This window comes from Gymnoscopelus microlampas (assembly GCF_963454915.1).
Source record: "Gymnoscopelus microlampas genome assembly, chromosome: 12".
Taxonomy (NCBI): domain Eukaryota; kingdom Metazoa; phylum Chordata; class Actinopteri; order Myctophiformes; family Myctophidae; genus Gymnoscopelus; species Gymnoscopelus microlampas.
Window position 1 is genome coordinate 13,610,721 of NC_139949.1, and position 72,089 is coordinate 13,682,809.

Below are 72,089 nucleotides of genomic sequence, written 5' to 3' on the forward strand. Positions count from 1 at the left end.
TCTGCCCATGAGCCCTGTCCATGCGTTCTGCCCGAGCGCTGCGAGGGAATGAAAGTGGGAGAGTGGGTAAGGGAGGAGTGGTTTCGTATGTGCGTGCGTGTGATTGTGTATGCGTGAGAGAAACTGTGTGTGTGTGTGTGTGTGTGTGTGTGTGTGTGTGTGTGTGTGTGTGTGTGTGTGTGTGTGTATGTGTGTGTGTGTGTGTGTGTGTGTGTGTGTGTGTGTGTGTGTGTGAGATGAATAATTATATTTATCACGGTGGGGTGTATCCGGGGGTCTGAGGATGAGGTGACGAGGAAGGGGTATGGAGGAAGGGGGGTTTGGAGGAAGAGGAAGGAGGAGGAGGTGTGCGGAGGTGGAGGAAACTTTTGGGGGGAGACATGATGGATTGGATGGGATGAGTGTGACGCAAGCAGTGAGCGCGTCCGTTTACGCGTGAGCCAATGGGGAGTGAGGGGGAGGTTTCTTTACCACGGAGGAGGAGGAGCTTCGTATGTTCGTGAATGTGTGTGCGTGAGACCGAAACAGCACGTGGGTGTTTGTGTGAGACAAACTAATTTTGGGAGGGTTTTGCATGTGGGAATATGGGAACCACCTGCTGTCAGTCACTTGATGGGGGCATTGTATGAGAATTGTATTGTATGATAAATTCATGCTGTGAGTTGAACGTGGGAACGGAACTGGTTAAAAGATCGACGTGTTCGCTCTCTTGAGATCAAAGCGATTGACAAAGTTATTCATCTATAATGAATTCAATTCCATCTCCCCTCCTCTCCCAATAAAGGGAGGGGTGATACTCATATACATAAAAAGGTAGACGCCTCCTCTGACTCTGGGGCGTCTGTATCTGTGGGCGCCACGTTCGAAAGGGCAAGTTCATAAGAGGCACTGAGGCAGCCGCGCAGCAGAAACTATTAGGTTGTTGGAACTCACCAAACTCCACTCTCGAATAAATCGGATTTTACCGCAGTCTAAACAGGATCCCAGAGACATGATCAGTTCGTGTGCAGCTCGGGGGCTGTACAAACAGACGATTGGGTGCAGCTTGGGATGAGATTGGTTCAGAACGAAGATGCGTTTGTGCTCAGGGAGCACATTCAGAATGCCCATTTGGTATCAACATCCATAATTTTTATGTTATTGTCATTAGTTGTGTCTTAAATTTACAAATTGAGGCTTCACCACAGCATCAACGTGGTAAAAGTTGAGCAAAATTGTTGTCTTCCAGGGATTTTTATGATCTTACTTTATTTATTTGTTTATGTATTTACTTTGATGTTATAACTTGAAATTGCTTTCAACTGTCTGTGGAGCGTTATACGTGTTATGGTTTCAATGCCATTAAAAATATAGAACACAGACCGTCTAGTAAACAAATCCTTTTAACCTTTCTTCATGCCTACAACACTTTGCCTGTTCACTTTAGAATCTGGCTAGAATCTAACCCTTCTAGTAAAAACATTTTTTTATATGTCGTATGATATTTCTATTTCACAAGAAATATGGACTTAATGCTAGCTTGTGACTGTGAAAAATGTGTTTTCACGTTAAACATGCATGCGGTTAGAATATCGTTTTTTCATTGAAAATGCCCTAAACCTGAGGATAATGTAAAATGCTAACCATATTCAATTTACAATATATTCACCAAAACAATCCAATATATGGACATGTTGACATTAAAAACGGTTGTACAGCGTTTGACATTAGATCATTAAACCGAAAACATTTATTCATATATCATAATAACTAGTTGGGTTCAGATTCCGGGGATAAGTTTGAGAGGACTTCTCCATGTATTCTTTGGACAAAAGCTGAGCAGCTATTCAGAAACTCATTGTTGAGATTGACTGGACCATATAGACAACTATTGAAAGGAAGGGGGCAAAAGGGGGAGAGGGGAGGGCTTTTGATAATGATCATTTTGAAAATATTGTAGGCTACTCCTCACCAGACAAGGAAAAAACTTTTATAGCATCAATTATCTTATAGTGTGTAATGTTAGATTATGACTGTTAAAAATACGTGTTCATGTTAAACATGTAGAGTAACCTAGAATATAGGTTTTTCATTGAAAATGACCTCACTCACTATGCTCATGTTACACACCCCCAGAGGTGTCTTAGGAAACTATATTTATACTTATATTTAAACTGATTTGCAGGTTCACCTGAACAAACAGGGTAAACGGTAGACAGAGTCAGTTTCGCTGTTGTTATTGTTGTTCTTTCTCGCTTCCTTGTGCATCTCATTTATTAACACGTATGCAGGTTATTTCAACAATTACTTAATTTACTGTTCTTTCTTTGTTTTAAAGAGTTTCAGCTACTGTATTCAATATTCTCACATTCATAAAATAACAATAAACCCATCTGTTCTTTTTTTCTTACACATATTAATCAAAATCCTTTCCCCTCTTCACGGCTTCAACACACTGGATTATACTCTTTGGCTTACACCAATAATATGTTTAGAATTAATTATTTTTGACTTTTGTGAACTTATTACATAAACATCATGAAATCAATCAGAAGTCACTTACTTCTAAATATTGACCCAAAAGGTATACTGCATTTCAGCAGCTATTCAGGAACTCATTGTTGAGATTGACTGGACAATAGAGAACTAATATTGAAAGGAAGAGGGCTAAAAGGGGGGGAGGGAGGGCTTTTGATCTCTGAAGTTAAAACATGAAGTTAAAACATGTAAACAAATAGCTCATTTTGGAATAGAAATGAAGGTATGCTGAAAGTAGGCTACTGTAATTTTTATCAGAAACGGATTAAAAACAAGCATTGCAGTTATTTTAAAACTAGAGGTTCTTAAGTTCTAGAGTCCTTAACTTTGATAGTCATTGAGTATTCCTTATACAATGTATTCCTTAAAATATTGTAGGCTGCTCCTCACCAGAGAAGGAAAAACACTTTTATTGAATCACTAGCAAAGGACTTGTGTATTGATGTAAGATACCGGGAAGGTTACATATTATTTTGTACCCAGGGGGCATGTGTTGATACTACAGGGGTAAAAGAGAACCGGATAAAATGATTTTGCTTTATTAAACTTATTACTGTTAAACTAACTATAGCTAAAACATGGACACACTTTGTGTGAACCTGATGATATGTAAAGTGCTAACCGTATTACATTTATTATATATCGTTATGGAAATAATATATTGTCCATACAAAATATGAATGCATATAAGTCCAAGTTTATTTTAGAATTAATTAGAGTATCGAGCCAGTCAACTGCAATATTCCCCTCACAAGGCTTCAGCCTTGCATGTCCTCTCACTCAGCCAATCTCCTCCCAAAGATCTCCCTGCCTCTGTCTCTCAGTCACTTTGTATCCTAATTTCTAAGCAGGAATTGACACAAAGGAGGTGTCATACCCCCTCCTGGCCAGGGCAAACCAGTTCTTTGTCCACACAGCATGTCCCCCAATCTCCCCAATGAAAGGAGTTACTACCCTTGCCACACACATCAGTTGGTGTGGAACAAATGTAATCTCATGATATGCATACAATCATGAAATGATAGATCAATATTTAACAATCCAATATTGCCATAACAATTCCCCAAACAAAACCTTATTTTACCCGTTTGACATTTCAAATCAAAGTCTTTTACACCCCGGAATTTTTTTAACCTTTATTTAAGGCAAACCAAATTGATATTAAAACGTTGGTACAGTTTATTACTTTCTTTTATGCTACATTTTATTTTGGGTTAAGTTTGGGAGTCTTCGTGTTAAGATGGTGAATTCCATTTGTAGACTATCCCTTAATTCTAGAGAAGCAAATTGCTTCCTGGAAGATACCTGGAAGATTACATGATATTTAATTTGTATATATATATGTAATATATTGGGCCTTACAGTATAACTCAATAAGGTTTACATTTTTGACAGTTTACTGAAGAGACAATATTTTATTACAATACAGGTTTTGTGTTATAGGTAGTCTGATTAGTATTGACTGCAAATGCAACAGTCTGTACAGTGATTTTACACAGATTTCCCCCCCTTCTATCTGTATTTTCCATACAATGTTAAAACCAAACAAATACACAGCAACAGGACTAAACAACAACCAACATCAACAAAAATGTGTTGCATTTTTTTCAACACGGCTATGCAGATCCAACAACAAACTATACCCGTAATCAACGCAGCTGCCCAATAGCAAATCAAACGCACATATTCAACAGAAATGCATAACTCCACCCATCATCACCCCAGCATCAACACCATGCACAATACCAATACAGCCGCACAAAACACAAGACATACAAAGCGTAAAAACAAAACACAATTTTACTAATGAAGTGTTCACCGGACTACATTAGTTCAATAGCCAGTTAATCATAATTTCTTCGATACTCGTTTGGGGCCTATAGTTGAATACTGTTGCTTTGGCAATGTTAACGTATGTTTTTCTCACTTACACAGATAACACTTATCTTCTGCTATTACTGTACAAAAGCATCATTCAACCTGTTTTGTTGTATTGTTCCACACGTTTTTTTTTACCATACTGTCCATGCCTAACAGAAACAAACTTTACAGTATCACCCGTATTGCCTCCAAAATCATCGGACTTCCCATACCCACACCTTCTGATATGAAAAATAAGGCCATCACACGCTTAGCACTTTCAATAACAAATGACACTGATCATCCCCTGTATCGCTACTTTGACCTCATGCCATCTGGTCGGAGATACAGAACCTTAAAGTGGAAAAAGGTTCGTTTTAGCAGGAGTTTTGTCCCCTCAGCCATCGCGGCATTAAACCAACTGCCCCGTCCATAGGAGGGTTTTCTGTGTACAGTGGGGACCTCATGTCTTTGTCTTTGTGATATGTTGTTTTTGTTGTTATGTTGTTATGTTGTTTTTGTTGTCTTAACGAACAGACCTTATATAATATATAATATTATTATAATAATAATAATAATAATAATAATATATAATAATATCAATACTAATTACCTGGACCACCCTGGAAGCCCCGCCCACCTGTCACTTTTGATGGGAGGTGTTAGTTATATCTCTCTGTTAAGTTGAAGCTCACTTTATTGCCCTCACAAAGACACTGAGACATACATTTCATGGGTCTATGCTTGCCACGTGTCTTGGGTCAGATGGTAGTTGCACCTCCAGCTCTTTGTTTCCAGTGTCCGCTGTGTGCGAGAGAAAAGGCCTCCAACCCAGGTCCAGCACTCTACTAAATAGAGAGGATCTTAATTACAAAACAGAAACACTCGGATAGAACCGTCCAAACCTTGTTGGAGCGGTGTGGTTACAGACAGGAGATCCTCGAACCTCAGGGACCCTTTGAACGGGTTATATACAGAAGCGTCAAATTATAAAATGTATAAAAACTGCATTTTACCCGTGACGACGGACGAACAACATATTCCCTGCCATGGTGATTTCAGAGCAAACTCGACCCTGTTAGGAGGCCCGTGGCCTTCAGGGAATTTACGGCTAATTTCTGGTCTAAATCTGGTCACCATCCGTAGATCCCTTAACAACTTAATCTCCCCCCATTAGTACTGTCCTGACTTAAGAAAAAATATGGGCCTGGAGATATCACAGTTATAAGAAGGGCAGAGGGCAGAGGGGCCACTTTAATCTACTGGCCTGCTCAGAAAAAATGTCAACTTGACTACCAACCGTTCAGTGTCCACTTATCATGACACTTGTACCAGTTAAAATACTCAAAAAACTCTAATGAAACAACCTGTCCTACTCCTCCGTCTTGAGAAATGTACTGATGCTCATCCTACCCAGGCATAGACTGTGAAAAAGAATGGACAAACCCTCACCATTGGTTTCTACAGACCGTAAATGTTCAGGAATTTCAAATCCGCCATCGTTCTATATCGCGTCATATCGCGTCATATCCTACAGAATGCAACCAGACCAGTATTGTTTGGGTAGCTTGTCAATCAAGAGCGGGGCAGGGAATGAATGCTATTGGTTGTGTAGCTTGTCAATCAAATCATCCCGCCCCTCCTAGAGCATAACCTACTTTATCATAAATTCTAAAATAAATGGGACCATAATTTACCAAAACGTATATCATGATGATTGAAAGAAGACTTTAAACTAGCGACTGGAAGCATATAGTATTTATGACAATGTTTATTAAGGTAAGAAAATCAAGTCTAAAGTTTGTCAGAAACCCATCCGCTATGCATGAGAGAGAAATTCTTTCTGACACCAGCAGGGGTAAAACAGCGAAACTACAGGCCATTCATATGAACTGTCACTTGAACTTCCTATATCGACTCAATTTAAAAGCAGGAAGCTGGCCCCTTGATCCTACCATAACCCACTCTCATCCTATGCCTACCACTCTGACCCCTGTCAGTCCTAAGTCTAGTCACACAGAGAAAGAGAGCCAAAATGCAAACCATATTTACATTTACACCATTAAGCAAAACCATTGCACAAAATCATCGCACAAAGTCATTGCACAAAATCATTGTACACCAAATCATTGCACACAAACGTTGCATCAGCTACAGATCTCTGCCTGAATGGGGTGTGTATTATATCAGTAAGTGTAAGAGCCATTTGTGTGGAATTCCCATACTCACCGAGGGTGTGGCGGTGTCCTTTAGAAGAACCCTAGTCTATTTATCTTTATAGCACTAACTCAGAAAATGATGCTTTTTGGAAGATTAAAAGCTTCCCTTTATTTGCTCAGTTCATAGTGGGTTTACACAATGTGTATTTAACAATACAAAATACAAATAGAAAATACAAATAGAAATTTAGGAAGGTTTCATGTCTGTCTGGTTAGATTTACAAATGCCATAATTTAGGCTTGTCCTAAAATAATTTTGAATTTAGATTAAAAAGAGTAGGTTCCATTTTGATCTCATCCAGCCTTGAATATAGGCCAGTCCAAATTTGGTAATTCCAAAATTTGGTAGTTCCAAAATTTGTAGTTCCTACCCAGGTGGAAGACCGACTGTTGAAGGAGAGTTTTAGAACCAGATTCCCATGTGTGGACTGATGAAGTGGTTCAAACCCAACCTGGCGCCATGACCGGTCGAGACGAGTTACTGCCTGCACCCATGAACCGACAGCTTGTGCTATCACCCTTCATTTGTCTGCACATGCTTCTCCAGTCACAGGTTCTCTAGTTCACCTATCATACAATAAAGATATTTGGCTGATTTTGAGTTCTAATGTCTAATAACTCTCAAGCTGCACTCACCGCGAAGATTCTTCTACAACTTCAGAGCCTAAGTTCTTATTTTGGATGTCCTTCAGTGTGGAACAGCCGTGTGCACCGTGAAATTCACTTCTTCACTGTGCATCCCTTTTTAAGGCCCACTTCTAGTTCTGCCCACTACCACCTTTGTACCTCCCTTTCTTTCCTCACCCAGGACAGGACTTTGGCAATAATGGTACTCTAGTCTCTAGAAAGCTCCCTCCCCCCTCATCACTCTGTGAGTTTAAAGATACTTCCTATTTCCACTGAAAGCTTTTCTTTGTCCTACTACAGATTATTATTATCATCATAAATGCATTGCCTATCTACAATCATTGTTTCAATAATATGTTTATTGGAAGTCAGGCAGAAAAACAGTGTAATGTGTAATCGACATGCATACGCACGCATACACATAAGAAAATAGAATGACAACTTCTCATCATCAATATAAGATCACAGATCAACATGTGCTTCCATAAAATTCTACTGAGTACTTCTCCTGTGCTCCAAGAAAATGTGTTAGTTTTGCTGTCTGCTGACCCTCTGTAAATCATATGGGTTGAGGTGTTGTTTACGGCAGGCCAAGGATAGTGGCAGTTTGGTACCTGTTTCCTCTTCTCGCATAGCAACAGCGTAGCAACCGAGGGTTACAAGAGAGTCTGCATCCTTGACAGCACAGTTGCTTTGCTGCTTCCGCCTGTTGATGAACAGTTCTTAATACATTTCCTTAATACTCAAAAATTGTTTGAGTATTTTTCTTCTGGAGAATTATGTTGTCTTAAAGTTGTTCTGTGCAGATTTCCAAAAAACGACTTTTAGCAGCCTCTGCTGGTCATTACCGTCACTGCAGGCCGTTTCTTTATTACTGCGTCACCCAGAATTCCATTCGTTTTCACCGGAAGACGGAAGTGTTTCAAAAAGCGTTCTTTTAATTGTTTTATACGATCTGTGGATCGTTTCTCTTCTTAGCCAGTGGAGCATTAGTTACCGTGAGCTGTGTTTTCTTTTTCTGTTTTTTTTTCGTTCTTCAAATCATACAATCTCTTAAAATCAGCGTGAGTTTCCTTTTGTTATTAGCGCGGTAGTTCCTGGCCAAACACAAAAGATATACAATTTAACTTTAGTTTTACTGAAAACGTTACCTAGTATTACTTTAAGTGAGTTTTTCAACCACAGTACATTGTCCATCATAATGATTTCTAATCACTTCTTTTAAGTATATTTAGCTGCACTTGCACTTGTTCAGAGTTGACCTTGCCCTGCCTGTGGTACTTCCCCCTTTCCAAAGCTGGTTCTTTCTCGGCATGCAACATATATTTGAAATCTCAACTGCCCTTTCTTGGGGTGTGGCTCTAACTGCCTCTGTTGAAACTACCCTCTACCTAGTAAACAACACAGCTATTCACAAGTCTTATAGGTCAAACAGGAACACAGCTATTCAGTTATTCAGGGCCTATGACAAGCACAGCCTCATGGCATAATAATAACACAACATAGTCATAAAATGATCAAATAATTAAAGCAAAATAAAATCTCTAGCATGATTATTTTGAAAACAAATACATGTAGTAAAGCATCTTCATTCTGCCTGTGGCCTTTAACCAATTGCTCTCAACATGTCTTCCATTACCCCTATAGGTTCTCTGCATCATTAATTCATCCACCCATAGGTGCATTATCACTGCTATGCAATGGTGGAAAAAGTACTCAAATGTTTTACTTAAGTAAAAGTATCAACACTGCAATGTAGAAGTAGGCCTACTCTGTTACAAGTAAGAGCCCCGAATTCAAAATGTACTTGAATAAAAGTACAAAAGTATTGATATCAAAATGTACTTAAAGTACTAAAAGTGAAAGTACTAAAATGTTTGAAAATAGCAGATCTACAAGCTCACAACGCGTCGCATCGCGACGCGTTGTGAGCTTGTAGATCGGCTATTTTCAAATAGCCGTATAAAATAGGGCTAAAGTGGTTAATGTATGTTTTATAATTAATAATTTGTATTTGAAAAGTAACTAGTGACTAAAGTTTTCAATGTAGTGGAGTAAAAGTACAATATTTGGATCTGAGATGTAGTGGAGTAGAAGTAAAAGTACTGGAAATTGGAAATACTCAAGTAAAGTACAAATACCTCAAAATTGTGCTTAAGAACAGTACTTAAGTGAATGTACTTAGTTACTTTCCACCACTGCTGCTATGGACAGTGATGTCTTCGTACACATCCTCAATCAGGGGCGGTGGGGAGTAAGATAAGATGGACTGTGGAGAGTCTTCCCCTCCTGGCGATGTTGGAGAATTAGAGAGTTCATCTGATGAGTCCCCCTGCTGGCTGAACTATCCAACTTCAGCTGGCTGTGGGATATTTCCTCCCACTGTCTTCCCTGCCTCATTCCCTACTTCCATCCTTCCACTGTTCTGCATCACCTATTTTTCAGTGGTGGAAAAAGTACTCAAATTCTTTACTGAAGTAAAAGTACCAATACTGCAATATAGAAGTGCTCTGTTACAAGTAAAAGTCCAGAATAAATAATTGACTTGAGTTAAAGTACAGAAGTATTGGCATCAAAATGTACTTAAAGTACCAAAAGTAAAAGTACTAAAACGTTTGAAAATAGCAGATCTACAAGCTCACAACGCGTCGAGATTTTCAAATAGCCTATGTATAAAATAGGGCTAAAGTGGTTAATGTATGTTTTATAATGTAATTTATATCTGCAAAGTAACTAGTAACTAAAGTATTCAAATAATTGTAGTGGAATAAAAGTACAATATTTGCCACTGAGATGTAGTGGAGTAGAAGTAAAAGTACTGAAAATGGAAATACTCCAGTAAAGTAAAAGTACCTCAAAATTGTACTTAAGTACAGTACTTGAGTAAATATACTTAGTTACAGTACTTTACACCACTGCACTGTGTCCATGTGCTCAAGACAGTCTTGTAATGGGATCCAACTCATCAGAGCAGCAGTGCATTGTTTCCACAACTGGCAGTCTGTTTGAGCTTCTGTTTGTAAGCTGGGCGAAGATTAGATTTACCAAACACTGTGTAAATGGGGGCCTGTAAGCATTGTGTAACAGTGTAGCAGTGTAACAGTCATCTAAAACTTTATCCACATTGTATTTAACATTTATGAGCTGGAAGTATTTTGGCAATACTTTCCTCATTTTGGTTGAAATCACCAACCACGATGAAAGCGGCCTTTGGATGTTTATTCTCTGCAATGCTAATAGCTGTGTAGCTCTTTGTTAGCAGAGTCTGTGTTAGCCTACAGCAGATTGTAAACAGCAAAGTGAACAATTGCTGTGAACTCCCTTGGGGCCCAAAATGGCCTGCACAGTAACGAGAGGTATTCCTATTGTACTCATCATGGTGGCTTACAAAAATACATACTGTATGGCTGAACAGCATAATAGTAATAGTATTAATGATAATAATACTAATAATAACAGATAACACAATGACACAAATACAGTATAGAAAAAGCGCTCCTCGGAGCACAGGTCTCCGCCAGGTCAGGTAGGTTATTGTGGCCTCTTGATGGCGCTATAATAGGCCAATGTGAAAAGGGTGGCAATTCTTCCTCTGCCTAGTAGGAATGTGCTGCATTCATGATTTCAGGCATTTTGTTGCAAAAATGCGTTTTGCTAAATGAGACCTGTTGGTGGCGCTATAACAGGGCAGTGTGAAAAGAGCGGCATTTCTTCCTCGGCCTAGTTGGAATGTGCGTGCAAATTTTCACGGAAATCGCACGCTGCATTCATGAATTGAGACATTTTGTTCAAAAAGGATAAATCCTGCAAACTTTGGAAGCCAACCTTAGCCAATCAGGATGGAATATGAAATATCGGATAGATCCGTCTTGATTGATACCAATTTGCGTGATGTTTGGATCAAATCTGTAGGAGAAATATCCCAAAATTGGTTTTGCACAAATCGGCCTCCTGGTGGCGCTATAACAGGCCCATGTAAAAAATGTGGGGCAGAGGTTCTGAATTGGCATCCAGGGAGTGTGTGTGCACAGTTTCACAGTGACTGGGCCAACAGTGCCGGAGATTAGCTGCTCGCAGACAGATGGACGGACGGACGGACGGACACACGGACGGACGGACAGACAGGGGGTAAAACATACTCTCTCGCCATGCCTTTCGGCCTGGCGGAGACAATAATAACTGTCAGTGTGTGTTGCAAGGCATGCTAGGAAGCTCTTGACAGTCCGGAATGTTACAATGATTTCTATCCTGTATTGTGAAATTACCACAAGACACGGTTCATGGTAGCATGAGTTAACACCTGTTTATTTGTACTTTGCAACACATTTAAACGTGCATATCAATAAAATTTGAACAACAATGTTTGTATACAGTAAAGAATACTGATAATGTCATACTATCACAATAACAATGCCTCTATTTCTAAGATTCAAAAAACAATAACAACCAAAAATCGGAATAACACAGGCAAACACTCAGTTTAGTAAACCTCTCTTTCAGTACATATAGGTATCACGTTTTTACAAATAATGAACCTGTTTATTCTGTGTGCTATGATTAGGAAACATCTTTCCATTTGAAGAAAAAAAAAAAGATAAAGCTGTGCTTTGCTCTCTACTGTGCTTTGTAATAGTTGTGTTGTGTTCACAAGCTTCAGTGTATCACAATCCTCTTGTATGGATAATTAGAAGCATAAAAACTGTAAAGATCAAACAATTGTCGAGCTAAAGCCCCGCCTTTGCCCATTCGATGCTAAAGACATAGTACTCTGACACACACACACACTCACACGCACGCACGCACGCACGCACGCACGCACGCACGCACGCACGCACACACGCACACACACACACACACACACACACACACACACACACACACACACACACACACACACACACTTAAGCATGAGTGTGCCAGATAATTCATGTTCTATAGCCCGATTTGAAGCAAGAGTTGTGTTGTGTAACAAATGATTGAAGTTGAAGTATCTGATATAAAAAGGGGTTTTAAGACCTTGGAGAGCACCCTATACTGTAGGTCAGCTGTGTATTCACAAGGTACCAACGGGGGACAAACGGAACCTTAGATTGTGGTACAGGGTACACAGGGCAGTGATAGACTTATGTTCTGCTGTGCTTAGCTGTGGGTCAAATATACACCATAACACCGTAACAGCCTTATCAAAATATTACATAAAATACTTGAAAATATATTACCCAAAAAGTTGTTAATCCAATACGTGCAAAAATAAACACCTATTCTCTCACAAAACACACGCGCACACACACACACACACACACACACACACACACACACACACACACACACACACACACACACACACACACACACACACACACACACACACACACACACACACACACACACACACATATACATGTAAAGTGATATACTGTATAATAAATTCAATAATATATAGCTTGAATAATATCAATAGTAGTCTTGGTAACACACATAGTTTTTCACTGATCACCATTTCCTTTATAACACTATATTCTCTATTATTCTGGTAAAAATATCAAGTGTAATGCAGTACCATAGTACCATGCACTTTCTATTTCCATTTCATATTTCCTTTCAAAGTAGTAGAAAACATTATAAAGTCTATATGAATTATATGAATTTGACATTCTTTTCAAACGTATACTCAATTAAAATATTATCAAATAATTGCACAAGAGAGGGGAGCAGATGCTTTAGCTCTTATGTTATGAATCATGGTACTGCCATAGACTTGAGTAGTGTAGTATATTAATGGAATAGAATACACCAAAATACACCATTGTGGTGCACCAGAGAACTGTGTGGATCCGTTTTCATATTTGTCTTCAATGCATGCCACTTGGTGGGGATATTGTTAATTTACCAGAGGACCTATAGGCCTCAAGTTGTTTTCTGCAAGGTAGGTTGCCAGTAGGCCAAGGAAGTACCATGGCCTACTGGCAATTTGTCTCACATACGCCTTATACCTTTCAAATATTGAACTTTAATTTGATATTGAAAGTCATTATAAGATCAGGCTGAAACCTTGCCTGTCCATCTCCATCTGTATGCTTTCACGTGCCATCAATGCATGCAACTAACATGCCATGCATTCATATCCCAATGCATGTCACTTACTCGACTTTCTGTTACTTCTTTTCCGAATTTTACTTTCTCATTTCACAGGCTACGGATCGAGGGTTTCCATGGAATAAGCCTGCGGACTATTATAATTATTATTGTTGTAATTATAATTGTTACCATTGTTGCTGTTCTCATAATTATTATAGTTAGTGTCCAATTTTGGGTCTCCCTCTCTCTCTCCGTCTTTCTCTCTTCCTCACTCTTTCTCTGTCTCTGTGTCCCTCTCCCTCTCTGTCACCCCAACACAGTCAAGGTAGATGGCCGCCCACCCTGGAGCCTGGTTCTTCACAAGGTTTCTTCCCGTTAAAGAGGAGTTTTTCCTTGCCACTGTCACCAAATGCTTGTTCAGGAGGGAAAACTTTGGGTCTCTGCTCTATATGTAAACTTGATTTGAAATATATAATAATATCTGATACTATAATATTTGAATTGAGTGGTCCACATTAACTGGAACATGTTAAAATCCCAGTATCTAAAGCAAACCTCCATAACATAGTAGATGGTAGAAAAGTTCAAAAGTTCAAAGTTCCAGAGTCGATCCGATACTGTACAGCATCAATAATAAATAATAATAATACAAACATTATACAAACGCTCATGAAAGTAGACAATACAATGTAAAGACAAGTTGTTTCTCCCTCTGTCTCAGAAGCCAGGAACGTGGCAGTAGGCTTCCAGTGAGGACAACAGGATGTAGAGCAGCCAGACTGAGATGAAGAAGAAGAAAGTGACGAGCTTGGCTGTCCGTGGGCCCCCGAGCTCGGCACCCGCCACGTTCGCGCGGCGGCGGTACATTAGGATCGCCACGCACACCAGCGCCATGACGGTGAAGACAGTGACGGAGAACGCCAGCGAGCCGGGGTTCACAAAGAACCTCTTCCCCTGGGTCTTCCAGTACACGGATGCGATGGTCCATGCCACGCCGATGCCCAGGAACACGTTCACCGCGTTGCTACCCGTCACGTTACCGATGGAGGCGTCGGCGTACTGGTCCTGAATGGCAGCCACTTTACTAGCGAACGTGTCTGTAGGAATACAGAGGATTGTATGAGAATGTTGTGACAGAAGCACAAGGCAGACAAGAGAGGCGTTGTATTTCACCTATAATGACATGTCCAAAATAGGGACGCCAGGTTGAAAGTGCAGGTTAATTATTTTTCTTTTTAGGGTATAGAATTTGCCTCTGTATTGGGCATTAATGAGTTCGTAGTCTGCGCACAAACAAAGTACCTAGGTCTCCAAACATTTCCTCCTTCTAAATAGTCAAATTCCTTTCGGAGCTTTTGTCAATTATACAGTAGTAAGATAAGATTATATATATATATATATATATATATATATATACAGTGGTGAGCTGTGGATTTTTGAACTAAGGGTACTGTATTTTATGACGTCACGCGCGCGCACGTGCGCGCACATAGCCACTCAGCTCAGTGCTAGTTGAAATACTGTATTCAACATGTGATTATTAATGTAATCATATGTATTATTGTTTTGTTGTATTGTTGCATTGTTAATTTGTTGTTTTTCTTTTTCTTTCAAATTAATTATTGTATTTTCCTTTTAATTTTGTATAAAAGCCCTTTACATAGACTCACCCACACATAAGTAGGCCTACTTAAAATAATCAGACAACTTGTCTTTGTCTTGTCTCAGAGAACTGGGTCCTCTGCTAAGCGATCCCCTTCACATCTTGCAGTTACACATTCAATTCAAGTCCGTGTCTTTTCTCGAGTAGCCTAATGTTATGCAAAGCAGCGAGGTAGACGCTATTGAGAAGGGCTCGCCACTGACGGCGCGAACCTTGAGAGGCTATTGTTTAAAGTTACACTTTAAGGCGTTAAAGACCGCCGCTGACGGTGCGTGCACGCGCGCCCCCAGCTCCCACAGTGTCAGAACTACGGGTACGCCGTACCCCCCCGTACCCCCCTACAGTATATATATATATATATATATATATATATATTTTTTTTTTTTTTAGGATAAAATAATATATATATGTATAGAGAGAGAGTTACACTATATGAAAATCTTCATAACTTTTTTTTATAATAAGGTGTGGTTGTCACAAAATCCCAAGGTAAACCTGGACTTGTCACACGGCACACTGTTTGGGAACAATCGGATGTTTAAAGAGACCCTGTAGACATCCAGACACCCACCTGGAACAGAAGTGCCGAGGGCCACAAACACAACAGCAGTGACTGAATCTTTGAGACCGACGGTGCAACCAAAGTGTGAGGCCAAGTCACCCGTAACGGCCGTCAGGGCACCGATGATGGCGATGGAGACAAAGAAGCAGGCCCAGCCGTTCCAGTACTCTGTGGGCGGGACAAAAGCGAACAGAACCTTCCAGAACACTGTCAGGAAGTGCATGATGTAATCGAAGCAGGAAGGTAAACGCTCTTCCCCACTGTCCTCCTCGTCATCATCACCTGAGAGAGAGAGAGAGAGAGAGAGAGAGAAAGAGAGGGAGAGAGAGAGAGAGAGAGAGAGAGAGAGAGAGAGAGAGAGAGAGTGGCAATTACTATGCAGAAAATAGATACACACATTACGTTATGTCACTGTTTCTTAACGTCTGGTCCGGGCCCACCAGGACCCTTTCGGATTAACTCTGAGAGTGTACAAATGGAAATATTTTTCAATTATTGAGACCCCAATCTACACTGTCAATGAATTCTCAGTGTCAATTTTACTCTGAGTGTGTACAAATGGAAACAAATGGACCATCTGAGTTACCAGGGCGTTATGTCTGTTTTTATGGCATGGCTCTGCAGGAGCCTAGTCGTCTATGAGAGGAGTCTGTCTGTGTGTCCGAGGCTAATCTCACAAACCGCTGGACCGATCAGCACCGAACGTTGTACACACACTGCCAGCAGGCCAAACATTGTTTTTTTTTACCCCCACTGTTAAGAAGATTCCCCAAACTCTACGTTTAGTATTATTGTTTCTGTTTTTTCCTCCAAAATGGACCCTTTGTTTTCACTTCAATGTGTGCTGAGTGCACAGCAGTTAATTGGCCATTTAGTTGCACCTGCTGTTGATTTGATTTCCAATCCCATGCACCTTTAAAACAAGTGTTTGGTCAGTGTGTCAGGTCTGGTACGGAGAGCAGCAGCAGAGGCTGCAGTGTGTGCGTCCATTATAAGTAAGTTTGTTTTTGAGTTTGGATGTTTGATGTGCAGTATAACCGAATTATGTTTACAGTATGTTACTTTGTTTACATGTGGGTAACTTTTCTCCTTCTGTATTTTGTCTGATGTACAGAAAACCACACACAACTAAACTGCATATCCTGTAACCCCCTGCACAGTGTGAAAATAAAACAAACAAAAGGAAAGAAGTGCGTCGTAATTTGCGCACCACGGTGATCACACCTAACAACCTACACCTTCCACTATTGAACATTTTTACACCCACATATTTCCATATTTTTTTAAATAATAATAACAATGGAAGTCAAGCTCTGAATGGGCTAAAACCGTGCCCACATATTTAGTCATACATCATAGATATGACGACTGACGTCACAGGCTGGCCAGATGAAGGCCATGATCCCCATCGGAGCCATGCCATTCCCATGTGGGTCATTTGAGTTTTAAATTCTGTCTTGAAAAGCATCTTTATTCCTTGGCTTTTAACCCAGTATGAGAGTTGGCTTTCTTTTTTTTCTTCTCATGGTCTCATTGCTTTTATTATTTTATTGTCTTTTCTGTCCTTTAAACTGGTCTTTGTGTTTTGTATTGTTTTACAGGTTTTTATTGTTTTTGATTGTACAGTATGTAGGTTGCCTTATACTGTAAATACACTTGAATTGGGCATTAATCTTAGTTTATGGTAACCAAATCTTTATTTGCACCAGAGAGAGAGAGAGAGAGAGAGAGAGAGAGAGAGAGAGAGAGAGAGAGAGAGAGAGAGAGAGAGAGAGAGAGAGAGAGAGAATCAAAACATTACAAATCCCAAAACTGCAATTCAGCCCCTTTCCCAAATGCCCTGGGTTCTTGTGGAGACCTAAGTAGTTTGCATTGGCAAATGAATTCCACTTGGCAGGTATAAAAAAATACTTCTATGTATGGTGTCACATTAACTCCTCAGATCCATTTAATAGCTGAGGCTAGAGTGGGCAATTACATTTGATGGATCACGTAAAGTATTCGCCATGTAATGCATTTTTAATACCATGACTGGGCTTAGAGGATGTTGTTTTCAAACAAAGTATAAAACAAGTTGCACTAAAAACAAACTCAAGACAAGTACCGCATACATTTCTGAATACACTATCAAATATCGGTGCAGCAGTGAAGGCTATTGCAGGGCTGTATGATATTGAGAGTGTTACTCACTAAAACAGCTGGTAGAACCAGCGTTTCCCGGGGGTGGTTATTTTATAGCGAGTGCAGTCTGGGATGAGCCATTTCAAGACTTTATTTGCCCTAAATGTGAAATTCATTCTGTAGCTCATTATGAAAGAAAAACACACGCACACATTATGCAAAATAGACTCGTCCGCGCACAATGAACGTCAGGGTACAATGAATTAACAATGGAGCATGCAGAAAATAAATGCATGCTGTGCGTGTGCGTGTGTGTGTCTGAACGCGACTGTGCGGACGCAGACGCACACATATGTATGTGTGTGTGTGTGTGTGTGTGTGTGTGTGTGTGTGTGTGTGTGCTTCTAGGAGGCAGGGAGATTTCAAATGGAGGCTTCATATTAAGCAGGTTTTCAGCCTGTGGCATAAATAAATGCTTCCGTCTGTTTGACCTGCTACCTGAGGGACATTTCCCCCCACAAGTGGGTGAGACTCCTTGTACAGGAACCTCAGTGCCGCTGGCCTGGGGGGGAACATCACTTACAGATTGTACTGCAGATGTCACTGAGACTCTCTGGTGTGTGAAATGAGGGACTTGTTGCACACGTTGATCTTCCTGGGACTCACCTGCACTCACAGTCACAGCGCTGACAAACTGTTCTCTCCAGCTGCTGCTGCCCACAACCAGAGCCAGATTGGTCTTCTTAATAAGCTTATCCACCGTGTTCTGCAGACACCCCACAACAACAACAAAAAAAAACATTTAATCTTCGTTATCCTCAATAAAATTCACTTACTGTGAGTGAGAAATATACAATCTATACCCGGTAAAATGTTTACAGTAAATAGCCTTGTAGTATATGGCCTGTGTATGAATATACCGTTTTTTTCCCCCCTTTTGTTCGTACAGTATATTTTCGTTTTTTGACCATGTCCTCATTTAGGGCTATGACAACCGCAGGGAAAAAAAATCCTCTTTCTAAACCTAAAGTCCTGGCCTGTGTTACATTTCCAGGCAGCACTTCTCATTTTGCATCATCACGAACACGTCTGATGACGCCCTTCATATTCTTTTTGTCCTGCTCAAGCACCTGCTCTATTATGTCCTGCAGGGTGCCATGGAAACTAAAATATATTTTCACTCAGGGTGAAGTAGAGACATTTTATTGAGGAAGATTGGAGCATAAAAACAGTAATGCGGCAGCATAGCATTCAAACGTCCTCCGTGCCGTCTCCCTCTCTAGGCTCTTCTGTCCTCCGTTTTCTAACATCCCAGTATAGATTTTAATATGTAGACATTCTACACTAATAGACACTATAACCATAATAGCTGACAGGTTCAGAATTAATCCGCTGTTGAATGGACTCAGCAGGGATGTGTGACTGGATCCCCTGCTGTGGAGCCAAAAAGTCTCAACGAATAGACAGGTCACAGACTCTAATGCTCGTACAACAGACATGATTTTTGAACAAAACAAATAATATGCACATTTGGAATTCTACACGTTTCTGCCACGAAAAGGGACGGGGGAGAGCTCCCTGGTGCGCTCCGCTCAGCCAACCTCACCATCCCTGCCGCAGCAGTCGTATAGGTCCTGGGATAGAGCTCTGTCCATACCATAATAGTCATGCCCCCTGACAGCATGCTCTGGGTTGTAGCAGAGTAGAAAGACGTTATAGGATCTTGGCGAGCTGACACCTCCCTCAGTTGTTTGTGAGGATCTGGGGGTGGAGGGCCTGTTGCTGCTGCGGGTCAGTCATCAGGGTCAGCCACCGCTTCAGGGCTGCCATCAGTGTCATCAAGGCTACTATATCATCAGGGCCTACTGCTGCTGCTGCAGGGTTGTTGACAGGGCCTGTTGTTGTTGCTGTGGAGCTGTCCTCTCAGTGCTGCTGCTACTGTTACGTGGCTGTTGTCAGGGCCAGTTGTTGTTGCTGCTGCATGGGCTCCCGTCGAGCTCTATACTGCTGCCATGGGGGCTCACACACCAGGGTCTGTTGTTGCCCCCACGGTCTAACGTCCGGACCTGCCGCTGCCGCATCTGCAGGGACGTCACGGTCTCTCAGAGGGTGGGGGGGGATGGACTTTCGGTGGAACTATACCCCTTACTTTACACTTTGGCTATTCAAAAATAGCAGATATACAAGCTCATAGCGCGGCACCGAGTGCCGCGCTATGAGCTTGTAGATCTGCTATTTTTGAGAAAGCGTGAAAAACATTTGTAACTGTCAAATGTAAACAAATTCTGTATTTTCAAAATTGTGCGTTTTTTGGTGGATTTTGTTAGTTTTTTTTCGTGTTTTGGTTACTTTTTTTTCGTGTTTTGGTTACTTTTTTTTCGTGTTTTGGTTACTTTATTTCGGTTTTAGGGTTAGGGTTAGGTTATTTTAATTCTTATTATTGCCTGATTTTACCGATTTATTATCAAAAAATATATATATATATATTTTTTTTTTCAAAAAGCGGGGGGTATGAAATCACGGATCCGTGAGAGTGAGGGTGTCGCGTCGTACGCACAGTGAATGGCCGTGACGCCCTTGCCGCATCTGCTGGGCTGTCAACCAGTGGGCCCGTTGCTGCCGCCGGGGCTGGCATCAGGACCCGCTGCTGCCCGTGGAGGTCTGCCGCTGCCATGGGGTTCATGCCAGGGTCTCCTGCAGCTGCTGCAGTTCTCAACCGGAGGGGTGTGATTTGTGTTTGGGGGGGGGGGGGTATGACCACGGGGAGGAGGATTGTTCGTGTGTGGCTGGTGGTGGGGGGGAGCGTGTTCTAGAGCCCTGTGCGGGACTGCTTTCTTTGTCCCACTCTCACACGCTCCCGACCGTTCTGACCATTCCCGGCCGTTCCCACAGTGGTTTAATTTCTGACCGCCCGCAGTTAATTTCTGAATGCCTGCTCACGCCCACAGCGATAGCTACAATAGGCTCTATGCACAGCAGCCATATTGGGAATGAATTGGGCCCCATTCCTTACTTCCTTCACAGGTGTTACCAATGATACTAATTAAGGCTCTGTTCCATTTAGTGTGGCATAGTGGTTGTCTAATTTTCAAGGACCCCCATGGGGTCCATTTGGTTCCATTTGTACACTCTCAGAGTTACACACATACCATAAGGGGCCATTTGGGAACCAAAATGGAGTGTTTCTAGTGAGCCAACATGCACGATATCAGCACCCTGAACAGAATGGAACAGAGCCTTCATTAGTATCATTGGTAACACCTGTGAAGGAAGTAAGAAGAGGCCCAATTTCTTTCCAATATGGCTGCTGTGCATAGAGCCTATAAGTACCATCAAGTCCTACAATATTACAGCATGGCCTTTACAGCACCACGGACAGCGACACAGTGGGCTGGGATTACTGCTCCTCAGTAGGTTATTAATAAATAGGTGCAACACCATTTCAAAATTCAATTCTCCTCCTCCAAATAGTTTCCACCGTAAAAATGTAGAAATGCATCAATATCAGACCTTCCTCCTTGCTTTGCTTTTGTATTCTAATCACCAGCTTTGATCTTCTTTTAAACATCCTCCATGTTGCACCCGTGCTCCAACAACACTGTTGCATGCTTCAGTTCAGGTGCACTTCCAGGTTATTACAGAATGGTGCGGGATGTTTTTTACCGCCCTTTCCCACCTTAAAAAAAAACAACTTCAAAACCGTCCACTCCCGCAAGATTTGTGTTGGGTCCTGCCCCCTTCACCAGCACAAAATATGTGTCTCCCCCCCCATATCTGTTTATTAAAGTTTTCAAGTTTTCAAAGTTCAAAGTTTCAAACCATGCAACAGACAGTAGTGAAAATAATCAAAACAGTGACGGAGCAGCAAAGCTGGCAAGTATTAAGCAAGAGCACAAAACATTCTTCTTTATAATGACACCTTTTTTTCTATTTACTCTATTTTCTTAGTTTGGCTTTCATAAAAAATAATCTACCTGTTTTGAAGTCGCCTGACGTGTATGATGAAATTGTTCGTAACCAATATCAGATCATATTCTTTTTATGTTCTTTGTACCCCTCGGACCCCAAAGTGCTGTTAGAGGAGGATTTGCACCTCCAGGCTGCCAGAAGTTGCTGGTAGGTTAAAACTGTGAAAGAACAGGTTGTTGGTACTTTCCAGTTTTACCGCTGTGCTCGCTGAACTGTAATCCTAAAATCCCCCCAACATACCTCTCTACAGTTGTTGCCCTCCAGCAACCCCTGAAGGCCCTGCAGCACTCAGCCTGTGCCAGGGCTTAAAGATCACAAGATCACATGATCCTTAAAGATCACATGAAATAAGGGGTAGGAGGAGTACTTTTAACCCATTAAAACCCGAGGCCGATTGTAAATGTCTACAACAGGTTTCTGAAAAACCTATGTTGCAGTGGTTCTCAAACATTTATTTGGCCCATGTATTTGGCCGCTGACCCATCTCAAAATATTTTGTTCCAGGAAGCAAATGATTTGAATAAAAAAAAAATTGGTTTAAAATATATATATATATTCAAAGATTTGCACAAAAAAAAAAGAAAAAATAGCAGATCTACAAGCTCATAGCACGGCACGAAGCTATGAGCTTGTTAATCTGCTATTTTTTAATAGCCAAAGTATAAAATGTTTTGAGTGCCTTCCATGTCCATTTTTACACAAATGAACACTGCATTTACTTTACATGAGCCCATACAGGACTGACAATCAGCTCATTTCCATCTTTGTGTTGACTAATCCTATGTACAATGAAATCAGAATAAACTAAAAAGCAGCAGGTTCTCATTAAGCAACCCAGACAAATCAAGGGAATGGGGAACACGCTGTTCACTTTCTTATTGTCTTATAACTCATGAATAAATAATGTATATCTAAGTATCCTGGTGTGCACCGCTGTTTTGTTTATTCTGATTTACCCTGCACTGACTGGCACCCTAGAGAGTACTGTAGCACTGCAGTGCACGGAGCATCTTCTATTTTGAATAATGGAATCAATTAAGGTAGCTGGGAACACTGAAGAGGGCTGTCTGTGGCGCTAGGCGTGGGTGGTAACACGGTTCTGTTTTGCAATGCACATTCACTGTCCACGCTTCTTAAGAATTTCACCATGAAATAGTCATCTTAATAAAGGCTTTTTAACTTTTTGCCAGAAGAGTGTTCTGGACCTTTTGTTGAACTTTTGAGTTCCCTACAAAATAACACCTTCATTACATGTATTTGAACTTCTAAGCCCTGTTTCAGACCTTTTCTGATTTCCCTGTCAGGGTGGGCTTAAGCCTATATGCGGCCCGATGGCACACAGGTAAAGCATGACATTACCAGCAAAATCTTGTTAGTGAGTGTAAAACCTTTTTACATGTGATTGATTACCATTAATGATCCTGAAGAGCTTTGCTTGAATTACCTTAAATTCATAGGACTCTTCAATGACGACATCCAACCTGGTGTGCTCTCCCAGACTGGGGCAGCCCATCTTGGCTACATCCTCCAGCCCTCCTGCTGGCTTGTTATCATTGGAGTCTCCTGGTTACAAAGGAGGAGCACATTCATGTCAACCCACAGTGGACATACTACACAGTAAGATCCAGTGTTGATCTAACTGTGACAGTGTAAAGGCTTATTACACTGTTATAGTTAAATTGGTTTGCCTGTGGCTTGGATTTGGGTCATGTGGTGTTGTTCACGGCAGGGTCTGTCAGGATCTGTGTCTCTGAATCTTATTATGTAGTATCGTTTCTATTGTTTATTGTTCTCCTTGTACTTTTATTATGTAGTGATGTCCTAGTGTTTCCTGTTTAGCCTAGTTAGTGTTTCCTGTCTTGTCTCACTTCCCTCTGATTAGTTATGTTCTCCACCTGTGTCCTGTTGTGCCCCAGCCAATCCCGGTGTTGATTGTCTTTGAGTTTCACCTGTGTCTAGTTTAGTCTGTCTATTTAAGTCCTGTGTTTGTGGGTGTTCCCTTGTCAGGTTATAGCCATTGTTACAGTGTTCCTGCCTGTGTCTGTCCTGCTGTAACCTGAAGTGTTAATGAATACATTGCATTAGACCTTCCTGCCTGCATTGGTCTGCTTCTGGGTCCTCACCTGCCTTGCACCGTGACAGGGTCAATGAAAAACGGTAAGAAATTAGGAAGATTCCAACGGTCCTGGGCAGATAGGGGCCCTCATAAATGACAACATTTTGGGACTAATATGGAACCAGTCATTTCAATTGGCATCTCTGACTCTGAGTTGACTTACCGTGTTTCTGTCCCACCTCCAGCAGAATGGGCTCCTCCAGGATGATGGTGAAGGTCTTGTTCTTCTCATACTCTTCATCATCAATAATCTTCACTTCCAGCAGCTTCCTAAAAACAGACGGGTCAAAATCTTAGCTGTGGTGAGTAAGACTGAATCAGATGACAACTAAAATGAAACACGAAAATTAGTATAATGCAGAGTTGGCATAACAAGAGTGTGTGTGGACTGTTAATGATTGGTGATGGACTGTGTGTTTGAGGACTGGCCTGCGTGTTTGTGCATGCCATCCATACATTTGTTTGTGAATGGTTTTTTTTGTGTTTGTTTACCACTGCGCCACCCGAGCGCCTGTTATGCTGTTTGGATAGATGAGTGCTGTCCATGGTGCTGAAGCTTTGCTATGTTAGATAGGTGAGTGCTGTCCAAAGCTGATTCTGGTGCCAAAGCTGAACCACTTAACCCCAGCATCCATATTCTGGGGGGAACATTCGTGTGTATGTTTGTGTGTATGACTGCAATATGTGACCATACATTCCATCTGTCCAACATTTGGCTGCTTGAACCAATGAGTGAGTGACAAATAAACCATCTTGAATCTTGACTAATTTTAATTAAACGTGTTAAACGTGTTAAATGTTGGCCGCCATGCTTCTATACATACAATGCTAAATTATAAACAGTATACTGTAACATCCTTTTAGTTGTTTTCAATTCAGCATTTGACAGTTGAATATATTTAGAGTATATTTGTGAAAATATAGCCTATTTACAGGGTGAACAATATATTTAAGTAAGTATAGTGAAATGGCTCATGTCAGCTGGCCTCGCCTTTACTCGTTTCTAACCCACCTCTTCTCTAATATATTATATTATTGTCTGATGTACAGTACTGCTGCTGTGTAGCACCACACCTAACTTCAGCTCCCAGTACTTGCCACATGTCGTAGTTACCCAAGCTGTGCATTTATGCCATTTGTTGTCTATTTTGATACAAGTGAAATATTCATTTATTTTAGCATGAGCTAGTCTCTGATGCAGCAATGTAGTTCCTCAACATTCCACAAGAGGGTATACTCCCTCCATGCCATCAACCCAATTCCAACCAAGATGAGCGAGTGAATGAGAATGAAATCACACATAGGTTCCACAAAGCCGTACATTTCAGATTGTGCCAACGATGTCATAGAGCAGAAATGTATGTTGATGTTCAAAATAGCCCTTTATTGTGTCTATTGTGTTTTGTAACAAACCCTCCCACTGAGTGCTCCAAGCCCATTAAAACAACTGGGAAGTACATGTGTCACACCACATGACCCTGGCTGGTTACATATACTGTAGTGTACAGTAGGCTACATGACTGTGTGGTTCCTTGACACGCCTCATTGTGACCTAACTTACGTGCCTCAGCGAGCGGCTCAGCCTGTTCCATTCTCCTAAACTGTCACATTGAGTCTGTCTTATTTTTTTCTGTGTTTCTCCCTAATGATGTGTGGGAGGGTGTCTATTTCTGTCGACATACACTCAATGGGTTGGGTACTTTCAAACATGGGCTGGCAGAGGAACAGAAACCAGGGGGCTTTACACAATGTTGATACGCTGTGGCTTGTCAAAGCCATGTTGACGGGAGAACAGAGATTGTCTGGAGAGCTGTTATTAATGCTTCAAAAGGAGCATGTTGCAATGTTGGAGGAATTAAGAAAAAGAGTGTAAAGTTCGTGTTCTTGAAGTGATAATGTTATAGTCTATTGGTGGGACCAAATGTTTGGTTTCTCCTGCATAACCATAAACAACTGTCCAAAAGAAACAAGATCTTCTCTTGCAAGACACTGTGTTATGTGACAGTGCAGATATCAAAAGTGTACAAATTTACACCTATGGTTTGCCTTTTTCCCTCTTAGAGTTATATAACTCTCAGGATTTTGCTGTGAAGCTATTACTCAACACTCACTTATAATTAAACTTGTCACGTTGTCCTGTGATGTCACAGAATGATTATTGATAATAATTAATCAGAGAACAGTGTGTTCCGTCCCCCCCTCTTTTTGACAGCCGTGAGCACTGCACGTCTTTATAATCCTCAAAGATAGAAAGTCATTGTGTATCTCTGCTATCAAACAGACTATGTATGCTTGAGTGTGTCTGTATTTGTTCTGGGTTCTAAAAACTGAGTACAGGGTTTAAAACAGCTGCGGGGAGCGCAAATCCTCTCCACCGTGAGAAAAGATTAACCCAAATCAATACGTTGTTCTTCAAAGGAGCAGTCAGATGTTTCTCTATCTCGTCCTTAGCCTGGGGTAGCCTGATGTATTCTATTATACTATAGCAACTAACACTTCCAAGTATTAATGTGTATTCCACTGTACTAGCAACTAACACTTACAAGTATTAATGTGTATTCTACTATACCAACCACTAACACTTAAAAGATGAACACACTAAAAGATTAAATGTATTCTAGTATACTAGGAACTAACACTTCCAAATATATATGTGTATTCTATTAGACTAGCCACTAACCCTTCCAAGTATCAGGAGATGTGTATTACTAGCCACTAACACATCTAAATATAGATGTGTATTCTACAGTACTGGCAACTAAGACTTACAATTATTGTAACCAAGGTTACGGAGATTGTTGTTGATTGTTTCTGTATATCCTGATCAATGATAGATTAGCTGGTTTCTGGCGAGTTGTCACACTCGGGGTCGATGGCGACGAGGGGCGGCGAGAGTTATTTGCACTCTTAAGTCTCAGAATGGTAAATGTGAGATAGCCGTCTCTTCTTCTTCTGTGGAGAATGATATTCGGGGCGTAAATCCAATCCTCCTGGTCGAGCGGGGCAGAACTCTGTAAGAGTTCCTTCTGCTCTCTCTCTTTCTCTCCTGGGCTTAGTCTATGAGTGACGCCACAAGTGTGACAGGGGCAGAACGATGAGTTCCTCCCTATGGCGGCAATGTCACAAGCTTTTTCTTAATTTCTCCAACATTGCAACAGGGTCCTTTTTAAGCATTAGTAACAGCTCTCCAGACAATTCCTAATTACCTCTCCAGAACTGGAGAGATTAGTTCCTCCCTATGGCCTCGGTAGAGTTGATAGTCATCTTCGTTGGGTAGTAATGAGGCTAAGCACTGATTCTTAGGGGACGATAGCTTATATGCTATGAGTGCTGACGCAGGTCACGTGTGACATCACGCTGGCCTCATGCCCCGAATTGGGAGGTTTCAAGCTAGGCATCAGTTACTTCGCAACAATTATAGATGTGTACTCTATTATACTAATGAGTAACACTTCCAAGTATATGTGTATTCTACTTGCTATCTACTTGCCTTAACTCCTCCAAGTAGGCCTACACAGTATATCAGATCCAACATCCGAAGTCAACATGGGTGGTCGCATTTCTGAACGCTCTCTCTCATGCACCAAAACAACCAAAACAACGGCTAGGATTTTTGCACATTTTCTCCTCTTCCTTCTGTGGATTACGGATTTGTACCTTAATTCACCACGGAATTTACACCAAATGGAAATGGAGAAAACTGTACGTGTAAAGAAGGAATCCCATAATGATTTCTACCTGCACAATGGTACGGAGTCTAAACATCTTGGCTTCGGGACCGCGGCGATTTACTCTACGCTGACATCAAACCCAGATCTTAAAAACAAGCCCCTGAATGGTGGGATGGATCGAAGGTCTATGATCTTCCTATATCTACTACTTCCGGGAGACCTACAGCTCAACCCAAGCGCAGTTACTACAAGGCAAACGACGGCAAGTTTAGCTATGGAACAGCTGCTGTGTTCCCTAGCAACGGACGGTTGCTAACGAGGCTAACGCACCAACAAAAAGCTTCCAGATCACGGAGCCTACTGAAGCTAGCCTAACAACGGGGTCAGTCCGTGAGAGCTATGCCAACAACAATAGCTTTCCACCGCCCCAGCTAACCAGCATAGTCGACCACGTTGAAGCGACCGCCGATCCAGTCAACAACGGAACGTGGCGGAAAGATCCACCGAGTTCGACCGTGGGACGCAGCACGGCTGAGGACGGGGATCCATGGAGACCTCATGCAGCTTCCATCGAGGCCCCAATACCCAACACCGAGGACCAGGGTCAGATTGCGGCTTACATTGCACCCTTCACCGAGGCCTGGAAGCAGTTCACAGCCTTGAAACCCAGCCACACCCCCCCCCCCCCCCCTTCCTCTCCCAAGGCAATCGTCTCCACCGAATCCCCTGAACAATGGACAACATGGCGACATACCCCCCTCCCCCAGGCTGAATTCTCAACTTCAGCCTGGTGACTTGAATGATGACTATTTCCCCATCGAAAACATGTACACTACTTTTGATGCCAATGGTCTGTCTTGTTGGGAGGCATGCGTTAATCCGACAGACCTTTTCTCCGACTATGTGGCATCCGCGTGCGGTTAGGGTTAGGGTGCGGGTTTGGTTCGGGTTTAGTATTGGAAACGTCGGAGCGCTGCGCTGTCGGAGGAATGCGCTGTCGGACTAACGTACTGCACCCTGTCTTGTTGGGCCTAAACTGGCCCAAATCAGAGAAATGTTTCGCGACAGTAAGGTTCACATTTTGAGCTTCTCTGTGACCAAGTTTGATGATTCAATAACGACTCTGAGATTGAAATAGATAATTATACAGTCATCAGGAATGATAGGAATAGGCGTGGGGGTGGTGTCCGCATGTACATACATCAGGATATTAACTTATATCCATATCCCTATGCGCTCTATTTTAATAACACCTACACTACAGGTCACACAATGGACACTTGATATGCATCTAGGCTCATTCCTATGTTAATTCAGCTGATGTGAGTCGGGAGCTTTTGTAAACTTTGTTGAGGTGTGAATTTAAAGTTGTTTTAAATCATGTGCCTGCGTGTGCTCCTGGTCAAATAGGTTCCTGCAGGGTGTGCAAGGCCGTCCCATGAGCAATGCATCCCTGCTTATATCTATATACAGTATCACTCGTTCTGACCTGAATCATGATGCAATTGATACTGTGTGGGTTGAAATATGTTTTAATAAAGCTAAACCTGTGCTTCTCGGTACCATCTACAGACCTCCTGATTAGAATGATTTCTATGGTGTACTTGAGGGGTGCTTAGCTGAGGTGGATGGTGCGGGAATAAAAACGTATTGGAGATTGGAACACGGATATGCTCCAAAAAAAAAACATCCATCTTCAAATCCTTTTAGTAGGTTTTGTGATCTGCATGGCCTCTGTCAGCTAATTACTCAACCCACAAGGGTGTGTAATTCTACTCAAACTCATCGGATGGGTAAAAAAAAAATAGGTAACCAAGGTACGCCCTCGTACCTTGGTTACCTATTTTAGGTAACCAAGGTACGCCCTCGTACCTTGGTTACCCCTCGGTAACCTAGGTACGCCCTCGTACCTTGGTTACCCCTTGGTAACCTAGGTACGCCCTCGATGATAAAGTTGACGAAAACATAAACAAACCATGTGAGCTTTGGAAGTTACTTAACAACCAACTAGGCTGCAGTCAGAAACTGAAAAACAGGTTTACAAACATCAACATTAAGTCGGACGACACTCTCATTACAGACAAGCTGGATGTGGCTAATCGCTTAAACATCATCTTTACAACCATAGCCACAACACTGGTTAACAAACCCTCTCACTCTGGGCGTTTTTGGTGTAGAGCACATCCAAGCATTCTACAAAAATGTAGGTGTACGCAAAAATGATTGTACACTCACCATGGTGACAACAGATGAGGTGTTTAAAAAATGTAACACCCTTCAACAAAACAAGGCCACTAGTCATGACAATATTCCCTTCAAATTTCTCAAAGACTCAGCCGCCTCCATTGCTCCAATCATCACCCACATAATAAACCTCTCCATCAAACAGGGACGCGTCCAACATGATTTCAAAATATTGAGAGTAACCCCTCAGTACAGAAAAGGAAGCAAATTAGACCCCGGCAACTACCGCCCTATTTCTATTCTCAGTTCCATCTCAAAAGTTATGGAAAAAATTGTTTATGAACAGGTTGAAAAGTATCTTGCTGAAAAAAAAACAATGGATAAATTCCAATCAGGCTTCAGAACCTCCCATTCCACTGACACATGCCTTCTCTATTTGAACGACCACATCAAACATCAGGTGGATGGGGGCAAATACCGCATCATGGTCATGCTTGACCTCCAAAAGGCTTTTGACACTGTTAATCACCCTATATTGATTGATAAACTAAAAGCAATCGGTTTTGATAGCACATCAGTGAGCTGGATGCAATCCTATCTGGAGGGGAAAGAACAGGTTGTGGTGGTGAACGGAACCCTGTCTCCCCCCTCCCAGTGAGCGAGAGGAAGCATACCAAGGCCTTTACTGTTGCTAATATATGTAAACAACATGACATCAGCTAGTGACTGCAATTTCTTCTTGTTCGCGGATGACTCGGCTCTGCTGGTCTCGGACAGGGACAAGTTGCAGTTTGAAAAAGCCCTTAGCTCTGAACTATCATTACACCAGGGTAAAACTGAATCCATTCTCTTTGGGTCCAAAATGAACCTTGGCACGGCCGACGTCTTCACAGTAAAAGTGGATGACAATGTGATCACAAGAAAAGAGGAAATGACCTACCTGGGTTCCATTTTAGAGGCAAATCTTTCCAGTGATAAAATGGCAACTAAAGTAATCAAAAAAGTCAACTGCCTGAGTATATACACAATCTACCCCCTTCCCTGCCAGAGAAAATACATTGCAAAAATAGGTAAAATGTGAATTTTGTCTCTGTTTATTTTTTAACATTGAAGTGAATGGAGCAGAAAATCTTCGCATCGCGTTATCTCCTGCTTCCTTTGTGATAAAAAAAAAAAAAAAAAAAAAAAAAAAAACCCTTGTTTTTCTCGTCGATGGCTGGCTGAGCCATGCAGAGAAAAACGAGAAATCTCGTCAATGGCAGGAAATAAAGGAGTGCAAATCCCTACTCTCCTTCAAAACCACTCTAAAAGAGCACTTACAGGTGGCTGCAACCCCCCCCCATACAAATACACAATACTATTTGCATAGTATTGTATATTTATAGTTGCATAAAATATATTGTCATTAAATGTTTTGATGAATGAAGCATCCCAATGGAAACAAGCCATAGGCTTTCTTGGGTTTAAAATCCTCTTAGCAGACCTTGAATCGAACTGTACTTTCCTGTGCTTTTTGGGGGGAAATTGCTAATAAAATATTCAATCAATCAATATGTGAAGTATTACTGGACTAACAACTAATGCTTCCATGCTTATTCATGTTTTCTATGGGATAAACATGACAAATGATTGGTTACTTTGTGTCATTCAAGAGGACAGGTCTCACTGATATGCAGTATTGTTGATAAGATAAGAGAGGAGCCGTGTAACAAAATCTCTGGAGATGGGCGGTTAGGAGACGTCAGGAAAAGAGAGAAGAGTATAAAGGGCAATTAGAAGACTAAGCAAGAATCCTCCAAACAAATGGTTCAAGAAACAAACAAGTCCTACCCGGATTAGAAGCTGAAAACTTCGAGTCTGCAGTATGTTGTTCTCCACTGACAAACAAACAAATTACCTAAATAGAGAAAACATGTCCCTCTGGCATAATGAAAAACGATCTTCAGGATGAGCATAAAGCTCGGAATCCGTGTAGACTGTTTAAACATTATTTTCGGGGGCAAACGCTCTTTCAAATATATTATCATTCTTATTCACAAATTTTTTGTTGATTAAACGTGAAATATTTCTTGCTATAATGGTCAGGTTGGACTAGTTTGGAGAGATGGACTTACGGAGTGAGTCGGCTCAGTTCCCACAACAGCGGGGTGTGGGACCATCAACCATAATGAAGGCTCATCCCTTTCCTGCTCACTCATTATGTCACATCTAGATGAAGGCTTTGCTTAACCACTTAAGCCCTATACTTCTTTGACCGGAGTTCCCCAGAGGTCTATATGGTTCATGTGTTTAATGAGCAAGAACTTGCTCTGGACTCTGGATGCAGTGGCAAGCCTATGATTAAAGGGGTAGATCACCCCCTAATTTTTTTTCCCTATCAATTATTCACCGCATGAAGACTTGAATTCACAGAAATGTTTTTGTTTTTCGTCGCATTCCTGATCCAATATTCCAATAGATGAATTGAAGTAAATAGGCGGCCAAGCTTAACAAGAGCAATACTATATTTAAAACATTTAAATATAGTATTTACAGTTGCTGAACAGTTGCTGTCCACCCAGTGATTACACTGTGAGAGTTGTTTTGGAGTTTATATATATTTTTCTATATACTGTAGTTTTGCCATGGCCTCCTATTTACTTCAATTCATCAAATATTGGAATATCGGATCAGGAATACAACAAAAACAAATCTCCATGGATTCATGGGGTGAGTAATTGATAGAAAAAAATGACATTGTTGGGGTGAACTATCCCTTTAATGCATAAGAGACCCACAGTGTGCAACCTTCAGAAGATATAATTACTCAGTAGGCCTAATTAGAGTAAGTCCCTCACTGTTGGGGCGTAATATACCTATAACCAAGGTGAGTTGTATCGTTGGTCAAATTAGGCAAACCGGGTGGCAGTGGAGTAAAGTTTGCTTGTGATCAGATGGTCATCTGTTAAAATTCCTGGACCAGCCTTGATCTTTTGAGATTCGGGAACTATTCTCAACCACCATTGTTGGTCACAGCGGGGGCGGGGAATGAATGCTATTGGTTGTGTAGCTTGTCAATCAAATCATCCCTTTATCGTCAATTTTAAAATACATTTTTAAATAAATGGGACCATAATTTACCAAAACGCATATTATGATGATTGAAAGGAGACTTTAAACTAGCGACTGGAAGCATATAGTATTTATGACAATGTTTTTTAAGGTAAGAAAATCAAGTCTAAAGTCCGTGAAAAACCCATCCGCTTACATTAAGATAAATTCTTTCTGACACCAGCAGGCGTAAAACAGCAAAACTACAGGCCATTCATATGAACTGCCACTTGAACTCTCTTCCTATTTCGATTAAATTTCAAAGCAGGAAGCTGTACCCTTGGTATGGACGTGAAACAGGGCATTGCTGCTCCAGGACCAATATCTCACAGTATACTGTAGCACTCCCTCATGTATTAGTGCTTAGAATGTAGAAATTGTCATTGTTCCATACAAGCACTCTAAAAAAGTTATGTATAAGAAAAACCACGTGGAGAGTCGTAAAAGTAGAGAACCGGAAGCTGTCATCTGCTCTTCAGACCAAAAGGGTATTCGACCTACCACACTAGTGTCCATAAACAAGTATTTTAAAATCTACTAAACTAAACTAGAATGAAAGAGGTTAGTAGTCTTAGGAACCAACAGTTCTCAAGCTGTGTGGCCCATAGCTCATTAGTCTATCTCCTGTTGCCATAGCATCAGGCAGCTTGTTGTACAAGTACATCCTGGACATGATGCTACAGTAGTATGCTGCAGGGACTTACCCCCAATCCAAAGTTACAAACGATGCTAAGTGCCAAGCAGGGAGGCATTAGGTACAATTTTTTTTATAGTCTTTGGCATGACTAGCACAGGGATTGAATTTGAATCCTATCCCCGTGCGGACACTCTAACCACAATCCCACTAAGCTGGTAGCGAGCTAGCTAGGCTTCGACTAATTTGGTTTCCAGTAGGACTTGTTTCTGTACGTGACTGCACAGGTGAAATGGATCTCAGGGAGAAGAAAGACATCCACTTCAATTTCTATTCATTCCACTGTTTGGTGGAAGGATTTGATATTTGTGGGAGCTAAAATGTCTGTCATGAGAGACTACAAACACTGTAAAAAGACTATAGAGATCATTGTAGGTGGCATACCTGAAGCAAGATAGAAAATCATTTTAGATTTTTTTCAGTGTGGATGATTCACCCAGTATGAGCCTCTCTCTCATGTTGCACGTCGAGTTGTTTGGGTCATTATTGATCCAGTCCTGTCGGCATAAACCGTGAGTAGTAAAGAATATATCCCTGACTCCCTGTATCGATTTCCCCCAGAGAAGTCATTGCGCTCACAGTTCACAGTTCACTTTCATCTTTGCTTACATAACTGCTCCCATTGCAAACACACACACACACACACACACACACACACACACACACACACACACACACACACACACACACACACACTAAGCCAGACAGAAATGAACATGAGCTGTAAATAAACGAAGGCATAGAGAAGGTTTTATGCAGATCTTCCCCTAATCCAGTATACAGAGCTAAATAGTTATCCAAATTAAATGTGGATGTATATTTTGCCTCTGAGGTTTTCTCTCTCTCTGTGTGTGTGTGTGTGTGTGTGCGTGTGCGTGTGCGTGTGCGTGTGCGTGTGCGTGTGCGTGTGTGTGTGTGTGTGTGTGTGTGTGTGTGCGTGCGTGCGGGTGTGTGTAAATAGTCATCTATTTACTGCAGTGCAGATTTCTTTAATGGGGAATTTTTGATTAGAGTGAATTTTAACCTGCCTAAAACCCAGAGCCATCTCCTCATCTGCTGTTATCCCCCACACAAAACAAAACTCAACACATGCAGAGAAACACACACTGACACACGCAAACACATACAGAAACAGGAACATACATGCACGCATAGATACGTGCCAACAAACATGTGTAAACAACATCCACATCCACACCCACACACATGTGTGCACACACACGTGCATGCATACACACACGTGCACCCACACAAGCCCCTTAGCCTTGCTGCTGACTGCTGTCATCTTTCTTGAGCAGTGTCCGCCCAGGGAGAAAACCCAATTAAAAAGAGCCAACTCTGTTGTTTGAAACAGAAACTTTGTCTGTCTGGTCAGCAGAATAAAAGGAAAAAAGGAAAAAGAAACACCAAACAAATAAACACTGCCACGTGAAGCTCACGCAAGCCTACATGTTCACAGACACACATAAAGTACAGTACAGAAAATAAATTAATGTCCCCTTTTCCACATTATCTAACTTCCTGAATTATATTTCAACAAGGATTGTTGCTGATCTACTAACAGTACATACTAACACATAGTATCCTACATCGGTCGGTCGGTCGGTAGGTCAGGCGGACGGTGGACGTCAGAAACGTAACATGCGGACTTGCGTTGGTCCGATCCGTACCAAACTTGGCGCAAACACTGTTCAGAGGTCTGCCATGACAATAGTCACACCAGGGTCCACGTGTGGACACAGACACAGTGTTGCTCCAACACCAGGGTCCACCATGTTAGACACAGACACAGTGTTGCTCCAATCTGTACCAAACTTGGCACAAACACTGTTCAGGGGTCTGCTATGACAATACTCACACCAGTGGTCATATGTCACAGGCAATGTTGCACAATATTTCTCCAATCCTCACCAAACATGGCACAAATGCTGTTCAGGGACAATAGTCACACTCACACACAAAAAAATAAACATTTGCACACATGTGTGGCACTACAGCAGTGTTACAGCAGTGTCTAACATCTTAAATGGCCATAACTCGGTGGCCATGCTCTGATCAGCGCAATATAGGAATGGATTTGAATCTAGTAGATACATAATGCCAAATTGCATGGCCGTAAAAAAACAAACATGCAACAATGATGACAAATGCTAGCTACACGTAATTGTAATCTTTTAAACAAAACTGACTGACAAATAGGCATTTCATGCACTGCAGAAGGAGACATCATTAACCTGGATGGGGCCGCTCCCATCAAAGAAAACATTGCCTCACCATGGTCTGAAAGTGCGAGTGAGTCAGGATGATTTTAGTGGGTTGGAACAAAATAATGCCATAGAGAAGGATATATCAGACTTAGCAATGCCACAAGAATTCCGTTTTCATCATTCCTTTCATCGCGGGAGCACTAACTTTCATCCTTATGCCACCTTGACTCTCTCTATTTACCATCATTTCTCTTCTCAGCAGCTCTTACGTTTGTTCCCCTTTTAAAGCAACATTGTTTGATTTGTGTTCAAAGTGAAAGTGACACAGCTACACACACACACACACACACACACGCACACGCACACGCACACGCACACAAATGCACAGAGGCAGGTGCACACACAGATAAAGGTATGCAACACAAACCGACAAATGAATTAATAATTTCTCGTGTGAATGGCTAGGCAGGACAAAATGGAATATCTTTTCTTTTGACACAATGTACATTCACCTGGCATATTTCCCTCTCGACCAACCCACACAATACGCCCACACACCAGCCCTGAAATCCTCTTCACGGGAACATACTCATCTGGCTCTTATACACGCACGCATGCACACGCGTAGTCGCGTACGCAAGCACACACACGCAAGCACACACAAGCACGCAAGCACACAGACATGCACCCTTAATTCAGCCATGGTTTTATTACAGTAGCCAGTATTTGAACGACATACGTCCTATATACTTTACTGTACGACAAATATCTATCTATCTATCTATCTATCTATCTATCTACTGTATCTATCTATCTATCTATCTATCTATTTATCTATTTGTGTATCTATCTATCTACAGTGTCTATCTATCTATCTATCTACAGTATCTATCTATCTACAGTATCTACAGTATCTATCTATCTATCTATCTATCTATCTATCTATCTATCTATCTATCTATCTATCTATCTATCTATCTATCTATCTCAGTCTGACATTTTCTTCCATATAACATACTGTACAGACAGTGTTATGTCATAGTAGGTATGCGTTTAAAGAAGCGTACCACCGTCAAAAGTCAGCTTTGGCCATATCTAACTCTACATAATCAAACCAATTGTCTGACCATTACTTTATTTTGGGATTTCAAATCTGCTCATATTTTCTCCATATAGTCATTGAAAGGTTACGGAACTTACCTGAAAGTTACCTGAGTCAATGTCGGCTAAACCTCCCTACACAAATTAAGCAAAACTCGTAGTTAATACGGTGAAACATGTCAGACCACCGGTTTGGTACTCCTTTAACACCCTACTTTACCCTCTTGTCCTCCTCTCTGCTCTTACATGCATGAATTGCTCTCAGGTACGCTGATAATTATAAACAAACATTAACCTGCTTTGATAGTTTATCACCCACTCATTGTTCTCTCTTGCCATTGCTATGTTAAGACAAATGCAGACAAAATTGGAGCTGGAACACTAAAATGTATAGGCTGATAATGGCTTCTCTCTGGAAATTGGGATACTGAACAGAAAATGTAAGAGCTGGAGAGATTGGGAGAACCCTGATACTGAAAAAAACACTGATTACCATCAGAATGTAGAGCTTATCTTTTTAACCAAAAACTATTGTTTTACCCAAAAGATATCACTTACAGAATCATCAAGCATTCAGAAATATACAGTGTAACCTATCCTGTCTCACTTTCCATGCTTTACCCACAGTTACATAACATAGTATCCACTCTAAACAGGCATTCTACCATAATAACTGTGGTTTCTTAGTTAGCATTTTTCAAAAAGAGACAATCTTAACTCGTACAATACAACAAAAAGTAAAATTCACCCAACACCCAAGTCACAAACAGAACACAATCTCTCTTCCTCAATAACAGTTAAATCTTATCTACCTACCTCAACTGCCAATGGGCATTAGTATTTTCTAAGCACAATGATGTAAGTCTACTCTCTAAATATGGGAAGTCTGTTCTGCATTTATTGAAGCAGAGATGCGGAGAGGGCACCAGCATTGGGGAAGTGCCAGGAAAGAAATGTGTGGTGGGATTTCATCCCAGGCCTGGGAGGCTAGCAAACAACTCCCTGTTTCAGGCAGTTACATATATTATGTTCTCATCAGGGAGCACTGCCACAGTCTCCTACTCTTAGCCACAGAACAGTTTACCGGAGCAATATAGGATTTTAGCGCTCAAGGGCTCAGCAGTTATTGAGGAAGAGGAGATCATTTTACCATTCACTTTCTCTGTCCAAATTTCCCCAGCCAGCTCTGAGATTTAAAACTCTTAAACCTGAAAGTTAGTTGTAAAGCTGCATCTCTCATCTCTGGGCCACTGCCATAGTTTCTGGACTTTACTGTAAGGCTCCCTGCCACAAACTGGTTTGTTACAAAGCAATTTACAATTGAATACGACTTTGACAGTGACAACGTAATTTCAAATGTCTGAATCTGTGAGAATGCAACGTGACAATGACTCACATGGTCTCGTCGTTCTGAAACTCCAGTTTCCCCGAGACTTCGTCGTAGTCCTCCCCGGATTTGGCAGTGCCCTCTATGGTGTGGTACGGAATGGCCACCTTTCCCCTGGCACCGGATGTACGGTGAACTTTCACCTGCATGCAGCCGATGCTCTCGCTGACTCGCATGCTCTCGCTCTCGAACGTAAAAATACCGGCGTGGTCGTCATCGTAGATGGTCACCGTCGCAGAGTGAGCGTTGCCCAGGGCTGCCTTTGGCGGAATGTGGGACAAGATACCCACCATGCTGTTGCTTGAGGTGATGGAGCTGGGTTCTAGGACGGAAACCTCTGCGCGATGCGCGATACGGGGGTTACTGAGGTGCACATAGAAGTGCTCGTCCTCTTCGAATATGTCGTCATCGATGACTCCGACGGTGAACTCTTTCACCGTCTCTCCGGGCTTGAAGACAAGCGTGCCTTCAGCGAACTCGTAGTCAGAGCCAGCGTTGGCAGTCCCGTCTTCAGTGCGGTAGTCCACCTGTGGGCACACAGGGACTTGTTTTGGTGCTTGAATAGGTTAAAAACTCAATCACATAACACAGAAAAACATGTAAGCATCTGGCATAAAAGCGCTCCCACTTCTCTCATCCTCTTACTGAAAAGAATACAGCATATATACTGTACAAAGCGTCATTGTCAGGCAGTATTATGTCTGTTGTCTACTTAAGACTTGCATAATATGCAATATCCTATAAATTGCACCAATTGTGAGTCCTGTCTATTTAATTTTTCAGTAGTCCAGTGACAGGTGTTAATTGTATTATCACTACACCATGTGAAACGGAAAGCTCCTTATATGCACCCTTTGCTTGGTAATGTTCTTTCTAATCTAATTCCTATTCTATACCAGTTTACTGATGAGAAGAAATTCCACTGAAGATGGATTTTGCTGAACCTTGCGCAAACCCTCAACTCTGCTCACTCAAATGATTTGAGCACACACTCCAATATCCATTCCACCACTGTAATCCATTCCGAGTGGTAAAGTGAGTGTGCTTAATCTTAGGAGTGATTTGACACCAAGGGGGCTGTACGCATAATGTCAACCATGATAAATGGTAAAGTTTCCCAAAAATCACAGTCTCTTACCTTCACAGTACAGCCACTCTCTCCCCCATGGCGCGTGACAGACAGCTTCATAGAACCACAGTTCTCAAAGCACTGGTAGTTAGAAGGCTCAAACTGAAGGTAGATAGTGTGGGGATCTTCTTCTTGGCCACTTGCCTCATGACAGCTCACCACCTTTCTCGCTTGGTCAGCAGCGTGCTTTTTCAGTATGTTTCCGGCTCCAATCATCATGCGTGTCGCCTGGATGCGATAAAACGCCCGGCTCTTCTGCTGCTGGACCAGCACCTGGTAGTTGGCCATCTCGATCAGCTGCTCCATGTCCTTCTCAGGGTGCCTCTGTTTCAACTCTTTCAGCGTCCGGGCCATGTCCCGACGAGCCTCCTCCTCTGGGTCGTGTCCGGGGCTGTCTCCGCCCCCACCTTCCTCCACCCCCTCCAGCATGCCATCCAGAAGCTCTTTGGGATGAGCGTTGGAGTTGATGCCCTGACCGTCCATCTCCAAGTCCATTTTGGTGAACATGGCCTCGGTCTCGATGATGATGCCGTGATCCTTTTTGACGCGGTAATGCTTGTGCATGTACTTGTAGACGAGCAGGCGTCGGTCGGCGATCCAGGCCTGCACCACGCAGATGGGAAAGAAGAGGAAGGTGAGGACCGCTTCCCACACCTCTACTTCTCCGGGGGAGATCACGGCCAGGATGAGATACAGCCAGATGTAGGCAAACACGCTCCAGGCGGCGGTAACGAAGAACACCCGCAGGTGCTTTATCTTGCGAGTTTCACCCTCCGGCACCACGTACACGCAGATGGCGATGATGATGAACATGTTGAAAGCGGCGCTGCCCACGATGGTGCTGGGCCCGAGGGAGCCCGCTTCGAACTTATGGCCGACCACCTCGATGACGGAGAGCAGGATCTCCGGAGCGGAGGAGCCCAGGGCCATCAGGGTGAGGTTGGACACCGTCTCGTTCCAGACGCGCACGGTGGCCGTGGTCGTCTCGCCGTTGGGTTTCTTGATCGTGATCTCCTTCTCCTGCGAGGTGATGACCTCGATGGAGGACATGAAGCGGTCGGCGATGATGGACATGCCCAGGAACATGTAAATGAGAGCCGCGAAATAAACGATGGCGCGCGCCACCTTATCGCCCACCGAGGGATTCAGGGGATTCCAGGTGGGCAGGACGACTCCTTCGGAACAGCTGTCCTCACCGGAGCAGTTGCCCGCCGCGCCACCTTCGTCTGCATGGCCGGAGCTGTCTTGGGATGCGTATGAAATCCCCGGGAGGAGGAGGAGAACCAGCAGGAAGGAGGTTAAATGGCGGGAGCTTAAAGATGGATGCTTGACTGTCAACATGGCGGTGATGGTACTGGCGGGAGTCCTCGAATCCTCTTCTGATGCTCCAATCCACTTCATGTCCCAAACCGTCACAGACACTTCTAGAATAGAAGACAAAAGGAAGAAATTGCTCATTTCGTATGGGGAATACAAATAATAGTTTTTCAGGTAGTGCTGGCAGTCTGTTCTCCTGTAGTGTTTTTCTTTCCTGAGATGGGTGGAGAAAATAAAAAATGGATATAGGATGAGAGAAACACAGAAGGAAAGTACTGGTGGTATTTCAACCTGGGCCACCTGGGATCCATATGGGTTTAAAGGAAAGCAGTAAATGTTGAAGATGTTAGAATCAAATGAAGATCCATATACTTTGACACATCAGTGAATGAAATATTGATCGAGAGCATCAAGTGTATGGAGTTTGAATCGTTGTCATTTGTTGCCTGTCTGCATGGGTACTTACTGTGTTTACTTGAATCCCAATACATCTGAATTTATACATGAACGTCTTAACTGCAAGACCAGACTTCCTACCTGATATTACACCAATAATTATTCTCATGCAATCCAGCAGCTCTGTCGACTGGTTCGTTATAAACTCCTCAACACAAAGGATGTGATGAAACTACCCTGTTCTATTTAGGGTGAGCACCTATGTAAGAACCTCGTTGAGATATGGAAGAAACGGGAGGGAGAGGGTTGGCAATTATGGATGTGTCATAGCTCTTATCAGTGGGTTGTGTGCTCTTCTTAACATGTTACTAAAGCATTTATTTCCACTAATATTTCTTCCCGTCAAGGCAAAAAGTCCAGACCCTCATATTAGTCTGTTACGCCTTTTTCTCTTTGTTATCATTTAATTACTTTGACTCTTGTATTTGGCCTCAAAATGAGACCAGGTACACTTGGGGAAAATACTGGTGCTGACTGAAAACATTCTATTCATACTAATAGATTCGATCCATATTTTATCAAAGCTGTATAATAAACTGATATATTCGCCACATTTATAAGCACTGCATGCTATTTTGACCATTATGCTGGGTTGAGACTCTCTCTTAATAATGAATCTGAATCCTTTTCACTGCATGGCCAATATAAATGTGGTGCTTTGCTTGCGGGCCAGTCAGTAAACACAGCAAAACACAAGGTACAGGTAAAAGGTACAGCTTACCGTACCAGTAAGACCTTTGACAGGTCTCTGTAAAGCACAGATCAATTTCACAACAATAGGATTAGCATCTGCAACAGCATGAGACAGACAGGGCGATCGAACAACACACATAGTATCTGGAACTCTATATATTCATCTAGGCCGGGCAGAAACCTTGTGTCTCCATATTTCATGAATGTTTCAGAAAATGTATGCCTTATGTTATACTTCATCGTATGACAGCGTCACACACAAGTAGCAGAGGTAGCCGATCTACAAGCTCACAACGTTTTGTGGTGTGACAGGTCGTGAGCTTGAAGATCTTCTATTTTCACTATCAAATAATGTTGAAAAATGTTGAAAGTTTTTGAAAAACGTTGCCTATATTTATGACTTGCCCAAAATAGAGACGCCAGGTTGAAAGTGGTTACGTTTGAACGTAGCTTTTATCAATATTTTACCATTAATGAAGAAAAATCCCGCACACTGCTCTTAATCAGCAGCATCAAATGTATTCAACACTTAACCACTGATGTCCCTCTAGGCCTTCATCAAGAGTGTCTTTTTCTTCATTAGTGGTCATTTGATACTGAGCGTATGTGCAAATATTTTCTTTGAAAATAAATATTTAACCAACATTAAGTATTAAAAAGATGGCTTGTGACTAAATAATAAGTACATTACATCCATTGGATTCCATTTCCTGAATAGTAACGGTTTTGGACATGCAAGGTTTCCATCCAGCGACATATTATTATTTTATACACATTCCCCATGAAGATTTCATGACAAATTGAAAAATAGACCACCTCTTGGAAGAGAATCGACAATACCCCCCACACACATTCTCATTTGTATGCAGCAGAGAGGAAAACAGTAATCTCTTTGCTGACCTGTAACATGGCTCCAGAGAAATGTGTGTGTGTGTGTGTGTGTGTGTGTGTGTGTGTGTGTGTGTGTGTGTGTGTGTGTGTGTGTGTGTGTGTGTGTGCGTGTGCGTGTGGGCGTGCATGTGCGTGTGTGTGTGTGGGTGGGGGGTTCCATTTAAGGGTGAGGCATATGACATTTGGAGAGGACTACACTATACATCCTACACCCTTATCACTAATTGTAAGTGATGTATATGATGTGGTGATATAAAATGTGACAATACATCTGTGGCGTTTCATTGTAAAGCTATTCACCGTTATACCCATTTAATTATTTCTCTTCTTTTATTGATTGATTTGTGTCTTAACATTCTCTGCTGCCCAAATTTCCCATGAGGGACAATAACTATTTCCATTGACATGACCTGAAATAACCTGGGGTTTTTATGAACTGTTTATTTCCACATTTCGCCCAACCCCACTAGGGCGATGTGACTTCAAATCAATACCACGCTTATTTCAACCTTTTGCCTCGATTGCGATTAATGAACGATTATTTTTATTTTTTTGAACATAGCAGATACCATGCGGCAAGCATCCGGTTCTTAAAATGAAGCCAATAAGGAAGTGCTGTATTCTCTGCAGTTCTCATTAATGGCCTAGCAGGTGTCGCTATTTCCCCTCCTGCTGGTTGCATGAAGCACTAACACTCCATTCAAGTGAATGGGTATTCAGCCAGACTTTACACTCGATTTTATTACCTCAGCAAACATTGTCATAAATACTTCATATTGCTAGTTTAAAGTATTCTTTCATTTATCATGATATGTGTTTTAAACTTTTTGTACATTATGGTCCCATTCATTTTAAAATCGATGATAAAGTAGGGTATGTTTCTAGAGCTTCTACTGGCTCTACTGAGTGAAGACCCGCCCTCGCTGCCCTTCCAGCCAATAGTATTCGTTTCCGGTTGCTTTTCGGGTTCCAAGATGGTGGATTTGAATTCGCCCAAAAAGTGTTTTCAAAACTAGTCTGTAGAAACCAATGGGTGATGTCACCGTTTCCTTAGTCCATACTTTGTACAGTCTGTGATCTATACGCATCGCGACTCGTTGTCAGTTTGTAGATCGGCTACTTTTGCTGTTTGTATGCCACTGGCGTACAACAAAGTATGTAGAAGTGGCTCGATAATACAAAATCTATTAGAATTGTTTCGTGTTGATATAAGAAGAATTACATCAGATCAGCAAGAACATGCAAGATCAGAACCATGTACAGTTACTGCTAAAAGGAGTAGAGATGAGAATGAACAGAATATCGTCGCTGTCTGGTGGAAACCTACATATGTATATATACTGTATATATATATGTAAAAAATGTAAAAAAGAACCTGTGTTCAAATGGATCCAATGCAGTTATAGTCACAAAGCTCTTGTTAATACAGTACATTTCATTGGTTCAATGTTTATAAAACCCTCAGACAGATCTAATATCTTTCAAAATGTGAAAACATTGAAGATAGCAGATCTATAACATCACAACCCATCGCACCGTGACACGTCTGAGCTTGTAGATCGGCAATTTTCACTTCCTCTGTGTGACACACTCGAACGCATTCATTTACAAAAGACCTAAGAAGTTGAAACATGTTACGAAGTTTCTGCCCGGCCGTGAAGATATCCAGCACAGAAGGAAATTGATGTTGACAAAGTATTGATCGAAAATATCAATATAGGCTTTAAAAAGAAAGCCTGTCTCTTCCAATTCTTTTCATGAAGCATAATTGTTTTGTTTTGTTTTGTTTTGTTATGAAATGGGCACACAAACTGTAATGGCAGGGAAAGAGTAATGCTGGGCCTTAAGTTGAATGAGTAAAAGATAATGTTTAAGAGTGATGTTATAGAGATATCTTTTTGACATTTTTGAATTTTTAAGGCTTTTTAGCACATGCAAAGGTTTTATATAGTTAACTGTATTGAGTTTGATTAATTGATTGAATACTTTATTAGACAGAAATGCAAACAGCACGAGGTACGGTTAGACATTTGGGCTAAAAGGATAACACAAAAAAGGTCCTGGGGACAGTGTTGCCAGATTCTGTGAGAGAAACAAGCAACCAGGTCTAGGAAAACCAGCCCAAAAGAAGCGACTATGGGCCACATGAGCGCTTTAACATATACATCAGCTATTTGAAAATAGCCGATCTACAAGCTCACAACGCGTCGCGTGCGACGCGTTGTGAGCTTGTAGATCGGCTATTTTCAAATAAAATCTTGCGGGGAAATTATAATAAGCAGATCTGGCAACCCTGCCTGGGGACTTGTTTACATTGTGGTCCTATTATGTAGTATAGGCAGCCATAAAGCTGTAATGTTACCCCCCTCTGTTTTTGTATTATTGTTATTACAAATTGTATCTCTTGCCAGTCACTGATCTTGTACAGCTTTCTTCTTAAGCCAAACTAACAAGCTAGCCTGCTGGCAGAGATAACAATTCACTTCAAATGAAAACACAAGCCATCCACAGTTAACTCCTGTGCCAAACACAGTGCCAAGTCATCATAGCAATCCCTGTAAAGACGGATAAATGAAATATGAAACATTCATATAAATCTACAGAAAACTATCTGTTTATATGAGTTTGAAGGCAGGTGCTCTGTGTGTGCGTGCGTGCGTGCGTGCGTGCGTGCGTGCGTGCGTGCGTGCGCGTGTGCATGTGTGTGTGTGTGTGTGTGTGTGAAGTACACAATAAAATCCTCAGTGTTAATTTATCAATTTCTTATAGGTCCATTTGGTTCCATTTGTACACTCTCAGAGACGAATGAACATTGAGGAATTTACTGTGTATCAACTCATTATTGCACATTTGCGCAACTGTGAAAAACAAAAATGCTAATAATGAAAACAGACATTACGGATCATTTATGATTTCTTATGAAACATTGAACCACAGCATGATCACTTTGAAGTGCCATATAGTGAAGAACAGATTAAGACAAAGTAAACATCACACTGGAAATCAATGCTTTCACTGATGTAGCCCAGCAGGAGAAATGTGCCATATTAAACCCGATTTATACTTCGTCACACGCTGGTGTTGCTTGTAAAGCTTGTAGAGCTTGTAGATCCACACGGTCGTACGATGGCGCATAATTAGGCACTAGTCTGCAACTGCGTCAGAGATGCAATGCCTGATATGGGCAATTTCAGAATGTGTGTGTGTGTGTGTGTATGTGTGTGTGTATGTGTATGCTGTTTGTCAGACAGCTTTTAATATCCTTCTTTGAAAAGTGGAGCTGGATTGTATTGTTCTCAAAGGGAGTCTGTGAGGACAACCAGGACCAGAGTGTGCTTGAAGAAGAACACAAGATGCTTTCACCCATTTTTTAACATTTTTAAAAATGCATTAGCTAATTAGCTAATCTACAAGCTCACAAAGCATTGCATCATTGTGTGCGGTGCACTTGTAGATTTAATTTCGCATAGCCAAAGTATAAATCAGGCTAAAGTACCCTTTAGCTGCCTATTCTGGGAGCGAACAGTCGGCGAAACTAGCCGATCTACAAAAAGGATGCCTTTTGTGAGCTTAATTGTATAGATCTGCTATTTTGGCTGGAAAGATTTGGTGTACGGGGGGAAAAGGAGGGGTTGTAGTATAGCCCTGGGTTTAACTGGTGAAGTGATCAATCCAGTGTTCCTCAACCAGTGGGAGGGGACCCAAAGTGGGTCATGAAGAGATGTTGTGACACATCAAGCAGCAAATAACTGTCATCGAGGGGTATTGTATCATTTAACATGTTGCCTCCTCCTGACATCAAAGCCAAAACAACAACAGACATTCCAGTCTGAAACCATTTTAAGAAGCACTGATGTAATCGTCTCATGTCTTCCGTGCCATGTTTTTTCCTCTAACAGGTCTGCAACGGTATGCAGTCTCAGGTGTCTGTAAGGAGATGAATAGTGGGCGTATAGCGGAGAGGGAGTCAGTGTAGTGGAGGACCGGGAGTCAATGCATGCTGGTTTTGGTCCTCGGCCAGCTGTGACACATGTGGCTCTATAGGAGGCATGGGGCAGCAGAGGATGGGGTTAAGACCTGAGGCCGATTCTACAAATGCCTTCTGAATCGGTAGTTCTCACACTTTCAAGATTTTTCGAAAATGTTCAAAAATAGCAGATGTACAAGCTTGCATATATGTGGGCTTGTATATCTGCAATTTTTGAATGTCCTGTCAAATCTAAAATGACACAGATGCTTTCCCGGTTTTAATTGGTTAGTACGCCCTCTGTGGGCATATCAATAATTTGGCTAGTAATCAGTTATTGACAAGAAATACAGGGTGTATTTTCACCAAGATAATTAATGCATTTTTAAAAAAAAAATGTTTTTTGATGTCAATAAGGAAACTTCATAATTCACTATGACTTCAACCTCATTTTGCACTAAGCAAAGTTTACTTGCTGACCCATAAATAAGGTGTAGCCCATTCAAAGCTGTATGCTATACTTTTCAGTCAACTAATTGTTTTCATTCCTCTAATTATTTTTCAAATGGTTGATATCTCCATACAGTAGATCATTGTGTAGGTTTCGGTTATTTTGATAAACAGCAACAAATGAGCAAAAACATCTAAACTATGTGTAGATAATTGGGAGGAAAATGGGATATTTCCACCAGTAAATATTAATTCCTCAATGTTATCTGCGTATAAACAACAAAGAAGCGTGAAATGACTCAATCAACTCTCAACATGAAACATCCACGGCTGCCACTTTTCAGTATTTTATCATAAGAAACTGCAATACTCACCTGGGTTGTCAGTTGTCAGTGAATCAGTGTGGAACTTGTGGCCTTAAGAGGATAACTTCATTTCTCAGCTCGGTCTGTCTGGGGGAAAGACAGATTGTATCACCATACTGGTGGACAGTAGAGTTTGATGTCGATTGTTACTCATTCAGTGTTGGAAATGTGGAATGCCATCTCTATACTGTATGTCTCATTTAGCCCTTGGCACAACATTAAGAAATGAACAATTTGTAGCTGACTACCACATTGCATAATTATGTAAATAATATGACAGATGCGAGAAAAGAAGAAGAAGAAAAAAAAGAAAGAGCCCAAATAGCCTATTATAAGCAGTAAATAAGGAACAAACCAGACTGGTGCCTCTGTGATTTCGATGCGCACAGTCTATAAAAATACTCACATAAAGCCGTCTCAGTCGGACGCTGTTCTTCAATGATCCTGGCCCCGAACACCCTGTGAAATGGTAGAAGGCAAGGCATCCCCCGTGTGACACTAGTATAATGGTGTTGGCTTGTTGCGCTGCTGTCTTGACGCGGAGCTTTCCATGGTGCTGAATTCTTGGCAATTTTTTTTCCCTGACAGGTAGCAGCAGCAGCCCTCCGCAAACTTAATAATAACACTATTGAATTAGTTGCTTGAAACGTCTCCCCTCACTCAACTCACTGACATATAGTCCGCGCAGCGACCAGGTGATTAAAAAAACACGTCTTTATTAGCTCTCCGGGCTAGAATGTGCGATTGTTGATGCGCAAATAATGAATTAAATGATTGACTCGATCCACAATGGTCCCGTGCCGTATATGCTGTATGAGACATACATTCTAAATGTATCTAGATTTATTTGCAATCGTCCAAAAAAAAAAATCCTGTTTCTCAAAGCTGGATAACGCATCCAATCCAACAAGCACTGCACATGTCGAGTGTAGGCGTGAATGAATGGTAAAGGATTGAGGGGACGCGAACCGTACACACGCATCAATTCAGGACTGCATGTGTCGAGCCAGGAGGGATGGAGTTATAGATGGAGAAAGAAGAGTAGTGTTATGCAAATGGAAGCCTTTCTCTTACTGTTGTGTGCGGTGGGCAGCATTGGCAGAAGAACGGATGAAAGGCAGTTATATGAACACAGAACACTGCAGTAACAGGGGAGGAGGCGCTCCGAAACAGCTGTATTAGTCCTACTGCTGCATGAAGATTCCAAAGCGAACGGTGATGATTCTGCCCACAAATCAGAGACAACAGTTACAATATTGCTGCCATTAATCATCCATTTGCTGACATGCCAGTTGACCATGCATCTGAAATTGAGGGGTGCGTGGTTGTGTTTGGGGATGGTGAGATATAGCCCAGGGGTTCTTGTTAGGAGTTTTCTGTTTTGTTTTTACTAAAGTGGTAAAGAAGGAATAGCCCCAACAATGACAATGACAAAGTGGCTGGTGGTGGGGGATAGCCCACAGCGCAAAGGAAAACACCAGTGGAAACACCCCTTCAGAGACGCCTGTGCTAGTCCACTGTTTAACTTTTTAAATCATTCGTTTCCTTCTTAAAATAAATACACAACAGACACAGAAACATAACGCCAGCACATCATTTGCGAGGAGTAGGGCCTACAATATGTTCTAAAAACAATATTATGTAGCCTATAAGTAGTATGGTATATTAAATTCCTTTTCAAATGTACAGAGATTATTAACTTGCATGATGACAGTAATTATTGTATGTATCTGTCGGCCCATTGTGGAAATTAAACAGGCAGGATGCTCACCAAGCATCCAGATGAGATTAATAAAGAGAAGGTTGGAACAAATTTAAGACTACAGTGTTTAGATGGAATGTTTGAGTGTAGGTCTTGCAATCTCCTGTATAAGGGAGTAAGGCAACACTCATTTCTGTGACATTCTACCAGAAACATACATTATCTGGAACTGTTAAAGTGAATAAAAACGTGTTCTGTAAAGGAATACAGACCATTCATGCCCGTCTGGCACCGGCCTAGTTGGGAATGATGCAAGTTGGGAACACTGAACATAAGCATGCCCATAAATGGGGGGATCAGTTGTGGAAACTAAGTCCTTGTTCAGTGGTAAAGGTCTGTGGTCATAGTAGTGCATCTGTCTGTCATTTAATGTCACTATGAATTGAGTAGGCCTCCATGGGCACCCCATTTGAAACAAGCCATAGGCTTTCATGGGCTTTTCAATCATATTTAGTTGACCTTTTATTTAAACTGTACTTTCATGTGTTTTTCTGCAAACTTCTAAATAAAGTATTCAATCAATCAATCAATCAATCAATCAATCAATCAATCAATCAATCAATCAATCAATCAATCAATCAATCGGAGAACGTGTGTGAGAATGTCTGAAGCGTGCAAATTGACTGTGGAAGATAGACTGACTAAGTAATGAAATCAAATGGCAAGTGTGGGGAATTCAACAGGTGTGCGGAATTTGCCAAATCAAGCTTAGGCTGGGGTTGCCATGGCAATCAATTGGCTCATTTAAAGCGCTTTGGAAAAGGTTCTATATAAAATGCAACAATTACCATTCAGTAGCCTGCAGATACTGCATGGAACTGAAAAGGAACATGGCTGAGAACGAATGCATCATACATTTGGACTTCTCTGACAGTTACACGTGTACTTTAATATGCATCTCAGGTCCAGACAGTACACTTGGGTATTATGCAAGCAACTCTGCACACTGTAACACTCACTCCTTCACACACCAACGGTGAAGGAAACCATGCAAGGCACCAACCTGCTTATCAGGAGCACTTAGGGATTCAGTGTCTTGCTCAAGGACACTGACTGACACTTCAACACACAAAATCATCTGTACAGAGCACAAGGACTATTCATGAGTTTTAAGCATTTCTGTTTATTTAAAACAGTGTTAATTGTTTGTCTCTCCTCTGCAGTAGCCCACTGGCAATCCTGTTAGATTGGGAGGGTGCCAAGTAGTATAGAGTATAGTTGTGTTTGTTCATGTTTAAGATACATCTTTTTAATTATCTTGTGAAGGAAGTGGCGCCTGGAAAATTAGAATTAGAATTTCTTTAATTCCTTTAATTATTTATGTAATTGTGTAAATGACTCATGGGCCATGGATGAGCTTTGTTGAGTTAATTGATTACCAGTTACAGGTCATTTGCTCTGGGTAGGATCCACCTGGGTGACCTAGCATAAAAAAGGGCAGGTTGTAAGTGCTGAAGTTTAGTCAACAGCCATAGGAGAGAGCTGCAGGGACTTAGTTGAGAAGGTATATCCTGGTATGCTGTAGCACCTCCTCAGCTGGTTTGCCTTTTTAATATTTTTTATATTAAACTATTATTTTTGCCTAGGCCTGCACTGTAAATACAGCACAGAACTATTGGTTTTGGTTTTGGGGGAAAATAAACATTCCCTAAACTGCATTCTAGGACTTCTGTCTGTATACTTTTTGGAGCCTTGGTCATTCGACCAACTTCAGTTATTATTCTAATTACTTATTACAGTATGTCCTTGGCTGAACCACATTAATCTAATATGACATTAACATAACATTTCTAATTTTAAATAGAAATGCTTGTAGCAAACATGAAAACATGTTCTCATGAACATAAAGTCCCGCACACTGCCCTTGCTCAGCAGTCTCTTTTATTCAAATTGACAGACGTTTCGGTCCCACTGGACCTTCATCAAGAGTCTTGAAATCCATAAAGTCAGTCCCGTCACAACACTCATCAGTCCTGTCAATGGGTATAAAATGGTTCATTTGAAAAACAATTTATGAATTAATCTGGTGAACTGTGTAGAGCATAATGTATTTGTAAAATGATCCTACAGTATGTGATAGATAATTTGAATGATCCTTTTGGAAAGAAGATAATCCATGTGGAGCTTACTGTGCCAGGGGTGTGAGGAGGCATTTTAGATAAAAAAGCTGAGCACTACAAAGACCTGGTGCATCACTGCAGGGATAAAAGCTGGCAGACATGGCTGTACCCGATCGAGGTAGGGTACAGGTCTACCCTTAACTCGCATGTCTGGGCTGACTGCTGGAGACTTACCCTGGTTTGTTGCTTAAATAATAATTGTCCGATGTCGTCACGATCCGCTCCTCGGACCGTAGACTGACTTTATTATTTAGCCATTGTCTGACCTTAATTGGTATTGGACCCTTTTGGACCCTCTTTCTGTTGTATTGTTCCCGGTTCTCCTTGTACTGTTATTATGTAGTGATGTCCAAGTGTTTCCTGTTTAGCCTAGTTAGTGTTTCCTGTCTTGTCTCACCTCCCTTTGATTAGTTAGGTTCTCCACCTGTGTCCTGTTGTGCCCCAGCCAATCCCTGTGTTAATTGTCCTTGTTCTCACCTGTGCCTAGCTAGTCCTTGTCTATTTATATGCCCCTCTGTTTCCAGTCTGTGTTGATTCATTATTGTTGACACAGTGTTTTGTCGGTTACCTAGCCTTGCCTTGTTTTCCCTGTTTAGTTAATAAAACCCCTGCATCTGATCCGTTCTGTCTCCGCGTCACTGTCTGCGCTTGGGTCCTGCAACTCCCTGCCTCGCACCGTGACATCCGAAATGAGACCAGAATGCTAATTCAGTAGGGATTCCATCAAAACCAGTTGATTTCCCCTTTTTAAAGTTTTTCAAAGTAATATAGGAGCATCAAGTGATACCCTTGAAACAGAATCCAACTGAGGCAACTGAAGGGTTAAAGCCGTCATCCAATCTAAAGGACAAAATGTTGGAAAACTGTTCATGGGCAAGTAGGCGATTTGGGTGGGTGCCCTGAAAGCAATAATTAGAGCGAGCTCTTTGGATGAGGAATTCAGCACAGCATGTGTTCTTTCAAGCAAACTGAACTCTTTTCTGACCATCTCCCATTCAAGGGAGACTTGAGGAGAGATGTCAGCATGCAGCTTTGCTTCTAAAAGTGACAGTTTAGCTTCCAATGCAGATATTCTACTTGATTTATTTATATTGGATTGGGATTTATTTATATTGGATTGGGATTTATTTATATTGGATGAAAAGAAGATAGCTCTGATGTAACCCTTAACTGCTTACCACATCACCCGTGGGTCTTCGACTGAATTTTTATTAATATTAATAAATTCTTGTAATTGCTCCTCCATCAGTGACATAACATTTTTATGTCTGCAAGAGTGTGGTATTAAAACGGCAATGGGCTGCACATGTCAATACTTTCTTTACAAAGGCCTTGCACTGCATTATGATCAGATAAGGTAGTCCACATAGTGCACTTTTTCTCAACTCCAGATTACTGCTTGTTTTCATTGCAGAGGCTGATATGACACAATATAAGAATAGATCATATAAAGCTTCTATTGATCCCCAGAGGGAAATTCAGGTGTCACAGCGGCAGCAGCAGTGAAAATGAAACATAGGAGAGGTAAAAGCCAAGAATAAATAATTATAAAAAAGGAATATAAAAGAAAATACTGCATTGGAGCTCTGAATGAGTGAATGAACATACTGGGTGACGTGACTTGACATTTTTTGTGTCCATATGATTTAGTTACATTTTAAAGGGACAACATTTTTAAATAAAGTTACTTATGCTTAATTGTTTTTGAGGACCTAGTCTAACATTTCTGATTTGTTCAATATTGATTGAATATTTGGAGGAGTGGTGGCAAAAATGTAAATTGGTGTAACTTAAAAAAAGTTGTACCAAATAATTCAACTTGCTTACAAAAGGTGAAATTTGCAACAATACACCCTATCAACTAATTGGGCGTGATCGTTAGAACCATTCATAGTCATTGAAAGAAATGGATCACCAAAGCTCTGAATACTCGGTATCATAGCACAGTATCATGTCGGTAGCATGGTCAGTATCATGGTCTGTATCATGGTCAGTATCATGTCAGTATCATGGTAAGTATCATGTCCGTATCAGGGTTAGTATATCATGGTCAGTATCCTGGTCAGTATCATGTCTGTATAAGGGTTAGTATCATGGTCAGTATCATGGTCAGTATCATGGTCAGTATCAGGGTTAGTATCATGGTCAGTATCATGGTCAGTATCAGGGTTAGTATCATGGTCAGTATCATGGTCAGTATCATGGTCAGTATCATGTCCGTATCAGGGTTAGTATCATGGTTAGTATCATGGTCAGTATCATGTCCGTTTCAGGGTTAGTATCATGGTCAGTATCATGTCCGTATCAGGGTTAGTATCATGGTCAGTATCATGGTCAGTATCATGTCCGTATCAGGGTTAGTATCATGGTCAGTATCATGTCTGTATCAGGGTTAGTATCATGGTCAGTATCATGGTCAGTATCATGTCTGTATCAGGGTTAGTATCATGGTCAGTATCATGTCTGTATCAGGGTTAGTATCATGGTCAGTATCATGTCTGTATCAGGGTTAGTATCATGGTCAGTATCATGTCTGTATCAGGGTTAGTATCATGGTCAGTATCATGTCTGTATCAGGGTTAGTATCAGGGTCAGTATCATGTCCGTATCAGGGTTAGTATCATGGTCAGTATCATGTCCGTATCAGGGTTAGTATCATGGTCAGTATCATGTCCGTATCAGGGTCAGTATCATGTCAGTAGCATGGTCAGTATCAGGGTTAGTATCATGGTCAGTATCATGTCCGTATCAGGGTCAGTATCATGTCAGTATCATGGTCAGTATCATGTCTGTATCAGGGTTAGTATCATGTCAGTATCAGGGTTAGTATCATGGTTAGTATCATGGTCAGTATCATGTCCGTTTCAGGGTTAGTATCATGGTCAGTATCATGTCCGTATCAGGGTTAGTATCATGGTCAGTATCATGGTCAGTATCATGTCTGTATCAGGGTTAGTATCATGGTCAGTATCATGTCTGTATCAGGGTTAGTATCATGGTCAGTATCATGTCTGTATCAGGGTTAGTATCATGGTCAGTATCATGGTCAGTATCATGTCTGTATCAGGGTTAGTATCATGGTCAGTATCATGGTCAGTATCATGTCTGTATCAGGGTTAGTATCATGTCAGTATCAGGGTTAGTATCATGGTTAGTATCATGGTCAGTATCATGTCCGTATCAGGGTTAGTATCATGGTCAGTATCATGTCTGTATCAGGGTTAGTATCATGGTCAGTATCATGGTCAGTATCATGTCTGTATCAGGGTTAGTATCATGGTCAGTATCATGTCTGTATCAGGGTTAGTATCATGGTCAGTATCATGTCTGTATCAGGGTTAGTATCATGGTCAGTATCATGGTCAGTATCATGTCTGTATCAGGGTTAGTATCATGGTCAGTATCATGGTCAGTATCATGTCTGTATCAGGGTTAGTATCATGTCAGTATCAGGGTTAGTATCATGGTTAGTATCATGGTCAGTATCATGTCCGTATCAGGGTTAGTATCATGGTCAGTATCATGTCTGTATCAGGGTTAGTATCATGGTCAGTATCATGGTCAGTATCATGTCTGTATCAGGGTCAGTATCATGGTCAGTATCATGTCTGTATCAGGGTTAGTATCATGGTCAGTATCATGTCTGTATCAGGGTTAGTATCATGGTCAGTATCATGTCTGTATCAGGGTTAGTATCAGGGTCAGTATCATGTCCGTATCAGGGTTAGTATCATGGTCAGTATCATGTCCGTATCAGGGTTAGTATCATGGTCAGTATCATGTCCGTATCAGGGTCAGTATCATGTCAGTAGCATGGTCAGTATCAGGGTTAGTATCATGGTCAGTATCATGTCCGTATCAGGGTCAGTATCATGTCAGTATCATGGTCAGTATCATGTCTGTATCAGGGTTAGTATCATGTCAGTATCATGGTCAGTATCATTTCAGTATCATGGCCTGGGGGAAGAAGCTGTTCCTCAGTCTGCTTGTGCCAGCTTTGAGGATCCTGTACCACCTCCCTTATGTTATGGCAACAGGGTGAGCAGGCTGTTGTGGGGGTGGAGAGGGTCTTTGATGACCCTCAGGGATTTCCTGAGGTAGCACAGGGCGTACAACTCCTCCAACCTGCGAAGTGTTGTGTTTGTCTAATGCTTTGTCTAAAGCACTTTGAATTGCCTTGTTGCTGTATGAGTATATATACACAAATAAACTTGCAAAACAAAACAGAAAAAGTCTTGTAGTATATACTCTATTTTAAGGGGATGATCATGCCAGTTCCAAGCTCAATTGTTACAACTGCCCCAAAATACTGTATATACTAGTCACACAGAAAGGTGTCCAAAAAGTTCTGCATATGGGTGAAAAGTATGGAGGATTCCCAGGGGCCACAGGCTGACAGCAGCCTTCGAAGACTCTGTGGTTTATAGATCTTATTGAGTCTTGACAGTCATACTGTCATGGGGTCCAGAATTCGAAGTAGCTCCCCTGGGTGAACAGGCTGCTTATGTGGAAATGTGGGGAATCTGTGAAAGTATAGCTTCGCCTCAATTAAACCTGATTTTATTAAGTAAGAAAGACCTTTCAAGCCTCATCTACTTTGTATATGTCGCCATCTTGTGGTTAATTTGATCAGACATTGTTAGACTCAAATGTTTAACATGTGACCTGATTATGGTGTAGAGTTCATTGAAGGTCTTCTCTCTGCCTCTATGGGCTTTGGATTGAATCCTGCAGGGGCTTCTCTTCCTTCACTCCTTTTGCCGTCTCACCGTAAAGGAAGATACTGAGAGGAGCTCCGAGATCTACAGCTCTAGCTCATGCAGTATATCAATATAGAATCAATACGAATTTTCCTACTGCAATATGGTGATATAGCTTATTGCTATATACTGTAGCTTGTTGTCTTGTCCTGGTCTTAAAGGCTGTATTACAATAACTGATACACATTTTATGTTCTGAAATTATTATCTAGCTGAATGTAATGAATAACGAATGCATACCTGTTCTGCACATTACTAAAGACAAATTCTGTAAATATCTTCTGAAAGCACTAATAGTCATCCCCAAATTATATATAGGCCTACACACCAATATTGAGGTATTAATTAGATTTTGATTTTGTCAACAGCAGTTCAGCTGATGACAACATGTCAAACTAGAGATGTGCTTAGTGGAACACACACCTCTTTCTTTATCAAGAAAGACTAAAATATAGGAGCATCAAGTGATACCCTTGAAACAGAATTCAACTGAGGCAACTGAATGGTTAAAGCCGTCATCCAATCTAAAGGTGTGTGTGTGTGTGTGTGTGTGTGTGTGTGTGTGTGTGTGTGTGTGTGTGTGTGTGTGTGTGTGTGTGTGTGTGTGTGTGTGTGTGTGTGTGTGTGTGTGTGTGTGTGTGTGTGTGTGTGTGTGTGTGTGTGTGTGTGTGTGTGTGTGTGTGTGTGTGTGTGTGTGTGTGTGTGTGCGCGCGCGCGCGCGTGTTTGTCTGTGTGCGTGCGTGCGTGTGTGTGTGAGTGGACGCTCTGTTTGTCTGTCTGTGAGAGAGAGACCAGAACTTAACTTTTCTATCGATTAGTCACCCCATAAGACTTGAATTCATGGATTTTTTTTGTTTTTGTCTCATTCCTAAGCCAATAATTTGATGACCAGCGGACCGGTAGGCAGCGGTTCCGGTAGGGGACACAAAGGAGACTCTTTGTATTTCCTACCGGAACCGCTGCCGGTCATCAAATTATTGGCTTAGGAATGTGACTCCATGGGGTGACTAATCGATGGAAAAAAGTCATTTTGGGGGTGAACTATCCCTTTAAGACTGTGACTTTTATGAAATGGGTGAGTGAGTTTCTTAAATTAATAAAATATCCTAATATCTTATGGAAGCATTTCAACATAAGACTGTCTTATGCTGGGGTTTCATTGCTGTCTTTTTCAACTGTACTCTCTCCCAAATATTTTCTGCAGTGTGATGCAATTGCCTTTTATGTGTGGCTCATTATGCTACTATTAATAACAAATGAGGGGCCACTTTGTGTATAATTTTGGAGCTGCAGAAGCTGTGTGTTTGATCTAGTTGACCAGAATAACAATATTGTTGTTAATAACTTTATGTTGTGGGGTTTGGAGTGGGATATGGAAGTATTTTCTGTTGTTGTTGTTTGTATTCTTGTCTAGCTGTTTGTTTTCCATGCCCTTCATGCTCTGTTGCTATTTTCATATTTTACATATTATACTGTAGTCTTCTGAGTGTCAAAATACTTGAGAAGTCCACCATCACCACCTCATCCCCACGGATGGTAATTGGAGTTGTGAGCCTCTTCTTGCTCTGCTGGTAGTCCACCACCAGCTGCTGGTAGTCCACCACATAGTCTTATCTATGTTGGGCTGAAAGCCATTGTTGTCACACCACTCAACAAAGCTTGGTATCATGGTCAGTATCATGTCAGTATCATGGGCAATATCATGGTCAGTATGGTCAGTATCATGTCAGTATCATGGGCAATATCATGTCAGTATCATGTCAGTATCATGGGCAATATCATGGGCAGTATCATGGGCAGTATCATGTCAGTATCATGGGCAGCATCATGTCAGTATCATGTCAGTATCATGTCAGTATCATGTCAGTATCATGGGCAATATCATGGGCAGTATCATGGGCAGTATCATGTCAGTATCATGTCAGTATCATGTCAGTATCATGTCAGTATCATGGGCAATATCATGGGCAGTATCATGGGCAGTATCATGTCAGTATCATGTCAGTATCATGTCAGTATCATGGGCAATATCATGGGCAGTATCATGTCAGTATCATGGGCAGTATCATGTCAGTATCACGTAAGTTTGATGACAGTATCATGTCAGTATCATGTCAGTATCATGGTCAGTATCATGTCAGTATCATGTCAGTATCATGGTCAGTATCATGTCAGTATCATGTCAGTATCATGGTCAGTATCATGTCAGTATCATGGTCTGTATGTCTGTATCATAACAGTATTATCAGTATCATGTCTGTAAGTATCATGGTCAGTATGATGTTAGTATCATGGTCTGTGTCATGTCAGTATCATAACCAGAGGTCATATAAGGTGTGTGTGTGTGTGTGTGTGTGTGTGTGTGTGTGTGTGTGTGTGTGTGTGTGTGTGTGTGTGTGTGTGTGTGTGTGTGTGTGTGTGTGTGTGTGTGTGTGTGTGTGTGTGCGTGTGCGTGTGCGTGTGTGTGTGTGTGTGTGTGTGTATATAGGTCAGCATCATTTGTCAGTATCATGTCACCAGGGCTCCATAGTCCTCCAGTAATTAAGCTGACAATGACTGACTATGCTAGCGTAGTGTATAAACTATTAATACATATAAATACAAATATACTGTAGGTGTAAGTATCTACAGTATTCATTGTGCCGGTCGGAACATGATTCTCACAGCGTTACGCAACTTCTCCAGGAGTGCTCTGTGGAGCAGGTAGATGATGTCATCATCCACATCAATGTTTGCCTGATAGGCAAACTGCAGGAGGTCAAGGGACAATTTCCATTTTTCATGAACAACAGCTATACTCTTAAAGGAGTACTTCACTCATTTTCAACTGTATTTTCATATTATTACAATATTGCTGTGCACTCCTCACTGTCTAAACAAAATGTATGCCCAGATCTAAGACTGTATTATCATTGCATACTGTAGAATTGCCAGTATCTGTCAATGCTTCTTGATATCCAGGTACTGGAAAAAATATTACCAAGAAGCTTGGCTCAATTCTCCACATACTGTGTAATGTGTAAGGAAGGAACCAGGTTTGTTTTGCTTGGCTTTGATATACCGTACCTACGACATATCTGTCTTTATCTGATGGACAGCTGTGTGTGTGTGTGTGTGTGTGTGTGTGTGTGTGTGTGTGTGTGTGTGTGTGTGTGTGTGTGTGTGTGTGTGTGTGTGTGTGTGTGTGTGTGTGTGTGTGTGTGTGTGTGTGTGTGTGTGTGTGTGTGTATATATATTGGTTGTATGAAAAATAAAAAAGTATTATTGGAAAAAGTGGGTCGTGCAACACTAGGGGGCACTGTAAGTATGGTTGGGGTCCAACATTATCAACATAACACAAGTCAGTGTCATCTGAATAGATGATAAAAGTAGCAAGTGACATGAGAAGAGAAGGAAGTGAGAAATGAATAATTGAAATTCAGGAGATTCATATTTCTTTAAATGATGGATGACCAGCCATTAATGTTATTATGTGGACAGATGGGAGGGAAACATTGTTTTGTGATAGATGGAGAGAGAAAAAGAGACGCAGACAGACAGAGAAACAAGGATGCAGACAAAAGGGGGGAACTGATTGATGGGGGACCCCCCCACACACACACTCACGCACACACAATTTGAACTCAGATTATGGAAATGTATAAATGCAAGGGTAGAAGACAATCAGAGAGAGAGAGAGAGAGAGAGAGAGAGAGAGAGAGAGAGAGAGAGAGAGAGAGAGAGAGAGAGAGAGAGAGAGAGAGAGAGAGAGAGAGAGAGAGAGAGAGAGAGAGAGAGAGAGAGAGAGAGAGAGAGAGAGAGAGAGAGAGAGAGAGAGAGAGAGAGAGAGAGACACACACACACAGACAGAGAGACAGAGAGAGACAGAGACAGAGAGAGAGAGAGAGACAGAGAGAGAGAGGGAGGGGGAAGGGGGAGAGAGAGAGAGAGAGAGAGAGAGAGAAAATGAGAGATGCTATTGGATGGCTCATTAGAACATCTGGCGTGACAGAACATATTGGTGCTGGAGTCAGAGAAAAAAGGGGAACAGGCAGAGATAGACAGGGTCCCCTTTCGAAATCCCTTTTCCCCCTTTTGAAATCCCTGCTGTATTTTCCTTTTCTTTTCTTTTTTTCTTTTCTTTTTAAGAGCGAGAGACCCAAAATAAGACGAAGGAGGTTTGGAAGATAAAGGAGGAGGGAAGGGACGAGGGATACAGGATACAGTAGGTGCATTCGTCAGAACTTCAAAACGTTGTGGAGACTTCATTTGAGAGAACAAATCCCTTGATAGATGATTTCCTAGCTCCTGTACATTATATTTTGTTTTATTAAAATCTTGGTTATAGAGGTAAAAACAATAACCAAAACAAACATCAAGCGATACAGCTGAGGGAGAGAGGGAGAGATGTAAATCAGAGGAATCAGACATGGTGTCGACCCAGATTGACAGAGCCAGAGTTTGGCAACGAGAGCGTGGAATATCTGATTTGAATGACACATCTACAACCACATGCAGGTATTCTCTCCTTGTTATTAAAGTCAGCTGAAATATTGATCCATTACTATTGGATACGTTTGAAGATATGACAACTATGTATTATTTAATTTAACTTGTAAATTGAATATTTTACTCCTTGGCCATCTATACTTTGCGTGTTTAGTTACACAATTGGGTGTCAGTGACTTGGTAATGTATACCAAGTTGTTCAGTTACAACATTTGCTGTCATTATTGTTTAATAGAAGTGCAATCATAATGCGTACAGTATTGACAGATGCTCGTTTTTTTTGCATACCGTAACCTGATTCGTAAATAACCACATATAGTACAAATAATCATAACTCACAGCTTTTCACCAAAAGATGGAAAGGGAACCAATGTCATTTCCTCTTCTTTTTGAATTATGTCTTGCAATATCTATAATATAATATATAAAGTGCATTTTATAATGATTGCATAAGTCTTAACAGACCTCACATACTGTTGACTGTACAACAAAACAAGTAAATTAAAAGCCATAAACACAACTTGATCTCATCCCAATATAAAAGAAAACATCACTGATCGTGACGCTTCGGAGGAGGAATGCCGTCGGATCCCACTGAGAGAGAGAGCACATCAGAGGAAGCCGGCGTTTGTTGTTTTCAGGGTGTCAGTGAGACACTTTTGGTTTGTTGTGATGTGCTGGCTTTGTGCAGAGAGAAACTCTAGGGAGGGGGAATGGGAGGGGACAGACATTAAGCCTGTCAGAAATTGAAAAAAGGTACATGCCTCTCCAGAGCAAAGAACAACAGCTGTGAACGCAGAGCCCGCCAGAGCTTTCTGAACTGAACTTTTGTTTTGTTTTTTGAGGGAGAGAGAGAGAAATTATGCCCCCGCTTCCCCCCACTCCACTTCCCCCCGACTGGTCAGATAGGTGAAAAGGAGGAGGGATGTGGCAATGGTAAAAAGGTACATCGAAATCCTTTGACAAAACAGTGAGCATACGATACTACAGAATAAGTTGAGGATTCTCTGGCTTTTCTCAGCGGCTGATTCACCATTGGGCCAGACACTACAGACTCTCATCCCAACCCATAACCAGTATGTCTGGGTCAGGGTGAAGAGGGAGAGGACAAAGCAAGATACTTAACCTCCTGCTGGGGAGGTGGGAGAACAAAGCTCCTATCAGGAGAGAGAGGGAGAGAACCCCCCCAGATACAGAGAGAGAGAGAGAGAAGGGCAAAGTTCCCTCTCTCTCTCTTTCGACCATCCCGTCTTCAGGCTGGCGGGCTCAGCCATGGCGTTCACCTTTGCGGCCTTTTGCTACATGCTGACCCTGGTACTGTGCGCCGCGCTCATCTTCTTCGTCATCTGGCAGGTGAGTTCTGCTGTGTGCACTAGCTCTGACACTACGCACACACACACACACACACACACACACACACACACACACACACACACACACACACACACACACACACACACACACACACACACACACACACACACACACACACACACACACACACACACACACACACACACACACACACAAGCACGCATGCATGCATGCACAAAGGCACACACGGACGCTCGCATGCGCACACACACACAAACACACACACGCACGCACACACACGCACGCACACGCACACGCACACACACACAGACCTAGAAATAAACAAAAACAGGAGTACTTTAGTAGGCCTGCAAAGTTTATTTATTTCGGAGTGTTTCTCAACCTGAACCGGCAGTATATCTTACCTACGATGCATTGAACAGCCTGGCGAGTGGAGCCAACAAGTTTGGGGTACGGTATAATAATGTTCAAATAGCTGTGTCTAGGCATCTTAAATTAGAGATGAAGGTAGATTATGGTATTATAAAGTATAAGGTTAAAAGTGGTTGTGTTTAGAGGTGGTTAACTTTAGGGTTTGGTGTGATCTGGGATGAGGGATCTGGCAGGGTGGTTTGCCAATGAGATTCAGTGACCTCAATCTCCTAGATTCATAGCTTGTAGAAATTGGGTACCGGTATCGGTTCAGGAATCGGGATCAACAACCTTTTTAACTATTTAAAGTGCCCAGAGTGACTAATGCAACCATTATACGCTTCAGTTCATTCAACACCATTACAAGCATTTGCTGGTAAACAACATAATGTCAGACGAGCCCGGCCCAGACAAGGTTGCTTTGATGCTAAAGGATCAGAGAAGAGGGAAGTGCCAGTATAAGAACATGGAACAAAAACACTGAGATGTATTCTTTTTTATTGTTTTACTGTGCACTCTGGCACCAACATGGAAAAAATAAACAGGTGAATTCTAGCACTGCAAGAGTTCTGCATGTTCTCTCTTGCACACAGGGAAATGAACCCACGCAATTTGCAATTGAAAAGGTACAGAAGAGTTGGCCAAAAATCATGGTTAAAGATGCAGCATTGGTTGGTTTTCTGACCACGATCGCTCTTATGCCAAGATGCTTGCATGTGCCCTTTCAAATGTAAAGCCATTACAGCCATGCTAGATTTAATCTGTAGATTTAATGGATTTAGAATAGCAGAAATCAATGAATCACAGATTGACACTAAAGAGACAGTATCTATGTACGATATGCTTTTGCCACAAACACGAATCACGGCAACATAGTGGTACAGGTATTACTGGATGTGTTCTGCGGCCACGACTGTAAATGCTTGTCTAAGAATCCTCATCTGACAATTGCAGGCAGAAGAGCGAGCTGAGGCAGCATCAAGACCACTTTTGTGGGAAAGAATTCTGATAAACAGTGGACAGTATATACAGCAGGCATGTCCAAAGTCCGGCCCAGGAACCAATTGAGGCCCGAGGGCACATTTTATATGGCCCGCAGCTTCCCTCCTAAAATGTATTATTTATGGCCCGCCACCAGTAGAGTCATGTGAAATTCATACATTTAAATGTTGGTGTTTTGAATTGAACCTGGGCAGATACGCCATTTCTATTTGATTTAACTTTTGGAAAGAGACTTTTTCACACCTGGCTAGACTGCCATTTGAACAAAAAAAGTGGAATTGTTAAGCGATATAACGTGATAGTGATGACCGATATCAGGGACAGATTGTTATGCACCTGTCAGTCTGTCTGCAGGTCTGGAATTTGCACAGGCGTCACTGGAGATGTGCACGTTCAGTATTCAACACGCAACCTTCACCTCCACACATGCAGCTCCTACAAATGCCAAATGCCACCCAACTCCAGCATTCAGCTCTCAATACGATGAGATGCTATTAGTGTGAAACACACATGAGCACAAAAGAACCAGCCTGGAAATGACTAAATGTATTGACTCGTGATTTGAATTCGACCAAGTGGGTTAGACTGAGCATGAGTCAGTCACGGCGAGAGAGATGCTAACAAGACTGCATGTGTGGGCGTGTCTCGGCAATGAACCATGTGATTGAAAAAGCTTATCAAGCTATGATGTTGACCCCCCCCCCCCGACCACCACCACCTGCTTCCATCCATAGTTAGAGCTCCCCCATTTCGATGTGGATTTTCGACCAATACCGTCACTGCTATAGTAACCATGGTGCCCGCTGAGGGGGTCTGATTGAGTTGCCATGGAAACTGCATCTGTTTACAACAGGGCCGAGTGTGAAATAGACCCCAGAACGCTATATTCATGCTATTAGGGGCAAGAACCTTGCTTAGAGCAGTGGTTCTCAAAGTTTAGGGCGTCCCCAGCGAAATGAGTTAATATATTAACCACTGTAAACCTATATAAATACATTGACTATTTGAAAATAGCAGATCTACAAGCTCACAACGCGTTACAATGCGATGCGTTATGAGCTTGTAGATCTGTTATTTAAAAAAAAAAAGATTTTTAATATTTTTGAAACATTTGAACTACATGAATGGGGGTCCGCGGCACAAAATATTTTCAGATGGGGGTCCGTGGCCAAATTCATATTAATTTGGGGGTCCTTGACATGAAAAAGTTTGAGAACCACTGCCTTAGATATATGGTTTGTTGCTCAAATCAGACATTGCTGATGTAATGCAGATGCAGACACATACTTGTTGTAGCGTGTAGATACTGTACAATCAGTGTCTGCCTCTGGTTATGGGTAGGCGGGCGGTCCTCCTCTCACTCTTGTATGTTATTTACGCACTGCTGGGAGGGAGATGGCGAGTGGGAGGCAAAGGAGAATGGCAGTGGTGGGATCTGATCCTAGACCTGCTGGGGAACACTTGAGTAGGGGTCCAGAGGCGGAGGCGGTTTAATCACTTAATCTGCCGTCCGTCACCTTTTCATCAGCTCATGCTGCTCTTCAGCAAAGCGTGAAAATTAAGCTCCATTGTTTGAAGATTGAACTGCGGTGAATAATTAAGATTCAGTTTAGAGCTTCACTGCCAGATGACAAGCAAAGAAAGCTGAAATCTGGTGGTTAGATTGCTGGCAGATCAGAGCACCTTGAATCGATGTTTCTATTGCGCTTCATCACAGAGCTGTTAACAGTCCGGTCTGATTCTCACCTCACCTTACATGGAGCAGCCAATTAGCCAGCAATTTCAGAAGACTTACTGTATCTCCCTGACATAAATCAATAGCTTCCTTTGCTTTAACCACTTCATGTCATAACATGCGACCATTCAGGAACATTTTCAATTCAATACAACGCGCTTTGTGCCACATTGTGAGCTTTTAGATCGCCTGTTTCCAGTGAAGATATTTAGCGTAGAGGGGGAAAAGGAGGGTCCCGAGTATAGAGCACTGGGGGACTCCAGTCAACTAAGAATTTAGAGTTTTACTGTTTGTCTGTCCTCACCTCAACATCCGCTCAGACATTTCTATAAAGGACCACACAGAATAGCATCTTACGTAAATATGTAGGATATTTTGTGTTGTTGAATATTGTCCAAGGGTTAGCTCAGAAGCATCCATTTGTCCTTATACTGTCCAGATATGGGATACAAATCTGCTATTCTGAGCTTGGATATGGATTAACTGTTTATACTGCAGGACAAGAATGCTGCCACAGATTTTACAGTCCTTTTGTATGCGGTCTCTAGACATACAGTATGTCTAGACGGCTTATGTCTTCCATATTTGCACACACACACAGACACACACTGTATAATACAAAACATAAATACATACTGTACTTACAGTACTGTACTGTACCAGTTACTTGTACTTTTAAAGGTACAGTCATTCAAAATGTGCCATAAATGAAACAAACTTACCCATGTACACTTCTTTCAGATCACTGCCTTCGATGAGCTCCGCTCGGACTTCAAGAACCCCATTGATCAGAGTAACCCCACCAGAGCAGTAAGAAATCCTTTTGACAAATACAATTGAAGACTACTCACTCATCTAACTTTGGTGTAACATTATTAATATTGTTGTTGTTATTAGTTTGATCACTACTTCTACTACTACTACTACTTCTACTAGTAATAATGATAATAGTGACAAAAAGTATATAATTAGCAATAAACAAAAACAATGGTGACTCATATAGATGTTCACAGAGAATACATTTCTGTAGAGAGCTGTATCCCACATGTGAACACTTGGATATTCCACAGTGGATATTCAAGAATGGATATTCCAGAGAGGTCATTTAAATAATGGGGTGAACATGCAATTAATTAGTTAGTTAGTTAGTTAGTTTGTTTTTTACTGATTACATAATTTATTCCATGATTGACTGTTTTCAACAGTCTGGCCATGAGGTCAGAGTCAGTGTCTAGAGCCAAAAACATTGGCTATTGATCATGGAATTAATGAATTATCCCACAAGAAAGTTTCTGTTTGTTGTGTGAGACCCCATTATTTCACACTGAATATCACACTGAAAATGTGTGTGCAGTGGCCATTCTGTGACTTTTTATCCCACACTCTTATGGGTCCATTTGGATCACTTTTTATACTAATTGGATCACTTTCTTTTTAAACTAAGAGTTCAAATTAATACTGAGTATTTTGCTGTACAGTGTTAGTCACCAGGGAATTGCTTTAGTTTGAAATACTGGTTTCCTCCACTAAGCAAGATCTAAGGGAAACCTTTGTCAACAAATGATTAATCTCTTTATTTTGACTGTCATTCTAGTTATTTCCCTGTTTTAATCTAATGACTTCAGCACCATGGATAGCACCACACTTACAGAGGAGTAATAATGTACCCGATTGAGTGGTAATAAATGTCATTTGATGACTCATATTCTCCGTCCTCAGAGGGAGAGAATTCTCAACATTGAAAGAATCTGCAACCTGCTTCGAAAGGTGAGTAATTATACCTGGGGTGACGGGTGGGTGGGGTGGTGGATGAGTGACATAAGAGCACTCTAATCTTGCTAACATTTGCCTCTCTATGATGAATCAGAGGAACGCTTTTCCTCCCTTATCCATGCTATTTGCAAAACCTGATGATTTACTTTATCTTTCAAACTATATTGCATTCTTGCTTGTTTTGCACCGTGACCCAAAGCCTTCTCTCAGTACACACTACAGTGTTTAGTTTATAATGCACTATAATAGTCATCATGCATGCTCCAAAAAATCACAACTAATAATAATATTCATCGGCTCTCAAAAATGGTTGAAACAATGACATTTTACAATTATGCATGTGTGTATGTGTAAGAGAGAGGGAGGGAGGGAGACAGTGTTATAGAAAGACAGACGGACGGACGGACGGACGGATGGAGCCAAAGAGAAAGAAAGATCATTGTCTATATTTCAGCATGTGTCACCTGACATCCTGTGTGCTCTCAGCTGGTGGTACCAGAGTATTCCATACACGGGCTCTTCTGCCTAATGTTCATGTGCGCTGGAGAGTGGGTGACACTGGGCCTAAACATCCCCCTGCTGTTCTACCATCTGTGGAGGTACGCACACAAGTTCCACCGAGCTCTTAATGCTTCCTTTATAATGTACTTACTGGCACAGCCGTGTTGCTTGACAAAAATGACTAATTTCAAGTGAAATGAAAAGTGTCAAACCCGTTTTTCAGTTGAGCGTGAGAAATAAGGACACCCGTTCTCACGATTTTCACTCAGTCCACAGCAGTTATTATAGTTTTGTGGTTTTCATTCGTTTTTATTTATCTTTCGTAATTGATTATTTTCTCCACCAGGCCGGAATGGGCCACAAATGCAATAAATGTCACTGTTCAAACATAATCACCAGTGAGCGTCAGAAAGATATTCCATACTGTTTGACTGTAGTTGCTTTCCAATTACAGGCAAACATTTCTAACAAAAAACGGTATACGTTTATCATGTACGCAATACATTTGAATCGCATGTTATGGGGCCTCTATACAGCGTACAGCCAAATCTCCTGTCCATAGGAGGTGGCGCATACGTAGATTTACGTAGATGCACATATGTAGATTTCTAAATGTTTGACCAAATTGGGCAGGCAAGGCTCGCGTCACTTGGTGGGGTCAAAGGGCTCAGGCTCACAACAACAACATCTCTTTCACTCCACTCGGAATATTGCTAGTAGCCTAGCAGGTGGAAAGTAGCTTAGTGTTCGTGCTCTTTCAGCAGTGTTTTGCCAAAATGGGAGCCGTGAGCTGTTTATGAGCTTCGAGGGATTTAAAAGAGTTATACTCTTCTTTAGTATAGGCTCTAACTCTGCACACTCGATAGCCGTAAATATCTGTTTCCTCTACCGGAGGCAGCAGAGCAGAGTCGAGGCTCCAGTCTTTGGATGGAAGCTCATATGGATCTGTGCCATTAATTAAATACAATTTGTCTTTGTACCGTTTTTGTGAGTCTATATCCAACTTGTCCAAATAGCTCCCCTTCTCCTTGCAGCTGGCTTTTAACATGGTTGACACGGAACGCGTTGAATGTACCGCTGTTTGTACTAGCTAAATAGAGTACCCTATTGGGTGGGTCGGTATAGTGACCCAACCAGCATGGCTGCTCTTGGCTACGCAGCCCAAAACACGCCCCCCTCCAACGAACTTTGCCAGCCCTATTGACTTAAACTATTACTACGTTTTCTGTATATTTGTATTTTATTGTGTTGTAAGTACAGTACACAATATAGTTCCAGTTAGTTTTCTTTCTTTTTTTTTCTAGTCTAGTTTTTATTTTATTTCAATTAACTGAAATGTAGTTTAAGTTTAGCTTTAGTTAACTTTAATAACCTTGGTCCACTGTTACCTTCCTTATCCCAGTGCCGGTACTGTATATGGAAGTTGTATAGAAAATGATGCAAGCAAAATCTCCTGTGATAGTAGTTGTACACATCCACACATTATTGTATGCAGGTGCTTGAACCAAAGAAAGAAACATGCAGTAGTTCCCTTACTTTCATTGCACTTAAGGGATCGTCAGTGTGTGTGGTGGACCTTCTTTTGTCTTTTATCAAATTGAATGGAGCAATAAAGACCTAACTATAGACTATCCTGTGTCTCTTGAAGATATTTCCATCGGCCAGCAGATGGTTCAGAGGTGATGTATGATCCGGTCAGTGTGATGAATGCAGATATTCTCAACTACTGCCAGAAGGAGTCCTGGTGTAAGCTGGGTTTCTACCTGGTGTCTTTCTTCTACTATCTATACAGGTAAGCAGTGGTGTAAAGTAACTAAGTACATTTACTCAAATACTGTACTTAATTACACTTTTGAGGATTTTTTACTTTACCGGAGTATTTCCCATTTTCAATACTTTTACTTCTACTCCACTACATCTCAGAGGCAAATATTGTACTTTTACTCCACTACAATTATTTGACCACTTTAGTTACTAGTTGCTTTGCAGATTTAGATTATTATCACAAAACATACATTAACCACTTCAGCCCTATATACATTTCGGCCATCTGAAAATAGTCGATCTACAAGCTCACAATGCGTCGCATCGCATCCGCTATTTTCAAACGTTTTTTGGTACATTTTGAACTTGTGAAATGGGAAATTCTGCACAATGAGTACTTTTACTTTTGGTACTTTAAGTACATTTTGGTTACCAGACTTGTACTTGTGTATTTCTACACTGCTTACTTTTACTTAAGTAAAAAATGTGAGTACTTTTTCTACCACTCCAGGTAAATAGTATTAAGATTAGACAAGACTAAGGAACTGATGGCAAATCATTTTAAGTTAAATTTATATTTCAGACTATTATATAAATTATATAAACGCAAACTGTTGGTCTGATACATCCTCCTGTTTTCTTTTCTTTCTTTCCATTTTCTTTTAGTATGGTGTACAACTTGGTGGGCTTCTAACAGCGGAGAGAAGACCAAGAGACAAACACAAAATGGCCTAAAAGAGATGACAGAAGAATCACTCTTCCCTCATCCTCATGTCTTAGTCGTTGCATAATTGGACCTGATTCTGCCCAAAATTAACCCTGAAAGTCAACCAGGGAGGACAAATGATGCTGTGAATGTAAACTGTTTTGTACAGCTGTAGCCATTGAATAAGCCCCACTTCTTAACTCCTGACCTGCAGAACCCCATAGGCACTGTGGCATCCCTATGAGGAATCACGTGGATGGATCTTTTTTTGTAATATTTGCCAGAAGTTACAAGGATTGTTCCAGTCAGTTACAGTAAAAGTCATAGTAAAATGATAGACATACAAGTGCTTTGTGTGTAGAAACATACTATGTCTGTGTTCGTGATCGTGTACCCTTCAAGAATGGATGAATCCAGCAGTATAGGCTCTATGCACAACAGCCATATTATCACTTCCTTCACAGGTGTTAACAATGATACTAATGAAGGCTCTGTTCCATTTAGTGTAGCACAGTGGTTCTCCGATTTTTCAATTTCCACGACCCCCACAACTCTGTGAGTGTACAAATGGAACGGGTCCATTTGGTTCCATTTGTACACTCTCAGAGTTACACATCCGTAAGGGGCCATTTGGAACCCCCTGAAGGAACCATGAGGGTCCCTGGACCCACATTTTTGTCCCATTGGTGTAGCAGAGTGTTTCTAGTGAGCCAACATTCATTAGTATCATTGGTAACACCTGTGAATGTCTTCACAATATGGCTGCTGTGCATAGAGCCTATCGCAGAACAAAGCAGGAACATTGCACAGAAGGGGACTTTACAATGCCTACTGTTGTGTTGCTTTCCACCAGACACTGCCACATGGATGGCTGGATGTGTGATGTTGTGAAGGAGTGAAAGGTAAAAAAAAAAAGAAAAGAAAAGAAAAAAAAGTGCTTGTGTTGCCTTTGACCCATTATATGATTTGACAATATTTCTGAAGGGCTGAAGTTTATACCACACTGCTCTCAGATCTTTTGCAGTCACTTATTCACTGTGAGTCTCCAAACATGTACAGTACACATTAGGGGCTATTATGAACGTAATCAAAAGACTAATAGGTTGAAATTGAAATTCATTGGTTGAAAAAAATGTACAACAGGCGAGATGATTTTGGCATACTGGTACTTCCGTAGTAGGAAGGGGATATCATATAAAAAATAAATATACATATTATATTATATTATATCATTATATATATAATCGTAAGTTAAATGTGATTGCATTTCAAAGTGCTTTTAGACAATAGACATCAATTGTACTAAAGGGTATCAAGCATTTAGGAGCTTTTACGAATCAAGTCAGTATCATTACAGAGAACATCTGAAGCAATGTAACAGAGATAACAGCAGTGCAATACAGTTCTGATTTGGTTGGTGCATGCTGGAATCTCTGTGTGCGCACCTTTGAGAAGAGTCTACAGATCAAAGTCAAGGCACTGATGCCCTGGCACCACTCATGCCAAATGAAAATACGATTCTCAAATCTGACAATACCAGTGAGAACTGTGGCAGTTGCTTTGATTTTGGACTTGTATTTGTTTACGTGCTTGACGATTCAGGATGAAACATGACTTATACTTCATCGTAAGATGAAGAATAACTTTGGCTTGAAATCTGTTCTGCAGGAAGAACTTGTTTCACCGTGACCTATTTTTAAAGAAAGGATATCGGTGATGAAGTACAACTGGACTATTGGAGCCAAAATTACTTGTCAAAAAATGTATGTCAAAAAAATAATTGAGTGCCAAATGACAAGGCTAAGTTGAGCCGATTTCTAGCTACATATCACGGCGCTGCGTAGAGAAATTATAACAATAAAAGAAAAAAAGTTGAGAGATTTTGGCTAAATATTTGTCCCATTTGGCAGTGTGTGCAAAGAACGCCTTATTCACTTTTCCAGTAACGTTTACTGAGCACACCTGTCTGTCACTATAATCATATGAGTGCAGCAGCATTTTTCTAAATCAGGCCTTAGAATGTATAAGTCTTGTCATGTAGGAAAAGCAATGTAATGCTACTTATAAGTCATATCAGTGTCTTAGCATTATTATCCAGTATATGTAATAAGTGCGTGTGGTGCAAGTGGCATATACCAGACAAGTATAAGGAGGTTTTAAAGACAGTCTTTCAATAATAGAATTATATGTCTATAGGATATGTTTACTAAACTGGGAAGAGTAAAGTTAAACAGCAGAAACACTGTGTGATCCAATTGAGAAACTTTGGCAAGTGATGAACTCAATCTTCCAATGTTGACCTCAAGATATTAGCTAAAAGCTAAATCAATGGTTCTGGCTTTGCTATCATCTGTTCCGTTAGTCTGATCTATATTTGTAGCTTAAGTGATGGTTCAAA

At 41.4% G+C, this 72,089-nt stretch overlaps 2 protein-coding genes across 2 annotated transcripts; one reads left to right on the forward strand and one right to left on the reverse strand.

Moving 5' to 3' along the window:
• Window positions 1-14,018: 14,018 nt before the first annotated feature.
• Window positions 14,019-40,296, reverse strand: slc8a4a (solute carrier family 8 member 4a; the record flags this gene model as incomplete). The annotated part of the gene is made up of 7 exons (XM_084075181.1): window positions 39,205-40,296; window positions 38,076-38,593; window positions 23,896-24,002; window positions 23,061-23,179; window positions 18,314-18,413; window positions 15,536-15,808; window positions 14,019-14,398 (listed from the first exon to the last, which is right to left on the reverse strand). Exons 1-7 carry the CDS (start codon window positions 40,279-40,281, stop codon window positions 14,019-14,021), a joined length of 2,574 nt encoding a protein of 857 aa, XP_083931307.1. The 5' UTR covers window positions 40,282-40,296.
• Window positions 40,297-61,727: 21,431 nt separating this feature from the next.
• cnih2 (cornichon family AMPA receptor auxiliary protein 2) lies at window positions 61,728-69,017 on the forward strand (the record flags this gene model as incomplete). Its single annotated transcript, XM_084073700.1, has 5 exons — window positions 61,728-61,817; window positions 65,689-65,757; window positions 66,667-66,714; window positions 67,207-67,319; window positions 68,870-69,017. The coding sequence occupies exons 1-5, from the start codon at window positions 61,737-61,739 to the stop codon at window positions 69,015-69,017; spliced, it is 459 nt and encodes a 152-aa protein (XP_083929826.1). The 5' UTR covers window positions 61,728-61,736.
• Between the last annotated feature and the right edge of the window lie 3,072 nt (window positions 69,018-72,089).